General features: G+C 44.7%; 5 protein-coding genes and 2 long non-coding RNA genes across 9 annotated transcripts; 4 read left to right on the forward strand and 3 right to left on the reverse strand.

Moving 5' to 3' along the window:
• Positions 1-2,939: 2,939 nt before the first annotated feature.
• On the reverse strand, positions 2,940-6,665 carry LOC147980247 (uncharacterized). The gene is made up of 2 exons (XR_015619175.1): positions 6,250-6,665; positions 2,940-3,215 (listed from the first exon to the last, which is right to left on the reverse strand). It is a non-coding gene; the product is annotated as an uncharacterized LOC147980247 (long non-coding RNA).
• A 23,221-nt stretch (positions 6,666-29,886) lies between these two features.
• On the forward strand, positions 29,887-34,459 carry LOC125544592 (uncharacterized). The gene is made up of 9 exons (XM_048708327.2): positions 29,887-30,138; positions 30,467-31,090; positions 31,359-31,442; positions 32,009-32,164; positions 32,236-32,295; positions 33,079-33,152; positions 33,617-33,713; positions 33,805-33,906; positions 33,995-34,459. Exons 2-9 carry the CDS (start codon positions 30,470-30,472, stop codon positions 34,055-34,057), a joined length of 1,257 nt encoding a protein of 418 aa, XP_048564284.1. The 5' UTR covers positions 29,887-30,138; positions 30,467-30,469; the 3' UTR covers positions 34,058-34,459.
• Positions 34,460-34,920: 461 nt separating this feature from the next.
• Positions 34,921-38,457, forward strand: LOC125544593 (ATP synthase protein I-like protein). The gene is made up of 10 exons (XM_048708329.2): positions 34,921-35,400; positions 35,517-35,569; positions 35,666-35,765; positions 35,860-35,958; positions 36,134-36,223; positions 36,408-36,499; positions 36,725-36,817; positions 37,478-37,546; positions 37,713-37,882; positions 38,089-38,457. The coding sequence occupies exons 1-9, from the start codon at positions 35,044-35,046 to the stop codon at positions 37,846-37,848; spliced, it is 1,089 nt and encodes a 362-aa protein (XP_048564286.1). The 5' UTR covers positions 34,921-35,043; the 3' UTR covers positions 37,849-37,882; positions 38,089-38,457.
• Positions 37,300-37,808, reverse strand: LOC147980248 (uncharacterized). The gene is made up of 2 exons (XR_015619176.1): positions 37,681-37,808; positions 37,300-37,590 (listed from the first exon to the last, which is right to left on the reverse strand). It is a non-coding gene; the product is annotated as an uncharacterized LOC147980248 (long non-coding RNA).
• A 547-nt stretch (positions 38,458-39,004) lies between the features above and the next one.
• LOC125544594 (uncharacterized) lies at positions 39,005-39,939 on the reverse strand. Its single transcript, XM_048708330.2, has one exon. It carries the CDS (start codon positions 39,827-39,829, stop codon positions 39,350-39,352), a length of 480 nt encoding a protein of 159 aa, XP_048564287.1. The 5' UTR covers positions 39,830-39,939; the 3' UTR covers positions 39,005-39,349.
• Positions 39,940-47,032: 7,093 nt separating this feature from the next.
• LOC125544591 (ubiquitin-conjugating enzyme E2 36) lies at positions 47,033-50,264 on the forward strand. The gene is made up of 8 exons (XM_087547450.1): positions 47,033-47,261; positions 47,378-47,405; positions 47,504-47,590; positions 48,452-48,510; positions 49,307-49,348; positions 49,423-49,496; positions 49,751-49,848; positions 49,926-50,264. Exons 1-8 carry the CDS (start codon positions 47,226-47,228, stop codon positions 49,961-49,963), a joined length of 462 nt encoding a protein of 153 aa, XP_087403576.1. The 5' UTR covers positions 47,033-47,225; the 3' UTR covers positions 49,964-50,264.
• A 924-nt stretch (positions 50,265-51,188) lies between these two features.
• Positions 51,189-58,413, forward strand: LOC125544595 (uncharacterized). 3 transcript variants are annotated; one of them, XR_015619177.1, is made up of 13 exons: positions 51,189-51,440; positions 51,542-51,706; positions 51,795-51,841; positions 52,480-52,545; positions 52,658-52,765; positions 53,347-53,413; positions 54,455-54,539; positions 55,748-55,908; positions 56,210-56,311; positions 56,650-56,872; positions 57,065-57,200; positions 57,279-57,369; positions 57,991-58,413. XR_015619177.1 is itself a non-coding variant. In XM_048708331.1 (12 exons), exons 1-11 carry the CDS (start codon positions 51,396-51,398, stop codon positions 57,196-57,198), a joined length of 1,203 nt encoding a protein of 400 aa, XP_048564288.1. In that variant the 5' UTR covers positions 51,189-51,395; the 3' UTR covers positions 57,199-57,200; positions 57,279-57,461. The 3 variants fall into 3 exon arrangements, 2 of the variants coding, with proteins under 2 accessions (XP_048564288.1, XP_087403575.1); XM_048708331.1 differs by lacking the exon at positions 57,991-58,413 and having other exon boundaries at positions 57,279-57,461; XM_087547449.1 differs by lacking the exons at positions 51,189-51,440; positions 51,542-51,706; positions 51,795-51,841; positions 57,991-58,413 and adding an exon at positions 52,069-52,133 and having other exon boundaries at positions 57,279-57,461.
• The last annotated feature ends 11,599 nt before the right edge of the window (positions 58,414-70,012 follow it).

Consider the following 70,012-nt stretch of genomic DNA (forward strand, 5'->3'; position numbering starts at 1 on the left):
ACTTAGGATCAACCGATACTAACCGATAGTTGTTGAAGAAGAAAGGTGGGATGCCAACCGGGGCATCCCCAAGCTTAAACGCTTGAGACTTCTTGAAATATTATCTTGGGATGCCTTGGGCATCCCCAAGCTTGAGCTTTTGTGTCTCCTTAATTCCTCTCATATCACGGTCTCCCTAAATCTCAAAAGCTTCATCCACACAAAACTCAACAAGGACTCGTGAGATAAGTTAGTATAAACAAATGCAAAAACCTTATCATACTCTTCTGTAGCAAATCGCTAAAATTATTAATCAACATTGCATACTAAATGCCTCTACATATTTAATAGTACTATCCTCAAATAGAATCATTAAACAAGCAAACATATGCAAACAATGCAAACATAACAGCAATCTGCCTAAACAGGACAGTCTATGAAGAATGCAGCAAGATCCATACTTTCCTAGCTCCGAAAATTATGAAAGAAATTTCCCACTGTATTAAAATTATCAGAGCTTATTATGCAAAAGGTTTCAACATTTTATCACATTCTGACTTTTCTAGGGAATTTTTGCAACAGTGGTAAACTTTCTATTTTCAAACAGCAACATATAGACTTGTAAAATAGGCATAGTAAAGGCCATCAATGCCACTTTTATTGAAATAAAATATGCAAAACATTGTTCTAAATAACAACAAGCAAATTCTAACAAAATAAATGGACGCTCCAAGCAAAACACATATCATGTGGTGAATAAATATATAGCTCAAAGTAAAGTTACCGATGAACGAAGACGAAAGAGGGGATGCCTTCCAGGGCATCTCCAAGCTTAGGCTCTTGGTTGTACTTGAATATTACCTTGGGGTGCCTTGGGAATCCCCAAGATTAGGCTCTTGCCACTCCTTATTCCATAGTCCATCGAATCTTTATCCAAAACTTGAAAACTTCACAACACAAAACTTAACAGAAAACTCGTGAGCTCCGTTAGTAAAAGAAAACAAACCACCACTTCAAGGTACTGTAATGAAATCATTATTTATTTATATTGGTGTTAAACCTACTGTATTCCAACTTTTATATGGTTCATAAACTCTATTACTAGCCATAGATTCATCAAAATAAGCAAACAACACACGAAAAACAGAATCTGTCAAAAACAGAACAGTCTGTAGTAATCTATAGGTTTCGAATACTTCTGGAACCCCAAAAATTCTAAAATAAATTGACGGACGTGAGGAATTGATCTATTAATCATCTGCAAAAATAATTAACTAAATATCACTCTCCGTTAAAAAATGGCAACAAATCTCGTGAGCGCTAAAGTTTCTGTTTTTTACAGCAAGATCGCAAAGAGTTTCCCCAAGTCTTCCCAAAGGTTCTACTTGGCACAAATACTAATTAAAACATAAAACCACATCTAACCAGAGGCTAGATAGATTATTTATTGCTAAACAGGATCAAAAAGCAAGGAACAAAAATAAAATTGGGTTGCCTCCAACAAGCGCTATCGTTTAACGCCCCTAGCTAGGCATGATTTCAATGGTGCTCACATAAAAGGTAAGAATTGAAACATAAAGAGAGCATCATAAAGAGTATGACTAGCACATTTAAGTCTAACCCACTTCCTATGCATAGGGATTTTGTGAGCAAATAACTTGTGGGAACAAGAATTAACTTGCATAGGAAAGCAAAACAAGTATAACTTCAAGATTTTAAGCACATAGAGAGGAAACTTGATATTATTGCAATTCCTACGAGCATATGTTCCTCCCTCATAGTAATTTTCAGTAGCATCATGAATGAATTCAACAATATAACCATCACATAAAACATTCTTTTCATGATCTACAAGTATGCAAAGTTGACACTCTTCCAAAATAGTGGGATTAACATTAACTAAAGTCATGACCTCTCCAAACCCACTTTCATAATTATCACAATAAGATTCAACACCCTCCAAAATAGTGGGATCATTACTTCCTAAAGTTGAAACTCTTCCAAACCCACTTTCATCAATATAATCATCATAAATAGGAGGCATGCTATCATCAAAATAAATTTGCTCATCAAAACTTGGGGGACAAAAATATCATCTTCATCAAATATAGCATCCCCAAGCTTGTGGCTTTGCATATCATTAGAATCATAGATATTCAAGGAATTCATACTCACAACATTGCAATCATGCTCATCATACAAAGATTTAGTGCCAAACATTCTAATGCATTCTTCTTCTAACAATTTGGCACAATTATCGGAATCCTTATTTTCATGAAAGATATTAAAAAGATGAAACATATGAGGTACCCTCAATTCCTTTTTTTGTAATTTTCTTTTATAAACTAAACTAGTGATAAAACAAGAAACTAAAAGATTCGATTGCAAGATCTAAAGATATACCTTCAAGCGCTAACCCGGGAACCTTCAAGCGCTAACCTCCCTAGCAACGGCGCGAGAAAAGAGCTTGATGTCTACTACGCAACCTTCTTCTTGTAGACGTTGTTGGGCCTCCAAGTACAGAGGTTTGTAGCACAGTAGCAAATTTCCCTCAAGTGGATGACCTAAGGTTTATCAATCCGTGGGAGGCGTAGGTTAAAGATGGTCCCTATCAAACAACCCTGCAACCAAATAATAAAGAGTCTCTTGTGTCCCCAACACACCCAATACAATGGTAAATTATATAGGTGCACTAGTTCGGCGAAGAGATGGTGATACACATGCAATATGGATGATAGATATGAGTATTTGTAATCTGAAATATAAAAACAGCAATGTAACTGATGATAAAAGTGAGCGTAAACGGTATTGCAATGCTAGGAAACAAGGCCTAGGGTTCATACTTTCACTAGTGCAGGTTGTGACGCCCCCATTTCGACCGTACACTAATCATACACGCAAATGTGTATGATCAAGATCAGGGACTCACGGGAAGATATCACAACACAACTCTAGACACAAATCAAAATAATACAAGCTTTATATTACAAGTCAGGGGCCTTGAGGGCTCGAATACAAATGAGTCAGCGGAAGCAACATTATCTGATTACAGACATGAGTTAAACAAGTTTGCCTTAAGAAGGCTAGCACAAAAGCAACATCGATCAAAAAGGCAAGGCCTCATGCCTGGGAGCCTCCTAACTACTCATGGTCGTCGACGGCCTCCACGTAGTAGTAGGCACCCTCGGTGTAGTAGTAATCGTCGGTGGTGTGGCCTGGCTCCTGAGCTCCACCATCTGGTTGCGACATCCGAAAATAAAGGAAAAGGAAAAAAAAGAGGGAGCAAAGCAACCGTGAGTACTCATCCAAAGTACTCGCAAGCAAGGATCTACACTACATATGCATCGGTGTCAATGAAATGGGTAGTATATGTGGACTGAACTGCAGAATGCCAGAAGAGAAGGGGAAAGCCTAACCTATCAAAGACTAGCATCTTCAAGCAGCTCCAAGCATCTTGCAGCATCAGAAGAGATAAGAGTAGCATAAAGTAAAGTAGTAGTTGTGTTATCAACCTCGGCCAAAGATCCTTTCTCGACTCCCTGTGAGAAAGCAATCCCAGATCCATACTATTCATTTCTCCTATCCATGTCTCATCTCAAGTATCCAGTTCTAGTTGTATCGATCAGGGTACAACTCCGAGTGTCCGTTACCATAGGACAGGCTATCGATAGATGTTTTCTTCCCTGCAGGGGTGCACCAACTTACCCACCACGCTCGATTAACTCCGGCCAGACACACTTTCCTGGGTCATGCCCGACCTAGGCTTCATAGAGAGGTCAAGCACGCCAAACTAAACCTATGCCCCCAGGGGTCTTGGGCCATCGCCCCGGGAACTCCTGCACATTGCGTGGGCGGCCGGTGAGCAGACCTAGCTACCTTCTTCAAAAACGCAGGTGCTTACCAGTCCAACCCGGCGCGCGCCGCTCAGTCGTTGACGTCTAATAAGCTTCGGCTGATGCATACGACGCAGAACACCCATACTATACCCACGTGATGGTTAGCGCTATTAGGCCAGAGGCCCCTCGGATCAAATATCCAAAACGTAGTGGATTAGGAGCACGCGGTAACGAGCAGAGACTCATGATCGATGTGACCCCATCGCCCCGTCTCGAGGACTTGCGGCAAGGGCTAAGAATGCCCGGCCACGCCTCGTAAGTATCTCACGGGCACCTTCCAGGTCAACCCGACTCCACATCACTCGCAACTAAGCTCGCGCGGGTACCCCTCTGGGCCGACCCGTCTTTAGTAACATGGTTTAGTGTAAAGTCATAATAACCATAGTAAATGTGCGTCTAACACCAAGGGGAACCCTGAGGAACCACCCTCGGTGGATTCCACTCAATGTAATCATCAAGGTGAACGTAAGAGGAACCACCCTCGAGGTTCACACTTGAGGGGTTGCACGATAGAGTCGTATCAGAGTGGTTAAGGAGGAAATCACCCTTGATACCACGACTGAATAGCTACACTATAGATATCTCATAAGGAGTGATGTATGAGGTGTCACCCTCGGCACTCGATGGTAACTCTGCAGAGTCGTACAACTAGGGGGGTGATGTGCGGTGTTGGGGCCTGGACGTCGATCACGTTGATCGAGTCATCGAACATAAAGCGGGGAAACTGGGACAAGGTGGGGGTCACTGATGGATCACTAACCAATCTATACTAAGCAGTTTAGGATAAGCAGGTAAGGTACAATGAGCAGGTTACAAAAGCAGGCTATGCATCAGAATAGGAGCAAACAATAACAGTAGCAAAATCTAGTGCAAGCATCAGAGAATGAAATGGGTGATATCGGGATGATCAAAGGGGCTTGCCTGGTTGCTCAGACGAGAAGGAGGGGTCGTCGATGACGTAGTCAATCACAGCGGCATCGGCAGCCATCACGGGGTCTAGGAAAAAGCGGTAGGCGTAAGCGAGGCATTTGGTCTTCGCCTAGTGCCTAGGCGGTGCCTAAGCGCGCTAGGCGCGGCCTAGGCGGTAATATAGTTTTTACTTGTAGTGTATTTGTGATTATTATATGGGTGCTTATATTAGTTTAGGGCATATAAATAAGTTAATTACCGTTTATTGCCTTTGCATATAACCCATTTGGCACATCAATGTAATATGTGGCATGATTTCTTGCATGAGTAGGCAATTCCTTACTTGCCCTGCCTAGACCTCCATTTATGCCCTAGGCGAGGCGTTTGGCCATTGTCTAGCGCCTAGGCATGCCTAAGCGCCTCCTAGGCACTGCCTTTTCCAACAGAGGGTCTACCGAAGAGAAGAGGGGGGAGAAACAGTAAATACATAGCACGCAAGAGCATAACAGGACAACAGGCAGAGCTAGACGTGTTCTAACATGGTGCTACACGCTACCGGCGAAGGGGGATAACATACGGGAATGCTTTCCCGAAGTTTGGCATTTTCAGACAGACGAACCGGAGGGGGAAGGTTGCATGTCCGCTATGATAGGGACGTGCGGCGGACGAACTGAACGCGTTTTCGAATTTGTCTCGTCGTTCTGAGCAACTTTCATGTATAGCACTTTTTCATCCGAGTTACAGATTAATTTATATTATTTTTCAATGATTTACTAATATTCTAGAATTTCTGGAATTATTATGTTTAATTAATTCGAATTGACCAAGTCAACTTGACTAGTCAAAAGGGCAGGTGTGGCCCACATGTCATGTATTATTTACCTAAACAAATAAATAAACCTAACTTATTAAAGGGGGCCTACATATCATCTACTAGTAGACTAACTTAGAACTAAACTAGTACTACTACTAAGCCTAGCCTAATTAAACCAGGGGCTGGCCGGCGGCATAGCTAGCCGTGTCTGTACTCACGCACGTACACACGACACACGCACAAGGCCATAGCCATGGCCATGGCCACCACCAGCGCAGCCGCATGAGCAAGTAGCAGCAGCAATTAGAGTAGCAGCAGCACTAGCTAGTGGGATAGGAGGAGCGGCAGCAACACTTAACAGCAGCGGCGCCGGCGCAACAGCAAGCAGTGACGGGAACAGGGCATAGCAGCGGCCGGCAGCAGCAAACAGAGCAGCAGCAAGCCAAGGCCACGCGTGGGCGTGCACGCACAGCAGCAAGCCGTGACGAGGCCACGCATGGGCGTGCACGCACATCAGCAATAGCGGCAGGGCAGGAGCAGCAACTATGCGCACGCATGTACACATACACGGGGGTTCGGGCGATGGCGAACAACGGCGTAAAGAGACACGGATTGAAGCGGGAAAGGGGTGGAATCGGCCGAGGAGCTCACCACTAAGCTCGTAGACGTGGATTGGAGGCGCGGGGGCGACCGGATGCGACGAGATCGACGACGAGAGACGACGGCCGTGGCGGAAAATCAGCTCGATCCCGAGCGTATAGTGCGGCTCCGGTCGAACGGATGCACGGGGATGACGGAGTCGGCGACTAGGAAGTTCCTGGACAAGCTCTCGGTCGCCGGGGAGGCCAGTGGCCACCGGGACGGCGACGGCGCATCGACGGTAGCTCGGGCACGAGGTTTTCAGGATAAACGTGAGTGGGAGAGGGGAATTTTGCGGGCTAGGGTTTGTCTACAGCGACGAGGAGGCTCTTATCCTTCTCGATGTGTCGTGGATGCTCGACACGAGCTAATCGGGCATGTGGACGGGAGTGCGTGAGCCACGGCCTCCTCCTGTAGCGTGAGGAAGGAGAAGGCCCTGCCGGGCTGGGCCAAAGTGCACTGTGGCACTTAGGCCCAGTTGCGTACAGTGTTAGGCCTTTTATGTTCATCCTATTTTGTTTTTTTATTCCTCGTCTGTTTCACATCTAGTTTAGCTAGTAAATGATTTTTGCTACATATGAAACTTGGCACAAAAATACAGGGCAATATTCTGGTTTGGTATAAAAAGTTTCAAAGCATTTGGGACTGTTCAACTATTTATAAAAATTGAACAGGTCAATTTATTGGTTATTGGTCCAATGTTATGATATCCAGGGGCATTTTAAATATCTCCAAAAATGTTTGTTAATGCATGAAAATTATGTAGTGAAAATTTTCAACCTAAGGAACATTTTAATTTACTTTTTTATAAAATTATTATTTGACTTGGTATTTGACTTTGATATTTATTAAGTGGCAATTTGCATAGTAATGATGATGACATGGCCACCATTAGGGGGTGATTACTGTAGCATGACACTGGGGTGTTACACAAGTCCTCTCAACAATAATACATAATTGGATCATATAACTATCCCTCAACATGCAACAAAGAGTCACTCCAAAGTCACTAATAGCGGAGAACAAACGAAGAGATTATTGTAGGGTACGAAACCACCTCAAAGTTATTATTTCGGATCGATCTATTCAAGAGTTCGTACTAGAATAACACCTTAAGACACATATCAACCAAAACTCTAATGTCACCTAGATACTCCAATGTCACCTCAAGTATCCGTGGGTATGATTATACGATATGCATCACACAATCTCATATTCATCTATTCAACCAACACAAAGAACTTCAAAGAGTGCCCCAAAATTTCTACCGGAGAGTCAAAACGAAAACGTGTGCCAACCCCTATGCATAAGTTCACGGAACTCGCAAGTTGATCACCAAAACATACATCAAGTGGATCACGTGATATCCCATTGTCACCACAGATAAGCACATGCAAGACATACATCAAGTGTTCTCAAATCCTTAAAGACTCAATCCGATAAGATAACTTCAAAGGGAAAACTCAATCCATTACAAGAGAGTAGAGGGGGATAAACATCATAAGATCCAACTATAATAGCAAAGCTTGCGATACATCAAGATCATACCACCTCAAGAACACGAGAGAGAGAGAGAGATCAAACACATAGCTACTGGTACATACCCTCAGCCCCGAGGGTGAACTACTCCCTCCTCGTCATGCAGAGCACGCGGGATGATGAAGATGGCCACCGGTGAGGGATTCCCCCTCCGACAGGGTGCCGAAATAGGGTCCCGATTGATTTTTGGTGGCTACAGAGGCTTGCGGCGGCGAAACTCCCGATCTATTCTGCTCCGTGATGTTTTTAGGGTATATGGACATATATAGGCGAAAGAAGTCGGTCAGGGGAGCCACGAGGGGCCCACGAGGGTGGGGGCGCGCCTAGGGGGGTAGGGCGCGCCTCCCTGCCTCGTGGCTTCCTCGAAGCTTCCCTGACATCTACTCCAAGTCTCCTGGATTGCTTCCGTTCCAAAAATAACTCTCCCGAAGATTTCATTCCGTTTGGACTCCGTTTGATATTCCTTTTCTTCGAAACATTGAAAATAGGCAGGAAAACAACAATTTGGGTTGGGCCTCCAGTTAATACCAAAAATAATATAAAAGTGTTTAGTAAAGCCCATAAACATCCAAAATAAATAATATAATAGCATGAATACTTCATAAAATTATATATACGTTGGAGACGTATCAGTTAGCAATAAAGTAAAGTAATTACATGGCGTTTTTCATTGACACGCATGTCATACAATAAATTAAGACAACTCCTATGGCTCCTGTCGGTTGTCATACTCATCAACATGCAAGTCGTGAATCCTATTACAAGAACATGATCAATCTCATACATCACATATATATAATTCATCACATCCTTTTGGCCATATCACATCACATAGCATACCCTGCAAAAACAAGTTAGACGTCCTCTAATTGTTGTTGCATGTTTTACGTGGCTGCTATGGGTTTCTAGCAAGAATGTTTCTTACCTACGCAAAAGCCATAACAGTGATATGCCAATTTCTATTTACCTTCATAAGGACCTTCTTCGTCGAATCCGATCTGACTAAAGTGGGAGAGGCAGACACCCGCCAGCCACCTTATGCATCAAGTGCATGTCTGCTAGTGGAGCCAGTCTCACATAAGCGTACGTGTAAGGTCGGTCCGGGCCGCTTCATCCTACAATGCCGCCAAATCAAGATAAGACTAGTAAAGGTAAGCAAATCGACCAAATCATCGCCCATAACTAGTTTGTGTTCTACTCGTGCATAGAATCTACGCATAGACCTAGCTCTGATGTCACTGTTGGGGATCGTAGTAATAATTCAAAATTTTCCTACGTGTCATCAAGATCAAACTAGGAGATGCTAGAAACAAGAGAGATAGAGAGAGAGAGGGAGAGGGAGTGCATCTTCATACCCTTGAAAATCGCTAAGTGGAAGCATTATAAGAACACGGTTGACAGAGTCGTACTCGTGGCGATTAAAATCGCGAAAGATCCGATCTAGCGCCGAACGGACGGCGCCTCCGCGTTCAACACACGTACAACCCGGGGATGTCTACTCCTTCTTGATCCAGTAAGGGGAGAGGAGAAGTTGAGGGAGAACTCCAGTAGCACGACGGCGTGGTGATGGAGGAGCTCGTGGTTCTCCGGCAGGGCTTCGCCAAGCACAACAGAAGAGGAGTTGGAGAGGGGGAGGGCTGCGCCAGAGGAAGGGTATGGCTACCCTCCCACCCTCTCACTATATATAGGGGGAAGGGGAGAGGGGGAGGCACTGCTACCTCTTAAGCACTTGCGTTGGTTTTTCCTTGAAGAGGAAAGGGTGGTGCAGCAAAGTAGCGTAAGTATTTCCCTCAGTTTTTGAGAACCAAGGTATCAATCCAGTAGGAGGCTACATGCCAGTCCCTCGCACCTATAGAAAACAAATAAATCGTCGCAACCAACGCGATAAGGGGTTGTTAATCCCTACACGGTCACTTACGAGAGTGAGATCTGATAGATATGATAAGATAATTTTTTTGGTATTTTTATGATAAAGATGCAAAGTAAAATAAAAGGCAATGAAAATAACTAAGTATTGGAAGATTGATATGATGAAGATAGACCTGGGGGGCATAGGTTTCACTAGTGGCTTCTCTCAAGAGCATAGGTATTCTACGGTGGGTGAACAAATTACTGTTGAGCAATTGACAGAATCGAGCATAGTTATGAGAATATCTAGGTATGATCATGTATATAGGCATCACGTCCGAGACAAGTAGACCGACTCCTGCCTGCATCTACTACTATTACTCCACACATCGACCGCTATCCAACATGCATCTAGAGTATTAAGTTCAAGAGAACAGAGTAACGCTTTAAGCAAGATGACATGATGTAGAGGGATAAACTCATGCAATATGATGAAAACCCCATCTTGTTATCCTCGATGGCAACAATACAATACGTGCCTTTCTGCCCCTATTGTCACTAGGAAAGGACACCGCAAGATTGAACCCAAAGCTAAGCACTTCTCCCATTGCAAGAAAGATCAATCTAGTAGGCCAAACCAAACTGATAATTCGAAGAGACTTGCAAAGATAACCAATCATACATAAAAGAATTCAGAGAAGATTCAAATATTGTTCATAGATAAACTTGATCATAAACCCACAATTCATCGGTCTCAACAAACACACCGCAAAAGAAGATTACATCGAATAGATCTCCACAAGAGAGGGGGAGAACTTTGTATTGAGATCCAAAAAGAGAGAAGAAGCCATCTAGCTAATAACTATGGACCCGAAGGTCTGAGGTATCATGGATACAGAAAGTTACGGCGGTGGAATTAGGGTTTTGGCTCCGTATCTGATCGTTTGGGGGTACATAGGTATATATAGGAGGAAGAAGTACGTCGATGGAGCAACAGGGGGCCCACGAGGGTGGAGGCGCGCCTGGGGGGGTAGGCGCGCCCCCCCTACCTCGTGGCCTCCCTGTTGGTTGCTTGACGTAGGGTCCAAGTCTCCTGGATCTTGTTCATTCCAAAAATCACGTTTCCGAAGGTTCCATTCCGTTTGGACTCTGTTTGATATTCCTTTTCTTCGAAACCCTAAAATAGGCAAAAAAAATAGCAATTCTGGGTTGGGCCTCCGGTTAATAGGTTAGTCCCAAAAATAATATAAAAGTTGATAATAAAGCCCAATAATGTCCAAAACAGAAGATAATATAGCATGGAGCAATCAAAAATTATAGATACGTTGGAGACGTATCAAGCATCCCCAAGCTTAATTCCCGCTCGTCCTCGAGTAGGTAAATGATAAAAACAGAATTTTTGATGTGGAATGCTACTTGGCAAAATTTCAATGTAATTCTTCTTAATTGTGGTATGAATATTCAGATCCGAAAGATTCAAGACAAGTTTAATATTGACATAGAAATAATAATACTTCAAGCATACTAACTAAGCAATTATGTCTCTTCAAAATAACATGGCCAAAGAAAGTTATCCCTACAAGATCATATAGTCTGGCTATGCTCTATCTTCACCACACAAAGTATTTAAATCATGCACAACCCTGATGACAAGCCAAGCAATTGTTTCATACTTTGGACATTCTCAAACTTTTTCAATCTTCACGCAATACATGAGCGTGAGCCATGGACATAGCACTATATGTGGAATGGAATGGTGGTTGTGGAGGAAACGAAAAGGGAGAAGATAGTCTCACATCAACTAGGCGTATCAACGGGCTATGGAGATGCCCATCAATAGATATCAATGTGAGTGAGTAGGGATTGCCATGCAACGGATGCACTAGAGCTATAAGTATATGAAAGCTCAACAAAAGAAACTAAGTGGGTGTGCATCCAACTTGCTTGCTCATGAAGACCTAGGGCATTTTGAGGAAGCCCATCATTGGAATATGCAAGCCAAGTTCTATAATGAAAAATTCCCGCTAGTATATGAAAGTGATAACATAGGAGACTCTCTATCATGAAGATCATGGTGCTACTTTGAAGCACAAGTGTGGTAAAAGTATATTAGCATTGTCCCTTCTCTCTTTTTCTCTCATTTTTATTTATTTGGGCCTTTTCTCTTTCTTTTTTATGGCCTATTTTTTCGTCCGGAGTCTCATCCTGACTTGTGGGGGAATCATAGTCTCCATCATCCTTTCCTCACTTGGGACAATGCTCTAATAATGATGATCATGACACTTTTATTTTCTTACAACTCAAGAATTACAACTTGATACTTAGAACAAAATGTGACTATGTGAATGCCTCTGGCGGTGTACCGGGATATGCAATGACTCATGAGTGACATGTATGAAACAATTATGAACGGTGGCTTTGCCACAAATATAGTGTCAACTACATGATCATGCAAAGCAATATGACAAGGATGGAGTGTGTCATAGTAAACGGAACGGTGGAAAGTTGCATGACAATATGTCTCGGAATGGCTATGGAAATGCCATGATAGGTAGGTATGGTGGCTGTTTTGAGGAAGGTATATGGTGGGTGTATGATACCGGCGAAAGGTGTGCGGTATTAGAGAGGCTAGCAATGGTGGAAGGGTGAGAGTGTGTATGATCCATGGACTCAACATTAGTCATAAAGAACTCATATACTTATTGCAAAAATCTATAAGTTATCAAAGCAAAGTATTATGCGCATGCTCCTAGGGGGATAGATTGGTAGGAAAATACCATCGCTCGTCCACGACCGCCACTCATAAGGAAGACAATCAATAAATAAATCATGCTCCGACTTCATCACATAACGGTTCACCATACGTGCATGCTACGGGAATCACAAACTTTAACACAAGTATTTCTCAAATTCACAACTACTCAACTAGCATGACTCTAATATCACCATCTCCGTATCTCAAAACAATTATCTAGTATCAAACTTCTCATAGTATTCAACACACTCATAAGAGAATTTTATTATTAATCTTGTATACCTATCATATTAGGATTATTTAAGCAAATTACCATGCTATTTAAGACTCTCAAAATAATCTAAGTGAAGCATGAGAGATCAATAGTTTCTATAAAACAAATCCACCACCGTGCTCTAAAAGATATAAGTGAAGTACTAGAGCAAGACTATATAACTCAAAAGATATAAGTGAAGCACATAGAGTATTCTAATAATTTCCGAATCATGTGTGTCTCTCTCAAAGGGTGTGTACAGCAAAGATGATTGTGGTAAAATAAAAATCAAAGACTCAAATCATACAAGAAGCTCCAAGCAAAACACATATCATGTGGTGAATAAAAATATAGCTCCAAGTAAAGTTACCGATAGAAGTAGACGAAAGAGGGGATGCCTTCCGGGGCATCCCCAAGCTTTGGCTTTTAGGTGTCCTTAGATTATCTTGGGGGTGCCATGGGCATCCCCAAGCTTAGGCTCATGCCACTCCTTGTTCCATAACCCATCAAATCTTTACCCAAAACTTGAAAATTTCACAACACAAAACTTAAAGTAGAAAATCTCGTGAGCTCCGTGAGCGAAACAAAACAAAAGACCACTTCAAGGTACTGTACTGAACTCATTATTTATTTATATTGGTGTTAAACCTACTGTATTACAACTTTTCTATGGTTTATAAACTATTTTACTAGCCATAGATTCATCAAAATAAGCAAACAACACATGAAAAACAGAATCTGTCAAAAACAGAACAGTCTGAAGTAATATGTAGCTAGCGCAAGATCTAGAACCCCAAAATTTCTAAAATAAATTTCTGGATGTGAGGAATTTATCTATTAATCATATTAAAAAATAATTAACTAAATATCACTTTCCAAATAAAAATGGCAGCAGTTCTTGTGAGTGCTAAAGTTTCTGTTTTTTACAGCAGGATTAACAAGACTTTCCCCAAGTCCTCCCAACGGTTCTACTTGGCACAAACACTAATTAAACACAATAAACACAACAAAAACAGAGGCTAGATAAATTATTTATTACTAAATAGGAGCAAAAAGCAAGGAATAAAAATAAAATTGGGTTGCCTCCCAACAAGCGCCATCGTTTAACGCCCCTAGCTAGGCATAAAAAGCAAGGATAGATCTAGGTATTGCCATCTTTAGTAGGTAATTCTTCAATGAGGCATCTACCATCCTTAGGAATTTCTTTATTTTTATTTATTATCAAACTTTTAGACACAAGATCGAAAAATTCATTTGTAACAAATGGTTCCTTAATGATAGCAAACAGATTGGGATGAATACTTATAGATTTGAGATCCGCAGTTTCTTTGCTAGAGGGTTCACCTTTATTTTTAGGAACATACATAAGCTTGGCAATTTTAGTTGGAGGACTTGGAGTATTCTTTACGGAAGAAAAAGCGGTTCCCAAGTTGGTAATGATACCCTCAAGTTTATCGATTATAGTGGAATCATGATTTATTCTTTCATTAACTACAGGTTCCTTCTCTTTAATATTTTTCAAAGTTACTCCTACTTTAGATCCATATTGGGTAATTTGGTTTTGGATCTTTTTATCGAAATTTTCAATTAACTCAATAGTAGCAACTTTATTTTCAATAATTTCAAGTTTTTGCATTACATGCTCCAAAGTTAACATAGTTCCATTAACCAAAAGAGGTGGTGAGCCAAACAAATCTATCATAGCATTATAAGAATCAAAAGTATGGCTACCCAAGAATTTCCCTCCGGTAATGGTATCAAGGATATATCTGTGCCAAGGAGTAGCGCCTGCATAAAAATTGCGAAGAAGAACGGAAGTAGATTGCTTCCTGGTAGATCTATTTTGAGCATTGCAAATTCTATACCAAGCGTCTTTTAGATTTTCTCCCTCCCTTTTCTTAAAATTCTATTTCATTCTCGGGAGACAACGGAGAAGATAGAGGACTCGCCATAACGACAAGCAAACGGAAAAGAGGCGAACGGAAAAGAGAGGGAGGATAAAGAGAGAGGGCGAATAAAACGGCAATGGTGAAGTGGGAGAGAGGAAAACGAGAGGCAAATGGCAAATAATGTAATGCGAGAGATAAGGGTTTGTGATGGGTACTTGGTATGTTGACTTTTGTGTAGACCTCCCCGGCAACGGCGCCAGAAATCCTTCTTGCTACCTCTTGAGGACTTGCGTTGGTTTTCCCTTGAAGAGGAAAGGGTGGTGCAGCAAAGTAGCGTAAGTATTTCCCTCAGTTTTTGAGAACCAAGGTATCAATCTAGTAGGAGGCTCCGCCGAGTCCCTCGCACCTACACAAAACAAATAAATTCTCGCAACCGACGCGATAAGGGGTTGTCAATCCCTACACGGTCACTTACGAGAGTGAGATCTGATAGATATGATAAGATAATTTTTTTGGTATTTTTATGATAAAGATGCAAAGTAAAATAAAAGGCAATGAAAATAACTAAGTATTGGAAGATTAATATGATGAAGATAGACCCGGGGGCCATAGGTTTCACTAGTGGCTTCTCTCAAGAGCATAGGTATTCTACGGTGGGTGAACAAATTACTGTTGAGCAATTGACAGAATTGAGCATAGTTATGAGAATATTTAGGTATGATCATGTATATAGGCATCACGTCCGAGACAAGTAGACCGACTCCTGCCTGCATCTACTACTATTACTCCACACATCGACCGCTATCCAGCATGCATCTAGAGTATTAAGTTCAAGAGAACAGAGTAATGTTTTAAGCAAGATGACATGATGTAGAGGGATAAATTCATGCAATATGATGAAACCCCCATCTTGTTATCCTCGATGGCAACAATACAATACATGCCTTGCTGTCCCTACTGTCACTGGGAAAGGACACCGCAAGATTGAACCCAAAGCTAAGCACTTCTCCCATTGCAAGAAAGATCAATCTAGTAGGCTAAACCAAACTGATAATTCGAAGAAACTTTCAAAGATAACCAATCATACATAAAAGAATTCAGAGAAGATTCAAATATTATCCATAGATAGACTTGATCATAAACCCACAATTCATCGGTCTCAACAAACACACCGCAAAAAGAAGATTACATCGAATAGATCTCCACAAGAGAGGGGGAGAACTTTGTATTGAGATCCAGAGAGAAGAAGCCATCTAGCTAATAAGTATGGACCCGAAGGTCTGAGGTAAACTACTCACACTTCATCGGAGAGGCTATGGTGTTGATGTATAAGCCCTCCGTGATCGATGCCCCCTCCGGCGGAGCACCGGAACAGGCCCCAAGATTGGATCTCGTGGATACAGAAAGTTACGGCGGTGGAATTAGGGTTTTGGCTCTGTATCTGATCGTTTGGGCGTACGTAGGTATATATAGGAGGAAGAAGTATGTCGGTGGAGCAACAGGGGCCCAGGGTGGAGGGCGCGCCTGGGGGGAGGCGCGCCCCCTACCTCGTGGCCTCCCTGTTGGTTGCTTGACGTAGGGTCCAAGTCTCCTGGATCTCGTTCGTTCCAAAAATCACGCTTCCTAAGGTTTCATTCCGTTTGGACTCCGTTTGATATTTTCCTTTTCTTCGAAACCCTAAAATAGGCAAAAAAAACATCAATTCTGGGCTGGTCCTCCGGTTAATAGTTAGTCCCAAAAATAATATAAAAGTGGATAATAAAGCCCAATAATGTCCAAAACAGAAAATAATATAGCATGGAGCAATCAAAAATTATAGATACGTTGGAGACGTATCAAGCATCCCCAAGCTTAATTCCTGCTCGTCCTCGAGTAGGTAAATGATCGGAATTTTTGATGTGGAATGCTACTTGGCATAATTTCAATGTAATTCTTCTTAATTGTGGTATGAATATTCAGATCCGAAAGATTCAAGACAAAAGTTTAATATTGACATAGAAATAATAATACTTCGAGCATACTAACTAAGCAATTATGTCTCTTCAAAATTACATGGCCAAAGAAAGTTATCCCTACAAAATCATATAGTCTGGCTATGCTCTATCTTCACCACACAAAGTATTTAAATCATGCACAACCCCGATGACAAGCCAAGCAATTGTTTCATACTTTTGACATTCTCAAACTTTTTCAATCTTCACGCAATACATGAGTGTGAGCCATGGACATAGCACTATATGTGGAATACAATGGTGGTTGTGGAGGAGACGAAAAGGGAGAAGATAGTCTCACATCAACTAGGCGTATCAACGGGCTATGGAGATGCCCATCAATAGATATCAATGTGAGTGAGTAGGGATTGCCATGCAACGGATGCACTAGAGCTATAAGTATATGAAAGCTCAACAAAAGAAATTAAGTGGGTGTGCATCCAACTTGCTTGCTCATGAAGACCTAGGGCATTTTGAGGAAGCCCATCATAGGAATATGCAAGCCAAGTTCTATAATGAAAAATTCCCACTAGTATATGAAAGTGATAACATAGGAGACTCTCTATCATGAAGATCACGGTGCTACTTTGAAGCACAAGTGTGGTAAAAGGATAGTAGCATTGTCCCTTCTCTCTTTTTCTCTAATTTTTTTTATTTGGGCCTTTTCTCTTTCTTTTTTATGGCCTATTTTTTTCGTCCGGAGTCTCATCCCGACTTGTGTGGGAATCATAATCTCCATCATCCTTTCCTCACTTGGGATAATGATCTAATAATGATGATCATCACACTTTTATTTTCTTACAACTCAAGAATTACAACTCGATACTTAGAACAAAATGTGACTCTATGTGAATGCCTCCAGCGGTGTACCGGGATATGCAATGACTCATGAGTGACATGTATGAAACAATTATGAACGGTGGCTTTGCCACAAATATAGTGTCAACTACATGATCATGCAAAGCAATATGACAAGGATGGAGTGTGTCATAGTAAACGGAACGGTGGAAAGTTGCATGGCAATATATCTCGGAATGGCTATGGAAATGCCATGATAGGTAGGTATGGTGGCTGTTTTGAGGAAGGTATATGGTGGGTGTATGATACCCGCGAAATGTGTGCGGTATTAGAGAGGCTAGCAATGGTGGAAGGGTGAGAGTGCGTATGATCCATGGACTCAACATTAGTCATAAAGAACTCATATACTTATTACAAAAATCTACAAGTTATCAAAGCAAAGTATTATGCGCATGCTCCTAGGGGGATAGATTGGTAGGAAAAGACCATCGCTCGTCCCCGACCGCCACTCATAAGGAAGACAATCAATAAATAAATCATGCTCCGACTTCATCACATAACGGTTCACCATACGTGCATGCTACGGGAATCACAAACTTTAACACAAGTATTTCTCAAATTCACAACTACTCAACTAGCATGACTCTAATATCACCATCTCCGTATCTCAAAACAATTATCTAGTATCAAACTTCTCATAGTATTCAACACACTCATAAGAGAATTTTATTATTAATCTTGTATACCTAGCATATTAGGATTATTTAAGCAAATTACCATGCTATTTAAGACTCTCAAAATAATCTAAGTGAAGCATGAGAGATCAATAGTTTCTATAAAACAAATCCACCACCGTGCTCTAAAAGATATAAGTGAAGTACTAGAGCAAAACTATATAACTCAAAAGATATAAGTGAAGCACATAGAGTATTCTAATAATTTCCGAATCATGTGTGTCTCTCTCAAAGGGTGTGTACAGCAAATATGATTGTGGTAAAATAAAAATCAAAGACTCAAATCATACAAGACGCTCCAAGCAAAACACATATCATGTGGTGAATAAAAATATAGCTCCAAGTAAAGTTACCGATAGAAGTAGACGAAAGAGGGGATGCCTTCCGGGGCATCCCCAAGCTTTGGCTTTTAGGTGTCCTTAGATTATCTTGGGGGTGCCATGGGCATCCCCAAGCTTAGGATCTTGCCACTCCTTGGTCCATAATCCATCAAATCTTTACCCAAAACTTGAAAACTTCACAACACAAAACTTAAAGTAGAAAATCTCGTGAGCTCCGTTAGCGAAAGAAAACAAAAGACCACTTCAAGGTACTGTACTTAACTCATTATTTATTTATATTGGTGTTAAACCTATTGTATTCCAACTTCTCTATGGTTTATAAACTATTTTACTAGCCATAGATTCATCAAAATAAGCAAACAGCACACGAAAAACAGAATCTGTCAAAAACAGAACAGTCCGTAGTAATCTGTAGCTAGCGCAAGATCTGCAACCCCAAAATTTCTAAAATAAATTGCTGGACGTGAGGAATTTATCTATTAATCATCTGAAAAAATAATTAACTAAATAGCACTTTCCAAATAAAAATGGCAGCAGTTCCCGTGAGCGCTAAAGTTTCTGTTTTTTACAGCAGAATTAACAAGACTTTTCCCAAGTCTTCCCAACGGTTCTACTTGGCACAAACACTAATTAAACACCAAAAACACAACCAAAACAGAGGCTAGATAAATTATTTATTACTAAACATGAGAAAAAAGCAAGGAATAAAAATAAAACTGGATTGCCTCCCAACAAGCGCTATCGTTTAACGCCCCTAGCTAGGCATAAAAAGTAAGGATGGATCTGGGTATTGCCATCTTTAGTAGGTAGTTCTTCAATGAGTCATCTACCATCCTTAGGAATTTCTTTATTTTTATTTATTATCAAACTTTTAGGCACAATATCGAAAAATTCATTTGTAACAAATGTTTCCTTAATGATAGCAAAAAGATTGGGATGAATACTTATAGATTTGAGATAAGCAGTTTCTTTGCTAGAGGATTCACCTTTATTTTTAGGAACATACATAAGCTTGGAAATTTTAGTTGGAGGACTTGGAGTATTCTTTACGGAAGAAAAAGAGGTTCCCAAGTTGGTAATGATACCCTCAAGTTTATCAATTATAGTGGAATCATGATTTATTCTTTCATTAACTATAGGTTCCTTCTCTTTAATATTTTTCAAAGTTACTCCTACTTTAGATCCATATTGGGTAATTTGGTTGTGGATCTTTTTATCGAAATTTTCAATTAACTCAACAGTAGCAACTTTATTTTCAATAATTTCAAGTTTTTGCATTACATGCTCCAAAGTTAACATAGTTCCGTTAACCAAAAGAGGTGGTGAGCCAAACAAATCTATCATAGCATTATAAGAATCAAAAGTATGGCTACCCAAGAAGTTCCCTCCGGTAATGGTATCAAGGATATATCTGTGCCAAGGAGTAGCGCCTACATAAAAATTGCGAAGAAGAACGGAAGTAGATTGCTTCCTGGTAGATCTATTTTGAGCATTGCAAATTCTATACCAAGCGTCTTTTAGATTTTCTCCCTCCCTTTTCTTAAAATTTAGAATTTCATTCTTGGGAGACAACGGAGAAGATAGAGGACTCGCCATAACGACAAGCAAACGGAAAAGAGGCGAACGGAAAAGAGAGGGAGGATAGAGAGAGAGGGCGAATAAAACGGCAAGGGTGAAGTGGGGGAGAGGAAAACGAGAGGCAAATGGCAAATAATGTAATGCGAGAGATAAGGGTTTGTGATGGGTACTTGGTATGTTGACTTTTGTGTAGACCTCCCCGGCAACGGCGCCAGAAATCATTCTTGCTACCTCTTGAGCACTTGCGTTGGTTTTCCCTTGAAGAGGAAAGGGTGGTGCAGCAAAGTAGCGTAAGTATTTCCCTCAGTTTTTGAGAACCAATGTGTCAATCCAGTAGGAGGCTACGCGCGAGTCCCTACACAAAACAATTAAATCCTCGCAACCAACGCGATAAGGGGTTGTCAATCCCTACACGGTCACTTACGAGAGTGAGATCTGATAGATATGATAAGATAATTTTTTTGGTATTTTTATGATAAAGATGCAAAGTAAAATAAAAGGCAATGAAAATAACTAAGTATTGGAAGATTAATATGATGAAGATAGACCCGGGTGCCATAGGTTTCACTAGTGGCTTCTCTCAAGAGCATAGGTATTCTACGGTGGGTGAACAAATTACTGTTTAGCAATTGACAGAATTGAGCATAGTTATGAGAATATCTAGGTATGATCATGTGTATAGGCATCACGTCCGAGACAAGTAGACCGACTCCTGCCTGCATCTACTACTATTACTCCACACATCGACCGCTATCCAACATGCATCTAGAGTATTAAGTTCAAGAGAACAGAGTAACGCTTTAAGCAAGATGACATGATGTGGAGGGATAAACTCATGCAATATGATGAAAACCCCATCTTGTTATCCTCAATGGCAACAATACAATACGTGCCTTGCTGCCCCTACTGTCACTGGGAAAGGACACCGCAAGATTGAACCCAAAGCTAAGCACTTCTCCCATTGCAAGAAAGATCAATCTAGTAGGCCAAACCAAACTGATAATTCGAAGAGACTTGCAAAGATAACCAATCATACATAAAAGAATTCAGAGAAGATTCAAATATTGTTCATAGATAAACTTGATCATAAACCCACAATTCATCGGTCTCAACAAACACACCGCAAAAGGAGATTACATCGAATAGATCTCCACAAGAGAGGGGGAACTTTGTATTGAGATCCAAAAAGAGAGAAGAAGCCATCTAGCTAATAACTATGGACCCGAAGGTCTGAGGTAAACTACTCACACTTCATCGGAGAGGCTATGGTGTTGATGTAGAAGTCCTCCGTAATCGATGCCCCCTCCGGCGGAGCTCCGGAACAGGCCCCAAGATGGGATCTCATGGATACAGAAAGTTACGGCGGTGGAATTAGGGTTTTAGCTCCGTATCTGATCGTTTGGGGGTACGTAGGTATATATAGGAGGAAGAAGTACATCGGTGGAGCAACAGGGGCCCCACGAGGGTGGAGGGCGCGCCTGGGGGGTAGGCGCGCCCCCTACCTCGTGGCCTCCCTGTTGGTTGCTTGACGTAGGGTCCAAGTCTCCTGGAACTTGTTCGTTCCAAAAATCACGTTCCCAAAGGTTTCATTCCGTTTGGACTCCATTTGATATTCCTTTTCTTCGAAACCCTAAAATAGGCAAAAAAACAGCAATTCTGGGTTGGGCCTCCGGTTAATAGGTTAGTCCCAAAAATAATATAAAAGTGGATAATAAAGCCCAATAATGTCCAAAACAGAAGATAATATAGCATGGAGCAATCAAAAATTATAAATACGTTGGAGACGTATCAGGCGCCCTAGGGTTTCCCCTAGGGGCCGGCGGCTAGGGCAGATTGGATCTCCCTAGGGAAACCCTAGGGAGACTTTCCCCCAAGCCAAGCAGGTGGAGGCTTGCCTCCCAAGCCAGGTGGAGGCGCCCCACCTCCCCAAGTAACGTGTGAAAAGGGTGTGGGGTGCACAACCCCTTAGTGGGCTGGTTTTCCCCCTCCCCTTGGCCCATGAGGCCCTACAACACTTGTCGGGGCTCCCGAAACACCTTTCGGTCATGCTGGCCATAACCTGGTACCCCCGAAACACTTCCAGACTCCAATACCCTTCATCCAATATATCGATCTTCACCTCCGGACCATTCCTGAACTCCTCGTGATGTCCGGGATCTCATCCGGGACTCCAAACTACCTTCGGTAACCACATACTATTCCCGTTACAACTCTAGTGTCACTGAACCTTAAGTGTGTAGACCCTACGGGTTCGAGAACCATGCAGACATGACCGAGACACCTCTCCGGACAATAACCAATAGCAGGATCTGGATACCCATATTGGCTCCCACATGTTCCATGATGATCCCATCGGATGAACCACGATGTCGGGGATTCAATCAATCCCGTGTACAATTCCCTTTGTCCATCGGTATGTTTCTTGCCTGAGATTCGATCGTTGGTATCCCCATACCTTGTTCAATCTCGTTACCGGGAAGTCTCTTTACTCGTTCCGCAATGCATGATCCCGTGACTAACTCTTTAGTCAAAATGAGCTCATTATGATGATGCATTACCAAGTGGGCCCAGAGATACCTCTCCATCATACGGAGTGACAAATCCCAGTCTCGATTCGTGCCAACCCAACAGACACTTTCAGAGATACCTGTAGTGCACCTTTATAGTCACCCAGTTACGCTGTGACTTTTGATACACCCAAAGCATTCCTACGGTATCCGGGAGTTGCACAATCTCATGGTCTAAGGAAACGATACTTGACATTAGAAAAGCTCTAGCGAATGAACTACACGATCTTGTGCTATGCTTAGGATTGGGTCTTGTCCATCACATCATTCCCCTAATGATGTGATCCCGTTATCAACAACATCCAATGTCCATGGTCAGGAAACCATAACCATCTATTGATCAACGAGCTAGTCAACTAGAGGCTCACTAGGGACATGTTGTCATCTATGTATTCACACATGTATTACGGTTTCCGGTTAATACAATTAAAGCATGAACAACAGACAATTATCATGAACAAGGAAATATAATAATAACCATTTTATTATTGCCTCTAGGGCATATTTCCAACAGGTATTGCCTCTGTTTTCCTCTCCTATGGTTCTAGTTTTTGAATCTAGGTTCTAGGGCAATATTTGTTGCACTCTTCGATTTTGGTCAAATTGAGGCTTAAGTAGGACGTAGAAGGCTGATAGACTAGGTGAATTGAAGTTTGGTTTGAGGGAATTCGAATTTGGCACCCCTGGTAGTACCGAATCTCGCCGTAGTTGTAGTCAGCCCGCTGACCTCTGCCCTAGGCGGTAGTACCGCAGCGGTACTACCACTGTGGCTGCGCGGTACTACCGCTCGGGGCCATCAACTTCCACTTCCCTCTTACCAAACTTCAACTCATTTTGATTCATGCTTTTGGCTTATGCAATTATTTACACCTGCTTTTCCCTCGTTCCTTGTTGTGGCTTCTAGGTGGTAGCAGTGCAGGGCATCCGACCCATAGCAAGAATCCAGAACGTCCAGGTGTTCAAAGTGCTACCGCGCTTCTGAGGATGCCAGTGCACTTCAAGTGCTCAGCCAATGCAGAGATCCAAGTAGGTTGCAAGCAAGCCAACGGAGATGGCCAAGTCCGTGAGAGATGTCTGCCAATGAGTTTTGTGTGTTTCGCCACCGCAACCCATATCGGAATGAGCAAGATCTATCTCTTGTCAGCCGTCCCTTCTGGACCAAGTAGCAAAGGTCTATATATTTTGATCTCCTTAAGGCAAATAAGAATTTTTTTGTGAGTGTGAGGTCCATTGATATGGATCATTTGCAGAAGGATCCAAACTACTTTGGTGAAGCTATTGAGCTATGTAGTCAGCTGAATATTCTCAGGCTCATGATATTCAACAAGGACTTTGATGCTGACATTATGGCTCACTTATATGCCACGATTCATCTTTGATGCTGACATTATGGCTCAGTTATATGCCACGATTCATCTTGAAACTGATGTGGAGAGGACATTGACGTGGATGACTATGGAAGGTTGTTGATTGCCAAGTGGAAGGATTTCATGGATCTCTTAGGTTACGAGGATAAGGGGCTTGAGAACCCTGTTGGTTTTCGTGCTCACAAGGAAACGACCACCACACACAAGTCTGCTCTCTGGCCCTATAGCACTTTGAAGATCTCTCCCACCACCAAGAAGGAAATTTATGAGTTGTGCCCCTTTTTGGACATCATGCATCTCATCTTCAGGCACACGCTCTTCCCTCGTGTTGGGAACTTGGACCAGGTTCACTCTTATCTTGTGGATATGTTGCTTTACTATCAGAAGGGGAAGGGAAAGGCACGAGTTATGGATGTGTCTCATGTCATGTGGTCAGAGCTTCACTCGGCCATCATGGAGGGCAAGTGTCCTATCTATGGTCCCTACCTTATGCTGCTCATTGAGAAGACTTGGGCATCCACCTTTCCCGGCGAGATGTTTGTGACTGGTGATCTGACTACTCATGATGTGGTCAAACCGAGGCAGAAGGAGAACTGGGGTGCTCCAACTCCTGAGGCGGAGGCCCCTATGGTTTTGGATGAGGATAAGGCTTAGTAAGTGATTATTTGATATGTGTTATCTAATTATGTGTGTTGCCTTCTGTTGCTTATTTACCTCAGGTAATTTGGTGACGGGAGATGTCCTATTCATTCGCGTAGTTGGAGAGATCCAACTCCTCAGGCCACACATGAAGTGTATAGATGGTTGTGCAAACCGATTGACCTGTGACGTGACAGGTGCAAATATCTTGAGGGGAACACGATTATTCTAGGAGCCGGTTGTCCATAGAACTTAATGCCTTCGTCCGATCCGCAAACCGCGAGGACCTTAATATCTTTGCATTAGCCGCCTCAGGTATGGGACAAGAGTAGGATGAATGAGTTATCAATATAGCGCGTCTTGAGAGATAATGTTATGTGAGGGACCACCCACCAAAAGTAGACCGTCGTATCCTACAATGCAGGTACTCACTTAGTCACAAAGTGGCATAGTCGTAAAACCCAAACTCCATTCCATGCCCATACCGAACGAGGCCGTACCTAGATGCCGACAATCTCATCTAAAACATCACATACTTCTCTTAGTTTATTTCCTTTCTTTAGTTTAGTATTAATTTTTTGTTCTCTCTAGTTTAGTTTAATTCCTTGTTTTTACCTTTCCTTTGCAACTTACTTAAGTGACCTATTTCCAAACTCTGCTTTGGGTGTGAGCGTGGTTGTGTTAGACTGTCAGGATTGTGGTGCCATCATATTTTGCTCCCTATGGGATCGGCAAACCTTACTTATCATGAAATTGCAACATAGCCATGTGCACTTGCAGGACATCAACTGTCCGGATAGATTGAACAACGCGGAGAGTCCCAGAGAGGCCCCCGCGGCAAGCCACCACGAAATGGACGTCGCAGAGGGCACTCTCACCCTCGAAGGCCCCCAGGAGGCGGGTACTTTAGCATCCTTTATAGGAGTAGCTAGGGCCCTTCTAGTTGTGAGTCTATGCTTCATCAACTAGTGCCATTTTATAGTAATCACATGTTTGCAACATCTGTGCAAACATAGATGCTCTATTTTAGTGGAACTGCAAAAAAAATGGATGGTTCATCATTCTAAGTATCTTTTTATGCAAATAGAGATATCTAATTCTCCGCAATTTGATTTGTTCATGACCAAGGTACGTGGTTTGCTACTATTTTTCTAGTGTTTTTATACATTCATTAGATAGTAATATTTGTGATTTGCATGTCAATTTATTGCGAGGGTGGACCTCCAATGGTGCAGGAAAGATTCAAAGATGGGATGCTCACTTTCGATTGTATCGATTTCTCCTCTTGCAATTTGTGCAAACATGTACATCCATTTCAATGAAACTACATAAAAATGTTAGCTGCTTTTTAGGATTCTAGTAGTTGGGTCTATGCACGAAGTGCTTGGAACATAATAAACTGGGGATTTCAACCCTATGAGATATTGTAACAGCACCACCCAAAAACCCAGCCTCTATGGACCTATTTGTAACAGTAATTTAAGTTATTGGATGAAATGTATGGATTTGGTCTTGAGTTATTTTCATCTTGCATTTATTTGTTTCCAAACAATTTGAAAACTTGGTTTGAATTCAGAAAGTAACTTGTAAGCTTTCAACTTTACAAATTGGAGCCTTTTCTTTTAAAGCCTTTAAAAAAAACTATGATTGCTTGTATCTACGTTGTTATTTCTCCGAAGAGGAGAGGATGATGCATCACAATAAAGGAAAGTATTTCCCTCAGTTATGAAACCAAGGTTATCAATCCAGTAGGAGAACCAAGCAACACTATGTAAACAACACCTGCACACAAACAACAAATACTTGCAACCCAACGCGTGAAGGGGTTGTTAATCCCTCAACGGTATTGAGATGGATTAAATTGTATAGGTTTTGGTAAATATATCTAACAAAAATACAAAATAAAATAAATAATAGAAAATTTCAGCAATGTATTTTTGGTTTTAACATGATAGGAAATAGACCCGGGGGGCATAGTTTTCACTAGAGGCTTCTCTCAAGAAAATAGCATACGATGGGTAAACAAATTACTATCGAGCAATTGATAGAAAAGCGAATAATCATGACGATATCCAAGGAAATTACCATGTATATAGGCATCGTGTCCAAGATTAGTAAACCGACTCCTGCCTGCATCTACTACTATTACTCCACACATCGACCACTATCCAGCATGCATCTCATGTATTAAGTTCATGGAAAACGGAGTCATGCAATAAGAATGATGATATGATGTAGACAAGATAAACCCACGTATGAATAAATCCCATCTTGTTACCCTTAATAGCAATGATAGATGTGTGCCATGTCTCTTTCTATAACTGAGATTGAGCACCGCAAGATCTAACCCATCACAAAGCACCTCTTCCCATGGCAAGATAAATCAATCTAGTTGGCCAAACCAAACCAATAAATCGGAGAAGAAATACGAGGCTATAAAAATCATTCATAAAAGATTTCAGCAAAGACTCAAATAATATTCATGGATGGAACTGATCATAAACCCACAATTCATCAGATCCCAACAAATACACTGCAAAAGAGTTACATCAAATAGATCTCCAAGAACATCGAGGAGAACATTGTATTGATGATCAAAAAGAAAGAAGAAGCCATCTAGATACTAACTACGGGCCCGTAGGTCTGTGGTAAACTACTCACGCATCATCGGAGGGGCAACAAGGATGATGAAGAACCCCTCCGTGATCGTTGCCTCCTCCGGCAGAGTGCCGGAAAAGGCCTCTAGATTGGATCTCGTGGTTCTGGAATTTGCGGCGGCAAACTGTATTTTGTTAACTCCCCTAGGGTTTTGGGGATTTTAGAGTATTTATAGAGGCGGGGGTAGGTCAAGGGGGGTGCCCGTGGGCCCCACTACCCACAAGGGCATGCTGGAGGCCCCTGGCGTGCCCTGGTTCCTAGTGGGCCCCACGAGCGTCCCATCGTGTGCTCCAGAAGCTTCCAGGGTCCTTCATCGCCAGAAAAAAATCTTCAAAAAGTTTCGTGGCAATTGGACTTCATTTGATATTGATTTTCTGCGAAGTAAAAAATAAGCAAAAAACAACAACTGGCACTGGGCACTATGTCAATAGGTTAGTCCCAAAATTTGATATAAAGTTGCTAGTAAATGTATATAAAACAACCAAGATTGATAATATAACAATATGGAACAATAAACAATTATAGATACGTTGGAGACGTATCAAACTGCATTGCAAAATTTACTTTTAAATTAAATATTCAAACTTCACCCATAAATCACATTTAATGTGTAGGGTCACCTCCTCAAATTTGAGCCATTTTGGAGTTCATTTAATTTGGGTTATAAATTCAAACAGTTTGAAATTAACCCAAACTTGTTTAAATTTAAACCTTCCCAATTTTCCCAAGCCACTTTCTAAATTAAGAATTTAAATAATCTTCCAACAATATGTTTTCCTTTTATTTTCGCATCTTCACAAAATGCCCTTGCATTTTATTTTCTTCCCTTGTTTTTTGTGGAAAAGGCAAAGGGCATTTTGGCCTTTTCAGAAAGCCAGCCTAGTGCCACCAGCCCACCTAACCCTCTTCTATCCTTTTCTCGCCACAAGCCCGCATATCCTCTCAGTCACTCATGCCATGTGTCCCGCCTGGCTCCACTCGTCTGTGAGTGTGGGTGCCGCTCGCACCCACTTTCTTCTTCCTCCCATCGTAAAGCCCATTCTTATCTTGAGCTAGCCCTTGTGTCGCGTTCGCCCATGCTACCTCCCACACATTCTTATCTCGAGCTAGCCCTTGTTAGCAACTCATTCCCTATTCCCATCTTTCCCCTTTGCCAAGAAAGAACACCTAGAAGCCCCAGATCCACCTACCCCAGCGGAGCCCGAGAGCGCGTCCATGGAGACGTTGTGAAAAACATCGTCACCGACCTCCACAAAGTGTCCAGAAGCGCCCTCGTGCCCGACTACGTCCAAGGCGTGCACTACATCGAGCCGAGACGCCAAGACAATGCCGCCTTCCTCCTCTTCTTCCTCTCTGACCCCCTGATGTTTCCTTTGATTTCGTCTGACTCCGTCCACGTATCGGCAAGCGGAGCACACCGTTGTGCTCCCCATCGACCAAAATGGAAAGAGTTTTGATAGAGTCATTTTGTGCTAACTTCCCAAAAAGAGTTAAAATATGTCATTTTGGCCTTAATAATGTGCTGATTATATGATGATTGTTTGGCCATATATGTGCTTATCATTTCTGTACATTTTCCATTTCTATTGTTCATGGCTATCTAGTGTCAAAAATCTATACTCCTAAAGGGGGAGTTGGTAATTTCTCCTCACCGGTTTATTTTCGTCTATTTTTTCGTCTCAACTCCCATCACCATCTCCCACTGGCTTATTTTCTCCCTCTCATTAAAAAAAACAAATCCCATCAAATCGGGAGATCTTGTTTTGTGCTTGTTTTGGCAGGTATTGATTCAATTCAATCACGTAAATAATAGGTAATCAAGAATTTAGAAATCGCACCACATATGTGAGATCACCTTCCTAAAATGAAAACATAAGATTTTTCTCGATAACCTCCAAAACAAAATAACATATTCCTTGGTGTGCTCCCATTTATTGTTCTCATTATATCTACTATTAAATGACAATCACAACTTTTCTAATACAAAACTAATATATCTTTTTTCTTATCTTACCAAATCGCACATGGGAGAAAAATATTGGTTTGTGATAATAGATGTGATATATGATAAATGGGAGAAAAATATTGGCACATGTTGCAACATAACAAGAAAACCTAGAAAAGATGATACTTTACTGCGTGCATTTGCAAAGTTGAATGGACCATTGAGAATGATCTCTATAGTTATTTTTTGTTTTGTGATAATAGTATGTGTTAGTTTAATCCACTCTATTATATTGTAAATATGAAAAAGAAAATGTCCATGTGAGGTACGCGCCATCCAATTTTAAAGAAGAGGACTCCAGCGAGAAATGTCCCGTTATGGCGGGAAACCGAGCAGGGAGGGGGGTCCGATAGGAAAAAAGAAGGATACGTCATAGGGTGGATTTTATGTTGGGCCTGCATTTTAAAGATAACATGGCAGATGGTCCGAACAATGACATTTCTCCTCCACATATGGTCCGGATTTTGGGGTGACCGGGCTCCCGAGACAATTGAATTTTGAGGAGGCTACTGGGCACCCATTTAATGTATGAACGTATGAGGGAGAAATAAACTTTGACCTTAAAAATAAACTTAATCATTTGTTTGATTCATATTTTTATATGGTCATATAGGCCATAGAAACGCAGCGTTCTACTAGTAATCTTGGATGGAGGTAGATCGGTCAAAAGTGAACGCACGCAGTATTTCCATGTGACAGGTCACAAGCAGGGGGCAAAGTGCAAAAGCTTTCTATTTCCGGGCAGACACCCCTTCTTCATCGCCCACCGAGCAACGCACCCGCCTCGTCTCCTGAGAACCAAAATCAAGAAGAGGAAGCGAGGAGCCAAGAACCACACACCCTCCTAGACGCCTCCGCCTCCTCCCCACGGGCGCACCCGAGCTCCACCAGCCCTAGCATTTCCGCTCCCCCCTCTCTCCCTTGTTTCTCCTTCTACAGGTATGTAGTATGCCCTGCCCCAACCTGAAATTCTTCCTCCCTTCCCCTTTTCCTTCTATTTTTCTTTCCAGATTGTTCGTGCGTCTGTGCGCGGCTTCTTGGCCCGGTCAATCTTTCCTCCCGGCCATTCAACGACGATTTAGTGAGAACCACGAATCAACAACTTTTTGTTGAGCGCCGAGACCACTTGAATCGGGGATTTCTGTCCCACGCCACCAGTTTTCTTGAGCTTCTTCGTGTCAATCGCACAAAGGGGGCGAAAGCTTATCCTTTTCTTTTCTTTGTAAAAGAGAAGTTGCAAGATGCTATATTGACCCCATTTTTGCAGGAAATGGAGGTGGTGGATTTGGTGTCATCCGACTCCGAGGACGAGGCGTGCGCGCACTCGCCTGATCGGAAGCGTCCTGCCTGGGAGCCCGCGGATCCATCCCGCCGCCCCGGGAGTCTTCCCGAGCAGACAAGCAGAATGGCCTGGCCGCCGCAGCAGCCAAGTCAGGCGGTGAAGAAGGATAAGGAGAAGGCAGGCGAGGGGGGGAGCGCGTGGGCAGCAGGACCCCCTTCGCTCAGGGGAGGATCGCATGGTTCCAGTGCTGGTATCTTGGGAGCTAGGCCTGCGGGGTGGGATTCATGGAGTGCAGCGGCACACAAATCTAGAGATGAAAGAAGTGAAACGGCCGAGTGTTGTTGGGGAACTTGGGGTGATGAGATTTGCAGATCAGTCTCTGTGCCCAACGAAGATGGTGCTGCGATGCCTGGACAGAGCTCTATGGCCATTCCTGAGCTACTCATGGAAGACAGTAGCGCATGGCTGTCGAGGATCAAGGGGCTCCATTTCCCACTCCCTGACGAGAGCCAGTTGAAAGCCAGGCAAATTCAGTCAGATGAGATGCTTGCTCTTAAGCTTCAAGAGCAGTTCAACCAGGAACAGCCAGGCTCGCAATCTTCCCAGCAGGTTGTTTCTGTTGCTTACTTCTCAATCTTGCTGTCCCTTTCTCAGTCAAGGTTCTGTTTCTTAGTTGTTGTTTTCTTCTACTCCCTCTCTTCACTTTTATAAGACCTTGAAGACATTTCAGACAATGTGCAAAACAGCCTATTTTGAGTTGTCTGAAACGACTTACAAAAGTGAACGGAGGGAGTAGCAGTCTTTTCTTGGCTTCTTCTGATGATTCACTACTGATGCAAGTTTACTAAACGGCCAACCGATTGCTGACATCTTGCAGGTTGATACGACTCTAGCTTGGACACTGCAAGAGCAAGATGCTGCGCGTGCCAGAATTGCTGCGAGAGAGGGCCAATCTAGTTCTGTAAGTTGCCGCTCTGTCTTGATGCGTATGTTGTGGGGGCTCGCTCACTGAAGAATCTTGCAAGAATCATGTGATCATCTTCTTATGAAAAGTGGCATGGTTTCAGTTAGTTATGAGTTATGGCTGAACTGATATGTTGATGCCCATAACTCTCAGTTAAGTTTGCCGGAAGCCATAGCTACCCTCTCTGTTTTATTGATGAAACCTTTGCACTTTGCAAATCAGGTAGCTGAAAGGCGAATTGCATTGCACCAACTAATATTTGAGGCAAAGTTAGCATGGCATCATATATGCCTGCAATCACTTAATACCTGTTGTTGGGTTACTTAACTTGGGAGAATACTCAGTACCAAAAAAGAACTGCATATTAGCAAAACGCTTAAAACTTGATTATTTCATACTGCTCTTACTCTTGAGTTTTGTGTTCTTGACTTGTATTTCAAGTTCCAACTTCATAACTGCATTTCCCTGCTTTCACCTATTGGCTATGGCATTCTGTTGATTCTTTTCCTCATTTATCTGCATCCCATCCTTCATTTAGTTTCTTAACTGTACTTTCTGCTCAGAGCCAGAGGGACCGCTCAATGGCACACTTGTATTCATACGGCTGGCGCTCGCAAGTTCAAGGTTCTACTTCATGGCCACCTACTCACACATCAGCTCCAATAACAAGCAGACGGTGGTTGCCAAGAAACAGCGGCCCGGGATCAGAGCAACAAAATGTAGGACTCCTTAATAAGCTTATTTTTTCGACCTTCACTTGACTGAGGACTGACATTTGCTTATTTCTCAGATGATTATCTCGCAATTGACCAAAGGGTGTTTTGGACAAGAAAACATGGATTTAGAAATGGTTAGTCTTTACCCTGTATTGCAAAAGAACATCTCTACTTTGGAATATTGAGAGGCCTTTGTATGGTTGACTACGTGTCCCTCTCGTTTACTTATCATGTATGAGCAGCTGGTGAAAACCTAAATATTCATACTGCATTTTATTGGTAGTAATAACAGAAGTATACATGTTTCCATTCCTTTTATCCCAACAATACATTTGATTAATCAATGTCTCCCCCTAAATAATAATAGACAACATACTTTAAAATCCATAAATTTTCCTTGGGGTGGCGTACTAAAGCAAAACCCTTCTTTCCACCCCTTACCTGATCAGGCCACATCAGCATAAGAGGATACTTTTTTTTTCTCTAGTCCATGTAATAATATACTAAAGTGTGATGTGGCAACAATCATGTTATGGGATTTCAGTGGTAGGAAAAAGGGGATTGAAGGAGCGAATGCGTCTCAGGATATTGGAAGTTTATTCTTTGGTTGGTTTGCAGATTACATGCAGATATTCTTTTAAAGAATGGACTAATCAGCTAACTATTCTTATCGAGGACTCAACTACTAGTTGCCAACTAAACAATTAGCCAATTGTATCTGGAAAGCATAAAGTAATTGCCAGCTAGGCCATTGCAACTACCAACGCTTGTATCCTTAAGGGGTGATACCTTGTAACATATTGAACATGAATACCTAAACTAGTCAACTGTTGTGCCTCTATTACTGTCTGTAACACCATCTTTGCTGGCATGGCATGCCCAAAACTTCTACTCATGTTTTTGTGTTTCTAATGTAGAGAATGGCTGTGCTGGACTCGCTCCAAGAAGCACTTGAAAGCTGTGCCGACACCTATCCTACAGATTCAGATGAGTAAGTGCTTACTGTTTTAATGCAAAAAGAATTCATCGGTGCAATGTTGTTTTGATGGAAATGTCTGCAGCCAGGCTATATAATTATTGTCATAGTTGCATACTTGTCCTGATTTTGCTATACTTATTTGCATGTGTTGTTTGTTTCTGCTTATGTTCTGGATTGTTTCATATTGCTGAAGTGCTAATTCCTAAAACAGCTTTATCGGTGTTTGCATTTTTAGACAGCGAAAGGATCACCCTTCCAGCCTCTACTTCTATGTGTGCAATAGTACCCAATAGGTTAACTTAGATGGCTATCCTTATACTCCCAATAGGTTAACTTAGATGGCTATCCTCATACTCCCACAGATTCATACTACTTGTTGGTTCATGCATGATATTGATTCATACTACTTGTTGGTTCATGCATATTCGATTTATTATGAGTTTCTGACTAATAGTTTCTCGTTGCTCACATATTAGTGATGACTATGAGAACCTGATAGCGCTTGATGACAACAACCATCGCAGAGGAGCTTCTGACAGTGAAATTGACAGCTTGCCACTATCTGTTGCTGAGGTTCTCAATTAAGTTTCTTACAAAATACCAGATGGATGTGCATTTTCTGTGGGGTTTGACTTACTTGCCTCTCCCCTCTTTACATTGTCAGGGAGAAAGCCGCCGAGACGAGCCCTGCCCTATATGCCTGGACTGCCCTGCTGATGGTGCTCCCCTCCGGCATCTGCCGTGCGCACACAAATTCCATAAAGAGGTACGCATGGAATTCGTACATTGGAGCTGCTCCGGGTTCTGAATTCCCATTCTAACATAATTTTTGTGGGTGCGATTTTCTTGCGCAGTGCATCGACAGGTGGCTTCGGATGAGGACCTCGTGCCCGGTGTGCAAATCTGCTGTGTTTTGACAGGGCGCCGCCGTACCAACTGCAGCACATGTTGGAATATATAGCATGAAAAATAGATTAGGCGCCATTTCAAACGCTCCTGGTGCCGCAGTGCGTAGACAACTTTGTAATGTTGCGTTACACAATGCTGGCCGGCTCTCTCTGAGCAGTGAGCAGAGGGTGTTTGAGTGATGCGGAGCCTCTATCTATCTCTTCTGTTGCCTGCGAGAAACAGGGCATCGCAAAATATTGTGTTCCTTTTTGCTGCAATTTTTGTGCAGGGGAGATGTGTGATATAACCAGATTTCCATGTCATGTGGGCCCTGTCCTGTAGTAGTGAAGGGGATGAAAGGTTTATTCTGCTTCAGACTTGTAGTTCATCGGTTCTGGGATCCTGAACTAGGAGTGCTATTATCGTTGTTATATCTGGTCCTCGAGCTGAAAGCATCCAACCTGGATCTTCAGTAATTTGTTCCATTCCATAGACTGTCATGCCTGGCAACCATAAGCTCGAAACAGTAAATTCTTCAGAATTTCGTGTTACTTTGCACCTGCCAAGAGTAAATTGCGAAAAACCATCACAATTGGGTCGAAGCTATCAATGCTTCAGAAAAAACCCACCAGAAAACATGCATTTTGATGGGTGTTTGATGACTTTTGCTCAATTGTGATGGCCTTTTGCAATTTACCCACCTGTGCCAAGCACATCCCCGTTCTTGACACCATCAGCTGTATATAATCATGGTGCGATAAGGCAATGGAGGTGAAAATTACTACTCCTATGCAACTCGGAAATGTATACATTTTCCCAAGCTGGCAAGTGGCTACTAGAGTAGATATTTTCCAGCAGTTTTGCAGGCTCGATACACTGATAACTCGCGGACGCGACTCGTCGCGCCACCACACGACGCCTCTCTCCCGTTCACCCGTCCCGATTCCGGATCACTCCCTCTCCTCTCCTCTCTTCTCCACTCCCCCGCCGAGATATTTCACGCGGCCCGCCCGCCATGTCGCTGCTCGCCGTCGTCACCAGCCGCGCCGCGGCCGTGCGCCCGCTCCGCGCCTCGGCGGCCTCGGGAGAGGCGGCGGCGGCCGCCGCGGACCAGCCGGGGGAGCGGAGGCCGGTCAAGATAATACTGCCCAAGAAGAAGCCGCAGAAGTGGTCCACGGGGATGGAGCCGGGGTCGTACGGCGGCGGCCCGACCACCATCAAGCCGCGCAAGTACTGGATGGGGAAGGAGGACCGCGACCCCATTGGCAACACCGACGACTTCATCTGGAACAAGAACTTCCTCCCCCACATGGAGCGCGTCATCGCCAACGGCGGTACGGACACGCCCGCCACCATCCCCCGCGTCACGCCGGTAAGCCCATTCCCGCCCCCGGCCGGGCAGCAAGCAAGCGCTCGTCTTAGTCCCGCTCTCTAGCATAAATGTTCTGCAGTGGGGTAAGCTCCTGACCAAGCAATTCGTTTGAGCAGGCGGACGAGGACTCAGGGTTTCTAAGCTTCAACCGCGCAATGGACCTTGACAGGTTACTCTAACCTCACCTCACCTCACCTCATCTGCTCCTCACTTGGTGTCCCGACATCGTTTCGCCAGGTTTTGTAACTTAGGGTGTGCATTGTAGTGTGGATGTTGATCTGAGCAAGGAGCTTATGGCACCGGCCAAGTCAATCTTGCAGACGCAGCTCAAGGCTGCCCGCCGTGGTCGATCCACTAGCGTTGAGGTTATTCGATCAAATGCCTTGCCCTCAGAATGTAGCCTTATTCTCTTGCCTCTTGGGGCTCTCAATGAGTTGGGTTCTTGGAATTCGAATGTAGGCTGTCAATAGACCCACCTACATTAGATGGAAGCTAGCTCCGACTCGACGGGAGCAGGAGCAATGGGACCGAGCGACCAGGGCAACCACCGGTGGCATTGTAAGCTGTTGCAATTCTATAACTGACTTGCTGTTAATAATCTCTAGATATCCGTTGATGTGTGCATGTGAGACACTTCTAACAAAAATTTCACCATGTTCACATTTATAACATACATATGATGGTGTAATACCCCTTCTCTAATTTTTTATTTTGGATTTTGGTCCTCTTTTAGGATGTCATACTAAGGGAGTCGCAGCAGAAAGTGCAGCTGAAAGGGGACCCTAAGGTGGTGGCAGCTGAGGCCAGAGAGCAATACCTGAAGGTAATATCTCTTTTAAGTCAATATCAGGATCGAGTACTGCTAGTTTCCTCCCTGTTCACCATCAACACGAACTATACCTTTTGGAGTTGTACTTTGCCAAGTGCTCAAGGTCCAAGTGTTCTTCAAGAATGAAATATGCACAAATTTGTGTTACTTTATTACTGATACTGAGGGTGTTTTGCAGTTGAAAGAAAGGTTGCAGCTGCTTACTTTAGGTATTGGTGGCGTCGGGGTGGTTTCTGCTTATGTTTCATACACTCCTGAAATTGCTGCGAGGTATGCTTTTTCTTGGACGAGTTAGATTGAATTCACTTTTGATTAGCGCTTCTCATATATGATGTTTGTTCATTTTGTATCTGAAACTAAGCTTGGCTATTTATTTCTAGACAAACTTGGGATGTGGCCTTCTTTGTTACCGATTGTCAGGATTAGTTTGCGTCTTGTTGATTCTATCTCCAAAGTGCTGCCTTGCATGCTACACTAATATCAGTTACTCTTCAGCTTTAGTGCAGGGCTGATTGGATCTCTGGTGTATCTCCGCATGCTTGGAACCAGTGTGGATTCTTTAGCGGGTGGAACTAAAGCAGCTGCCAAGTATATACTTCTAGCTGTTTCTCTTACAAATTGGATTTGGATTTACCTCGATAAGCTTTAATAATACTTATACTTAAAACAGTGCTCACACTTCGTTTAGTTTGGGAGAGCTACACTGCTAAATCTTAATTATGATCTCATTTATAACATTGCACTCTGTGGTCAAAATTGAAGGCTTTCATAGCCCATCTGTTAGATAGATAGACAAACCTGCAAGCAAAGGTATCTTTCTTATTTGAAGATATTTCAGACAAACCATTCTAGTCTTGACTTGCACCAAAGTTTGCCTAGCCTGTCCAGACCTGGTTCTGTTTTCACCTATGTAACACTGGCAGCTCATGATTCACGAAGACAAATATGAGCAGTTCAGGTCCTTCCATTCAAGTTCTTTATATTGCTAATCTGCCTTCAGCCGTAGGTTTAGTCAAAACAAAGATTAGAGAAAAACTAATGGTCATCATCTGAATCATGATCCCTAAGTATGAATTATTCAATGGACACTCCATTCATTATATGACGTATGTCGATCACCTTTGGTTATTTCTAAAAAACATACTTACAGCATATTTTGACTGCGTTTAGAAAATGCTAGGTAACTGCTGGTACTTGTCTACTTGCTTGTAATACATGTAGCATCTAAATTTTCTGGAATGCTTGCAGGGGCGCTGCGGCACAGCCAAGATTGCTTATTCCAATGGTTCTTGTGATGATGTACAATCGATGGAATGCGTAAGTAGATCAAGTCTTTTAAAATACTTCCTCTGCCTCTTGAACTGCAAAAACGTCTTATATTTAGAGGCAGAGGGAGTATTTTCTGCTGAAATATTTTCGTAATATGTCAAACAAACAAACAAAAAACTTACATGCATGTTTGCCTTTGCTTTTTCTGATGCAGGATACTGGTTCCAGAGTACGGCTTCATGCACCTGGAGTTGATACCCATGCTCGTTGGGTTCTTTACCTACAAGATTGCTATGTTTACTCAAGCGATTCAGGAATCAGTACCTGATGTTGGAAACCGCGAAGTTTGAACACTGTTTTGGCTAATAGAAAAACAAAGAGAAGGTTGTTGTTGCCCTATCCTTTCTTCACCATGATTTCAAAGTTGCCATCAGTGCAACTCTTCTGACAAATTGAAGGATCTTAAAGATTTATTCATGCTCATCCTTCCCTTTAAGCAGCATAACTGTAGGCATGCATGAGTTTACACGTCTGAAATGAAGTAACTTGATTCTGTTTAATGCCGATCCCATTCATGTTATTTTTTACAGGTCTTATTAAAGGTTTTAGAAGAGTCTAATCTGGGGCCTGGAGATGCCGCCAGGTACGTAGATGAGATGCACGCTGAGGCTGAGGATACTGTCTGAACATATTACCAACATTCCGCGGAGAAAGTTTACTTTGTTGACTGTACAAAAGGGAGTTGGCCAACACAAATTCAAGTTCCGTGTAGTGTACACCTTTGAACTTTTGGTGCACTGACCCCGACTCCTATGGTTGAGCTGGCATCTAACATTATTTACGCAAGGAGGTCGGCAGGATTCGGATCAGTACAGAATGTAAATAGCGCGGTCTGTCAATATACTAGCTCGGGAAGCTCTATATTTTACAAAGTGCTAAAAGAAATCGATATATTTCCATTGACCCTGTTCAAATGCCGCACTGGAACGCGGTCTGCGTGTGTTGTGTGGTGGGTTTAATACACCACACCATGTGATGATAATGCATCGGTGGTGGGGGACTTTTGTTTAGCGATGACATGAATACGATGCCTATCGTTGACAACGAGAAGAAGAACAAGTAAAGAAACCGACACTATGCCATCACTAACGGGAATGGCTAAAAGTGGAAGTGATGGAGCTTGCCTGTTTGTTGGGATAATGCGGACCTTCTCAGGAGTAGTAGATGCCTCCTTCCTTCCTGCTAGATGGTGTAGATTCCTCTGGCCCCCTGCGTTGATGCCATTGGCATTCTTCAAGTGGTACTTTATTTACAAGATCGCCCCACCAACCACGTATGCATTCCACTTAAGCTGCGCATCTACAGCAACTCAACTCAATAGCGAGTGTGTGTGTGTGTGTCACCGGTTCCACGTGATCCATTGAAATTGAATGGTCCCTCCCTGCGCTGCGCTGCACTGCATCTAATAACTGAATGCTGCAGAGGAGAAACGTGGGGCGGCAAAAGGGAGGAAGAGAGAAGATCATCATCATCATCATTGCCACGGCTCACAAGGAAGGAAGTACATTCATTTCAACTAAGTACGAGTATTTTTTGTTTCCTTTTCCTCTCTTCCATTCGTATTGCTGGCCGTGGCCGTATCCTTGCGGCCACCGAAAAGAATCCTAAAATGGTATCGAAATGGAACCTACATCGATCAATAATAATAGTAATAATAATAAATCCCCCCAAAAAACAAAAGAGCCAAAAGGTGGACGGGTGATGGTCGCGGTGCCTCCGACGCGTCGGCCCGGAAGCTGCGGAGGAGGGACGGAGCATTTGCTCTTGCTCCACCACGCCGCGGGCACGCGCCTACGACCGCGAGTCAACGCTCTCCGCTGCCGCCCCTTCCTCGGAGGCGGAGGCGGTGGCCGAGGCCGCGGCGGCGGCCGATCGGGCGCTGGGCCGGGGCCTGCGGCGGCCCGGGGACGCGGTGGCGACGCGGCGGAGCGCGCCGCCGGCCGTCCAGTAGCGGCGGCAGGCGCGGCAGAGGTGGCGCGGCTGCCGCACGTTGTAGTTGTTGAAGTAGCAGAACTTGGTCTCCCTGCTCCCGCACCGCGGGCATGGCAACGGCTCGCCCCCGACCGCGGCCTGCTGCGTCGTCGACGGGGGAGGAGGAGGAGGAGGAGGCGGCGGCGGGGCCGCGGCGCTCTGTCCCGCGGAGATGGGGGTGGAGGCGGGGGCGGGGGCGGAGGCGGAGGCGGCGCGGTGGGCGTCGGGCTGGATGACCTGGCCGAAGAGCTTGAAGGCGGAGGCGTCGGCGTTGGTGGCGTGGGTGGGGAGGTTCGCCATGGAGGGAGGAGGCAGGGGAGATGGAGGTGGGTGGGAAAGTGCTCCCCTATATAGAGGAGGAGGCGGCGGTGGTCATCCCCCCATCCCATCCCCCTTGCTTTTACTCCTCCTTTGCTTAATAAACCTGACTTCTTTGTGTGACATGGGTGATGGCCGGCCCCATGCATGGCCCTCTCCCCCTCTCTCTCTCTGTGGATATTTTCTACCCTTATAATTTTATTTATCTATTTATGTAGTAGTAGTATAAATATTACTTTTTTATATCAGAGTAATAAATACTATACTCCAGTAGTAGAAAACAGTTTGATAAATCTTGGACGGGAGGATATGAATGGAGTCATGGGCGATGCATGGTCACTAGAAAAATCCATGTGGAAGTGCGGCATCATGTGAGTGACGCCCAGGATTTGGCCGGGAGCCTGAGACTGTTCAAAGTACCAATGAGTGCAACTTTCCACGCTTTATCGCATTCCGATCGTGTTGACTTCTAGCGATCTCTTTTTCTCTAGCATATATATTCTTCTTGTCGTTTGACTTTTCAAACTTCTTGTGGTGATCCGCTCATGAGTGGAACGGACTCAACTGATGAAGCAAAAAAATGTGTCTTGGTTGATCCCCTACGCAACAGGGGAGGGAGACGTTGACCCAGATTCTCTTTTTGTTTTGCGCCTGACGTTTCGTCCTCTGCAAAGCAAAAGCAAAAGCAAAGGTGGGGGATTTGTTTGGGCAATAGCATCTACAACCGGACATGACAAATACGCCTCCTGTATGTCTGCAGCACGTCTACGGACGGTGCCCGATCATATCTCAAATAATAATTTTCATAGTTGAACATGTCAACTATGAAACCTCAAATTCATACAATTACATGCCACGTAAAACCTAATTTCAGCGGAGCTCGTCTGTCTTCGTCGTGCCCATGTGCGGCGGCCAGCTGCGCCTCTCGAAAGTGTTGGTCCGGTTGCTGGCGAGGTAGAGTAGGACATGTGACACGCACCGGCTAATGAGGCTCGAGGTGATGTTGTCTCCCTACTCTTCCTCATCGGAGCCCGTCGCTTGCACGTCACCGATGGATGTGAGGTCGATGACAATCCATTGTGGTCGTAGGTCACGTCCACCATGATGTGGCTATGGCGCCCGGGGTTGCAGGCCACGGCCACTGGCTAGCCGTCTCGGCGCCGGAGTGTGCGACTCCGCCTCGTCGATGTCATCCGCGAGGGTTGCCGCGGCTTCCCGCGCCCTCTGCCTCGCACGGAGAGCACACCGCATCATACACTCAGCGGACGAGTTACGGATGACCACGTCGTCAGCGCGTCAATGAAGGGGTTGCACGTCCACCATGACATTCGGACACAAGACAAAGCGCACCGCCTCAGCAAGGTATCAACGACCTGCCTCGCGCTGGATCCACGCGCGCGGATGCAATGGATTCGCGGTGGATTGAGTCCGAGCGTTGTCGGGCATTCACCTCATGGGCGCGACAGAGCACAATGTGGACGGCTATCCCAGTTCACACATCGGTTGGCAGAGGATTAAGATCCGTTGCCCAGCATGCCGAAGAAGGGCGAAGGAGAGTGGAGTAGAGTGGAGTGGCCAGGATCTGATCCGGCAACTGGATAGAGTTTAATATATGTGGGGTCGGAATGGATCAGTATGGGCCAGATCCGATTTAACAATATTAGAAGTGTCGGTCAGCCCGAAAGATTGAGGTTGATTTCAAGCGTCCCAGGATTTTTTGATCGGTCACTGATCGAGTCATCCGCCGCAGGAAGGCACCCGACGTGTGCTGCTCCCGGAGATGGGGCATCTGCCCCCGAGCCTCACGAGGACAGAATTATATGGCCATGCCTAGTCTTGGCCATGGACAGCCCGGCCCGGTCGGCCTGACCTTGTCCACGGGCCGGGCTTGGGCCTAGGTTTTGAGCCCGAAGGATGGGCTGGGTTGGGCCCGGGCCCGTCATTTTTGCTGTTTAAGAAATAGGCCCGACCCATGGCCTGAGGGGCTTTTAGCGTGATGGGCCGAGCTCGAGCCCGATTTTTAGGCCCGTCAGCCAGGCCGGGCCAGACTCGGGCCTGGGTTTTTGCGTCGGCCTTTGGTTGGCCCGGCCCGAGGGATGGCCAGGTATAGCCACGCCCTTTTGTCATCCCTGTAAACCGCACTCCGAGTTAATAAAAGGTTTGGTTTACCGCTAAGAAAAACCTCCCCCGCAACTCCTATCGCTAATCAGAATGGCAAAAAGTCCGTGACAAGACGCACGTCGGGATCTTCTACTAGTACGGTGCAAGGTTAGGCATGAGCAAAGTTCAGCGAACGAAGAAACAGCCAGCGATGTCGCTGTCTGCCGATATACATGGGCGGGTCCATCGTATTGTACAAAGATCGAACGAAATCCAACGGATAAAAAGGTTGAGGTGACGCGTCCGGTCCGTCTGACTGATTAGGCTCGGTCGAGCTTGATTTTTCCGCCGGGCTCGTTTGCCCGATCATCTTTTTGAGCATCGGTACAGACACACGCGGAAAGCCGTCACCGGTAGTATCTTCTACGCAAACGTGTACTACTACTGCTGTGTGTACGTAATTTGGACGCCTTGCTCGTTGCTACTATTGCGGCACAGTGGTCTGATAATCCTCAGTCATAGAAAAAACTGATAACGATGGAAGAGCTTTTTGTTGGTACGCCACTTTTGTGTTGTACACAAGGGCTTTTTGCCAAATGTGCCTGCATAAGATAATGCATTGTTTTAAGTTGTTATGGCATCTCCAACGCTGGCCTTTAAATCTCCCGCAACCGTCTTTGGATCACGGAAGGCATTCAATACGGCCTTGTATCAGGCCGCGCCTCGGATCTGACGCGTTTTCTTTCGTAAACTGGAGACAAACATAGGGAATGTTTGAGGGAGTCCAGACCGATGTGCCTGATTCTGACCGCCTAGCCCATTCAAACCCCTCCTCCCTCGCCGGCGCGCATTTCGGTCCAGCACCCACATTCATGTCGCTGTAGAGTGCGCTGCTCAACATTGAAGACGGCTCAGGGCGGACGCGACTCTCTAACTGCCTCCGCCATTAAAGCGCCGACCGGCCGAGGGCGTCGCCTGCTTTACGTCCGACTGAACACATCCCTTCGCAAACATTCAAACGCCTCCATTAACCCTGCATGGAAGCCGAGAAACCTACTTCGGCCATACGTCCGTTCATGATTGGGCCGACAGTAAACGCAACGCCGGGCAGGCTCCTCACATCTGCCCTATATATAAACCAGGTCTGACACCAGGCAAGAATCGCACCATTCCGTCGCTCCCCATCTCCTCCTTCCATAATTTTCTCCAATCTTTCGATAGGACCCGACGAGCCGGAAGAGTAGTTCTCCAGCATAAAAGCCAGATGAGTGACCCGCCGAGCCGACCGGATACGAGCGAGGAAGCTTGCTACTGCACCTTCCTCGCCTAGCCCGATGAACCAGTTGCCGCCCCAAGCCGGCGCGTGGTTCAACAACTCGTCACTCCAGGCCAGCTCGACGAGGAGTGGCGAGTTGCTCCACGCGGGCACGACGAGGAGCACGACGGCACGGGCATCAACGCTGCCGTCGACGACGTCACGTCGTCCCGCGCCCGCGACCGCACCATGCAGGCGGAGACAGAAGCCGGGTGCGCGGAGGTTGACGAGTTGGTGGCCAACGCGTCTTTGTTCGTCACCATCATCGAGGAGAAGTAGAACACGATGACGGCCGCCGCTTGGGTTGTTGGGTTTCGTAGTAATTTCAAAAAAATTCCTACGCACACGCAAGATCATGTGATGCATAGCAACGAGGGGGGAGTGTGATCTACATACCTAGTAGATCGACACGGAAGCGTTTGGTTGATGTAGTCGTACGTCTTCACGATCCGACCGATCAAGCACCGAAACTACGGCACCTCCGAGTTCGAGCACACGTTCAGCTCGATGACGATCCCCGGACTCCGATCCAGCAAAGTGTCGGAGAAGAGTTCCGTCAGCACGACGGCGTGGTGACGATCTTGATGTACTACTGCAGCAGGGCTTCGCCTAAACTCCGCTACAATATTATCGAAGACTATGGTGGCTGGGGGCGCCGCACACGGCTAAGGAATAGATCACGTGGATCAACTTGTGTGTCTCTGGGGTGCCCCTTGCCTCAGTATATAAAGGAGCCAGGGAGAGGGGGCGGCCGGCCAAGGTGGGCGCGCCAAGGGGGAGTCCTACTCCCATCGGGAGTAGGACTCCTAGTTGGACAAGGAGAGAGGGGAAAGAGGTGGAAGAGAGGAAGGAAGGGGGGGGGCGCCCCCCTTCCCTTGTCCTATTCGGACTAGGAAGGGGAGGGACGTGCGGCCACCTCTTGCCTCCTTCTCTCTTCTTCCTCAAGGCCCATGTAGGCCCAATAAACCCCCCGGGGGGGGGGTCCGGTAACCCACCGGTACTCTGAAAAATGCCGATTTCACCCGGAACGATTCCGATGTCCAAATATAGGCTTCCAATATATCAATATTTACGTCTCGACCATTTCGAGACTCCTCGTTATGTCCGTGATCACATCCGAGACTCCGAACAACCTTCGGTACATCAAAATGCATAAACTCATAATATAACTGTCATCGTAACCTTAAGCGTGCGGACCCTACGGGTTCGAGAACAATGTAGACATGACCGAGACACGTCTCCGGTCAATAACCAATAGCGGGACCTGGATGCCCATATTGGCTCCTACATATTCTACGAAGATCTTTATCGGTCAGACCGCATAACAACATACGTCGTTCCCTTTGTCATTGGTATGTTACTTGCCCGAGATTCGATCGTCGGTATCCCATACCTAGTTCAATCTCGTTGCCGGCAAGTCTCTTTACTCGTTCTGTAATACATCATCCGCAACTAACTCATTTAGTTGCAATGTTTGCAAGGCTTAAGTGATGTGCATTACCGAGAGGGCCCAGAGATACCTCTCCGATAATCGGAGTGACAAAACCTAATCTCGAAATACGCCAACCCAACATGTACCTTTGAAGACACCTGCAGTACTCCTTTATAATCACCCAGTTACGTTGTGACGTTTGATAGTACCCAAAGTGTTCCTCCGGTAAACGGGAGTTGCATAATCTCATGGTTATAGGAACATGTATAAGTCATGAAGAAAGCAATAGCAACACACTAAACGATCGGGTGCTAAGCTAATGGAATGGGTCATGTCAATCAGATCATTCACTTAATGATGTGATCCCGTTAATCAAATAACAACTCATTGTTTATGGTTAGGAAACATAACCATCTTTGATTAACGAGCTAGTCAAGTAGAGGCATACTAGTGACACTTTGTTTGTCTATGTATTCACACATGTATTATGTTTCCGGTTAATACAATTCTAGCATGAATAATAAACATTTATCATGATTATAAGGAAATAAATAATAACTTTATTATTGCCTCTAGGGCATATTTCCTTCATGGGTCCCATGAAGGCCACCGCCGAGGCACCGCCAGTGTCTTGCCCTCCCGTCAGCCACCGTCATCCCCTTACCCAAGAACCAACTTTGGTCCGTGCAGCGTAGGGACCCTTCCCCTCCGGCTGAAGCATGAGGCGGCGATTCCACTTCGATGAGCGGTGGGGAAGCAAACTATCCTTTGCACTAAAGCATATACCTCCGGAGCTCACCGCTGCTTGTCATGGGGACGACGTTGGAGACCCGCCTCGCCGGCCGTAGACTAGTCTGGTTTCATTTTTAGTTGAAAATATGTTTAAAATGTAACGGTTTTCATTTAGATTATATGAAATCCGTCATGTTTATATGAAATTCAGCCTTGCATGAATTTCATCTGGTCTATTGAAAAAGAGTGAAATATATGCGGTTATGGTTGGATGCCATCCTCCCGCATCCATGTCCTTGACTGGCCCCCCTATCTATGGACGGATACGGAAGAAAATTTACGAGCTTTCGTTGGAGATGCTCTTATAAGTCAACTCGCGAAGGCTATGTTGCTTGCTAGTAGTACTTAATAATAGTACTAGTACTCTCCAAGGAGTAGAAAAGTTTACCCTGGCCGACATCATCAAACCATTTAAATGATAAGTGAGAGCTTGTCTTTCAGTATTACACTCACTTATAAATATGCTGCCGGCCCGCGATAAATAAACCCCCAGTACGTGTACACAGTGTAACGTAGCAGTAGAACATGTGCGTTGATTAGATTTAGTTTATTCACTATGAGAAGAACGTGTCATTCAGTATTACACTCACCATGTACTGACTGGATCTTCTAAATTTCATTGGATAGCTCAGCGACGCTACTATCTCATTTTCTGGTTTTGCCGTTTTGGCCTGACTCCTCGCTGAAGGAGAAGAAACGGTCCCGCCCGTTCGACTCGATCAACTGACTCATGCTGGACGTCAGGTAAATCCACGAGCGGGAGTGAGGGGGGTACGTATGATTAAGGCCATGTCTTCGTTTTCCCTGAAAAAAAGACAAAGGCCAAGTCTTCGTTCAAGTTGGCAAAGAATCATCAACCGTTCGACATCTTTTGTTTCCATCATACTCTTTTCTGACGATTACGGGTTTTGGCCGTAAGGGTACCTCTAATGCTGATCATAAATTTGCTCCCGCATCCGTTCAGAGAGAGAGAGAGAGATCAGTCCATGGATACGGATATGGAAACTGGCCGTCCAACGATACTCGCATATATTTGACCTAAATTTTTTTAGGTCCGCACGTTTAAATAGCCACATATATAGTTTAAAATAGTTTGAATGTTTAAATGCAACAGTAGTCCGCATATATAATTTAAAATACCGACGTTTAGCACTGGTCAAGCCTGGAGCCGCCTGACCGACGCCGAGCACCGGGCAACGAGCCTATGCTTCGGGTCAGGAAGGGAGCACGCGTTCTTGACCCATGTCGTGCCTGGCCCGACATGCGGCTAAGCAGGCGGTTCCTTGACCCGCGAGGTGAGACCCACGTGCCGGCATGACAATTTTCTTTTTCCTTTTCTTTTTCTTTTTAAACATCCCAAAAGGTCAAAAAATGGCAAAATATATAAATGGCAAAATACCGAGGCAGCCCGTTTAGTTCATGTGTGGTGCCTGGGCCATAAGACAAGGCACATTCGTGCCAGGCCCTTTTACGGGTGGGTCGGCCGGGCCGGCCCGTTGGCCAGGTCTGACTCACCGGGATAAAACTTGAGCACCGTGGAATGGAATAAAGCAACGAAAAAAAAAAGCAAACGGACGTGTAAGCTCCACATTAGCAAAGCCGCGTCCGTGCGTATAATAGCGAGCATCCACCCGCACCGCCTCCCCCGTGTTCCCCCATCCCCACTGACGCCTCCTCCGCACGACACACCGGCGCCGCACTCATCGGAGAGGAGCAAGCTCCCGCCCCGGCTCGATCCGATGGCCAACAGCAACCTTCCGCGACGAATCATCAAGGTGAGCTTCCGATCTGATCATCCAAGCACAGATCTCTCCACTCCTCCGATCCGACTCGTCTTTTCTTTTCCCGTGTCTAACTTTTTGGGGTTTCCGCGTGGTTGGATCTACCGCAGGAGACGCAGAGACTCCTCAGCGAGCCAGGTGCGGGTGCTTGTCAATCTGCAGTTTCGGGTGGATAATGGCGAGGTGTTTCATTTCTGGGTGCGATTTCCGCTCTTTGAATGGTTTTGTTTGTGCAGCACCGGGGATCAGCGCTTCGCCCTCGGAGGAGAACATGCGCTACTTCAACGTCATGATCCTTGGTCCGGCGCAGTCGCCCTACGAAGGTTTTGTTCTTCCTTTTAATACACGATAGTGATGTTGTTTGTGATATGATGTGATAACTGTGGGGCTTGGAAGGTACTACGCCCGTTCACAAATATAAGATGTTCTAACTTTTTCTCTGAATCGGATGTGTATAGACACCTTTTAGTGTGTTTGTTCACTCACTTCAGTCCGTGTGTACTCTACATTGAAATATCCAAAACATCTTATATTTGTGAATCGGAGGGAGTAGCAATTAGCGAATCGAGATGACTCTGTTCAAAACCGTTTGTTAGAAATGGTTCTAAAATGGCTGTGTTGGAATTATGGATGGTGTAGGTTGTGCTGTTTGATCAGTCTGGTGATGTGGCCGTGTAAGTTTTAGTTTATTCCTCTTCATGGCAGTTATCATGTTTGATGGGTTTTACGTTCTCTCTTTAGTATGTACATCAGTAATGGATAGATTTTTGCTACTTGCTCCAAGCTTATTTGTAATGGCACACTTATTTCCATGGTTAACATTGTATTGATATGGATGCCACATATTATGCATAGTGTTAAACTGTTAACATATTTGCTTGCTTAAGCCCTTTGGTGTTATTCGAGCCACCGGCATGCCATAGGAAAAGACGTCTCTCATCTTTTAATTATGGAGAATCACTAATTTAGCCTAATGAACTTGTTTCCAATTATGGAAGTGAACTATAGTTGAATATTCTAATTACCAATCTTGGTTGTGTTTGTTTATATGGATTACCTTAATAGCTTATCTTCTGCATGATATATCTGTTATGAAAGGAATGTTTTATGTTGAAGTGTTAGCATTATATTTTATGGCTGACCGGCTTTCTTACATTGTTCCCCTTTACTTATCTATTGGGCAGGGGGAGTTTTTAAGCTGGAACTCTTTTTACCCGAGGAATATCCGATGGCTGCCCCAAAGGTAATAATCTGTAGATGAGATTTGGTTAATGTTATCTACACAACACTTCTTTACATAATTATGTTGTATTCAGAATTGTAGAGTGTGACTTCCTCTTTGGCTAATATGGCTGATTTCTTCTTTGGCTAATATGCTTTCGACTTTCTTTTGCGAAGTTAAGTACTTATGTTCAAGGGCTGGTCAACCGCATTTAGATTACTTCGGTGGGGTTTCCAGCTTTGGATAATCAAAAAAGTGTTTGATAGCTTGATTTGCGTGCAAGTTGTTTGAAGCCTCATGCCTAATTGTTTGTGCACATTTGTTGTGTTACTGTTGACATTCACTATGCTTTCATATGTCCTGTTGTGGTAGTATATTATTGTATCGCTCTCATTTCCCTGTCTAGACAACTTTAGCTGCTTGATTGGACATAGAAATGATGGAGTGTGGAACATGTACAGCCTAAATGCCTAATGATTAACCCGTCAGGACAGCTAATTGGGTTAGCAGAAAGCTCAGAGAAATTTTCACTTGCACTCAGATTCTTTTTGAAGGTTTATGTCAAAGATTATTTCTATATATTAGTCTAGTATAGTTGTCGTGGTTCTATAGGTTGCCTATTCTGATTTTGTATTTCCTTGACTTTACTATGTGATTTTTTATAGAAGGATGAATAAGTAGCACTTAAGTCAAGCAATTGCTACTGGAGTACAGTCTCGCCCTTCCTTTGGTCTCTATAAAACTGCGCGCTGCTACATAGCATTTCTAATGCTTATAATCTTGGCGAACATTTATACTTTGCTTGTTGGTAGCGCAGGTTAGGTTTCTGACCAAAATATACCATCCCAACATTGACAAGGTAAGCAGGCATGTTTTCAGTGTTATGTTACTTTCTCCAGAAATGGTTATTCCTTAACGGATTTACCTTTGTAGCTTGGTAGGATATGCCTTGACATTCTCAAGGATAAATGGAGTCCGGCTCTTCAGATTCGAACAGTTCTTTTGAGGTCCTCTCTCTCTCTCTCATTCTGGGTCTCTGTAAGCTAGCATTTCATAACCTCTTTTTCTGAGCTGTTTCCTTTGCTATGTTTCTCCAAAAAAAAGTACTTATCTTGAGCTTAATTTACCGAATAACCTGTTTGTAGCATTAAATAAATCACCCTGTCTCAGTTTCCGGCACAGTATCTGATTCTCGAGAATTGCTGTTATTTCTATATTTAATGCTGCACATTGCTGCCCTGTGACATTTTTCTGGTTTCAGTATCCAGGCACTCCTAAGTGCACCAAATCCAGATGACCCTCTCTCCGAAAACATTGCTAAGCACTGGAAGTCCAATGAGGCAGAAGCTGTTGAAACAGGTAACAAGTGTGAAAATGTTGTCCCATTTGCCCTTGGGCCATAATATCTTAACTAAGTTCTGTTCTGGCGTTTGCAGCGAAGGAGTGGACTCGTCTGTATGCCAGTGGTGCATGACAACCCCATGCCGCTCTTGATGTAATAACCCATCATACTTTAGCCAGCAATCAAGTGCCATTTTGTTGGTAAGAACAAACTGGAGATGTTTGCGCTGGAAGGGAGTATCTGAATGACTAGTGCTCGAGCTATTTGGTTGGTTGTACACCCGCGTTGGTTGGTTCCCTTCGCCCTGGGGCACCTTCTGACTGATCTGTATCTGATAGAACTTTCTATGCTCCTCCACCACATTACCCTTGTGTAGGAGAAGCTAACAAGTGTCCACATTGTTGAAATTGAAGCTGGCTTGTTAATTTGTTCTTGCTCTTGTAGTTTGGGAGTTTGAATACTCAAGGTTGCATCTGATACGCCCAAATATTTTCTCAGTCCCTGCCCTGTTTTTTTTAGCTAGCAGTGACGCGTTGAATTGCTTGCCTCGACGGCTCAAACACAGCCAAATATCGGATGGTTTAGCCGGACCAATCTTGTTTACTGCCAGTACAGGAGCCAATACAACAACCGAGCCCTGCTGCTCGAGTGTGGCAGCGCGTTGCCCGGCAGCGCACACCAGAAACAGAAAGCCACAGCTCGTGCTACGGCGACAGCCGACAGGTTGCAACAAAACCTGCTTGTCCGTCGACGGAAGAAATGTTTCCACCCACGAGAAGGCTGATGTGCGCGCGACGTACTGCCCTGTCACAGACGGCTTCATTTGCTGTCAGTTTCCACGGAATACGGCCTATATTTACGGCTAGACAGCAGCACTACGCCGTCTCACGCAGGGCGACACACATCAGCACACAGGACTAGCATGCAGTGTACCGTGCAGGTTAAATAAAGGACCCTCTTATCTTGCGAAAGGGGTGACAATAGTGAACGTTTTGGCTGGTAATTTACGTTATGGGAGGGTGACAATTCCTTCAGAAACGCATGGCAACTTCTGAATGAAAAAGAAGAAAATGATTTCTGCGATAAAGGAAGGATTTCCCATCTTTCACCACGTAAACTTGCCATAAAAAAACGTTGGCTTTGCCACCCTCTTCCAAGCCAACGTTCGCCAAATAAATTACGGCAGATAGAAAGTCACAGTATATGCTACAGTCTAGTACAGATGTGTGTACTATACGACGGAGACCTGACCGGCATGGCACTCACGGGGGAAGCAAAACCCTGGGGGCACCCACCGTCAGTCAAGCCGCGGGACGCCGGTAAAACCCGTCATAAGTCTCCTCTCCTCCCTGGAGCGTCTGCCCGACGGTTGGGGTGAAAAACCAGGAGCGCAGGTTCGCTCGCCTGCCCGCTCCAGTGTTTCCGTGCTCCTGTTTGTTTATTCAACACAACGCCAACGCCAACGCTAACGCATCGCCTCAGCTACTTCGGGAGCTGCCGCGTCGTCCGTGCGTGGGGGACCGGCCGCGCACCGCCGCCTCGGCGACCCGGCCCGCCGGACGCCATGGATGCCGGCGACGAGCCCTCCGTCACCCGCTGGTCCTTCCAGGTGACTCGCTGGCCTATGCTATTTCTCCTCCCTCCCCTTTCATGCTCTCCCGTGCTGAGATCTCGTCGTTCCCAATTCGCTATGGCGTGGCCTCCGCGCAGGACTTCGAGCGCTACTACGACGCGGGCCTCGGCATCTGCCGCCAGCCCAAGGGCGACGGCGACGACGACGACGACGCGCCGCCCGGATCGGGCTCCGCCGACACCGCTCACGGCCACGCCAACGGCGGCGTCGACCTGTCCGTCTTCGAGCAGTTCCAGCGGATGGTAATTCAGTTCGGTCTTCTCGCAGAATGCTTCCATGTTACTACTACTTTGGTGACTTATACAGTTTCTCTCTGATTCTCTGTTGCAGGATAGAAATGTCGAGTTGCGCTATGGGGCAATGGATGCCGGGCCACCGTAAGACTCGTTGCATGTACTTCAGCTAGTTTACTTGCCAACGTTTGTTTAATCTAAATTTAGCTAATCTGTAAAGTGCAGAGATAAGCTAATTCTGGGATGTTCTAACATTAGTAATCTCTCCGTATGGTACAATTTAATCGAGGCTGTACCAAGCTTTGCCATCCGCTTCACTTCTGATTCGATCTTAGCTCATATAGGTGGCAAATCACGCACTTCAATTGAGTTGACCAAATATAGGAATGGCTTCTTCATCCAACTGCCCAGCTGTGTCTGTCTTGCTCAAATCCAGGCATGCCAACTGGTGTTAGATTATTATTTGTGTAGCTTGTGCCGTAAGTAATTATATGCTTGCTACTAAACAACAACTCATGAAATGGTGGATACATTTTTTTTTGTTTATAGTTATGCTTTTAATGGATAAAAATTATATGAAATGGCTGAAGGTCAGTGGAAGTTAGCGACCTGTGAATAGAAGTTTCTACCTGTTAATTTCTGGACTCAACTGTTAATTTTAAAGTATTTTGCTATACTGTTCGGTCCATGAATAAAACCGCCAGAGCGCATGCCTCTCTTTCACTTGTCATGCAAACATTTATCTTGTGAACTGTGATAACCAGATGTGCGACTTTTTGCAGGCAGAAATCCCTGCTTCCTTCTTTTGAATCTGCAGAAACACGCAACTTAGCCGAGACATTGTTGAGGTGACAGTCTAACCAAACATTTAGCTATCTTATGTTTGTACCATCTTGGCATTATCGTGTATTTCAGACCTTGACACCATAACTTCTTGGTGAAATGTGCTAATTCCTACAGGGATATCATTCGTGGGAGTCCAGATGTCAAATGGGAAAGCATTAAAGGTTTGGAAACTGCGAAGCGACTTCTTAAGGAGGCAGTTGTCATGCCTATAAAGTATCCCAAGTGGGTTTGTTTGCTCCCTGAAATGATATACACAAGTTGGACACTTCTTTTTCCTACTTTGTCGCTTAAAATGTGCTACACAGTTGTATAGAGTATATACCTATGACATGCATGTCTCAAACAGTTTGTTGAATCAAATTAAGTTTGTTGAATCAAATTTATGATTCAAACTTGACATGTTGGCATGTCAATTAAGTTCAACTTAATGTTAACATGTTCACGATGCCATTTCAAATACTGTTTACTTTAAGCCTTCCAAATACCTACTAGAAACTTCCAACGTGCTTTAAGGCCAATGTCTTTATAGCCAATCTGAGATAACTGAAAAATAATAACGCATGTGCTAATTTAGAACCTTTGTTCATCTTTGTTGAACTGATTGTCATCTGAGTACCTGGTTGCTTGGGAAAATAATTAATTTGTCAGTGAAGGACACTGCCTTTTTTTTGTACCTAAATGGTTAAGAAACTTAGTGGTTTTGAATTATGATAGATGCTGAATTTGTATCAATTAGGCAATGTTTTGCTAGTGGTTCTGTGGAATATTTTCTCCTTTGTTTCCTAATCAGAGTCAGATTTTAGGTACTTCACAGGTCTGTTATCACCCTGGAAAGGTATATTGCTATTTGGTCCACCAGGAACAGGAAAGGTTTGCACTTATGAAAACCTTAGCTTATTTTCTTTTACATTTTTTCCTGTTTTTCTGGTGAAGCTATGCCCCCATGTTAACAATATTGTTAGCACTTCCTCACGGGGTTAAGTTGTGGAATAGTTTCTCTAAATATCTTAAACAATATGATTAAAAACAATTGTTTTGCATAAACATACCTTCAATTATCATTTTATATGCCATATTGGGATTTATTCAATTATTTGCTCAGCAAAGATATTACAGAGTTGAACTATTTTGCACCTAAACTAAATACCCATAGTAGCTGTGGTTGATCTGCTCAGCTACCGTCTCAACATTGCTGTTGTGTCAATGAATGATTGAGATAAATAAAGATGCCTGTAATTATTCACAATTGTTTCTACACCAGCTTCTGTCTGTAATGTTCAGGATATCGGTAACTGGTACCATATCGTTTGGATGCTGAGTAGGGATTAATTGGCAAATCGGCCATTTAACTTAATTTATCAGTGACCCATTTCTTGGGAGGTTAACTAGGGCCATATCTATATATCCTAGGCTATATATAGCCAACATGCAATTTACCAAGTGTCTAAATATGCAATCCTAGGCTACATAGCAATAAGGAAAATTGTTGCCTTGATGTTCTGATGATGTTGCAGCTGACCTGGAAGGCCATAAACCTGCACATAGATAAGTAGGGAGGGAACATGCCAGTTTTGGGCTAAAAAATAACTAGCAGTTAATTGGTCCAGCCGATAATTCGGCCTGACAGCTGATAAATCGGCTTGTCAGACAAATTAACTGGACCTACCAGTTAATGGCTCTAATAGCACGTTCTCGTATCGGGAGGGGTTCGAATAGAAGTTAGCTGACCATATCGGCATTCGTCAGTTAACTGACCGATATTTGGAACAGTCTCTGTTGTATCTTTTCATTTCAGCTGTATTATTACCGAAATTCCATATATTAACTGCCATGCTATGCATAAACTAAAATTGCTGACCGTCATCTAGTACAACAGTTGTGTTATAACTGCCCTCGTATGTTTAATTTCAGACAATGCTGGCAAAAGCTGTGGCTACCGAGTGCAAAACAACTTTTTTCAACATTTCAGCCTCATCAATTGTCAGCAAATGGCGTGGTATGTTTCCCCCCTCTTGTAATGTACAGTTGCATTGCTTTTCTGTTATTGCTGTTATCATTTTTTTACTGGGGTCATGCTTTACTGCCATACCATTTAAGTGTGACCATTTAATATATGTGGTATGCGTTTTGATGAGTTCCTATGAGCTTTTTTTAATGCTGTATATTGTTGCTACAAATTAGTATTAGATGCATGCTGTTGTATTTGGGAACTCCAAACCTGTTCTATCAAAACTAACTATTTGCAGATTGGCACAACTCGTTGCATTTATCCTTGCAAGACCCATGAAAGTTTAACACATGTTCTTTACAGCACCATGATATTAAGGTGCTTTGGTTTGTTGCCCATCTGAATCATACCAAATTGCGGTTACCAAGTACGAACAAAAAATAGCTATCATTTGCTTGGTTCCAAAATTTTCTCTGCTTGCAAAAACTGGTGCTGCCAACCCCGAAAGGCGCAAACTCCCTGGACTTCTTGTGGGCCTGCCCAGTTTTTGGCAGCGCTCTTTCTTATTAGCTTTGTGACGCGTCGGTGCAATGTAGGATGTGGGAATAATTTTGATTATTACAGTGCTCCTAATTACCATATTTTCTGAACCACACATGATTTGTGATACATTTGAACAGTATTTTGTTTGTGATTTAATAAATGAAAAAGAAGACCCATACTGTCTATGTTTTGAAATAACATTCTTACAACTAAAATTTGCATTATGTAACTAAAAAACCATTAAGTAAAGATTGAGCCATTGCACCCTTGGACACCTTTTGCTACACATCGATGCCCTTCTGTTGCATCATGCAGTACTTGTAGCTCTTCCATGTACATTTTTTAACACTGGTACCCTGTTTGCACCACAGGTGCTCGTCTGCACCCTTGCAATCCATCTTCTGTTACCCAACTTTGCCCTCTTTGCGCCATGCATTATTTGCAGGTCTTGCTTAGTAATATTTTTCTGCTGGCTCCCTGCTTGCACCAAACCGATCTTTGTGGAATTTCACTTTCGGACATCAACATGGAATGCCGTTTTGAACTTCACCTTAATCTGTCAACATGGAAGAAAAGATATTTGCAATTGAATACTTCTGTCTACTAGCCTGTTGGAAGTCTTATCTGCCTCTAGATTGAACCTATAACCTCCAATGTAACATCATTGTTGTGCAACGATAGTTTTGCTTATTCTAATAGTTAGTATGCTACAGGTGACTCGGAGAAACTAGTAAAAGTCTTATTTGAGCTTGCAAGGCATCATGCACCATCTACCATTTTCCTTGATGAGATTGATGCTATCATTAGCCAACGTGGTGAAGCTCGTAGTGAACATGAAGCCAGTCGGCGATTGAAGACTGAACTATTAATACAGGTATTCTTCCTGGAGACTTGAAAAGCATGAATTATTATAAAATGCGTCAATGCTCACTTAATATTAGTTTCTCAATCGCAAAAAGAGTGAACATTGCTTTATGGAAGAAAATTAAGTGGAGAACAAGCCTTTAGACTCTCGTAGCTTGCATACATGAGACTGATGAAAGGCAGTCAGAACATGGAAATTTCGTAATGTTGACATGTTGAATAATCTTTCATTTCCTTAATTTTGTGATGAATTTCAATAATGGGCTGTTTTGACTCATCATTTTTGGTTGTTTCATAACATTTCACTGCAGATGGATGGATTGACTAAGACAGATGAGCTTGTTTTTGTTCTGGCGGCCACAAATTTACCTTGGGAACTAGACGCAGCAATGTTACGCCGATTGGAAAAACGTGTATCCTTTCCTGAAAATAGTAATTCTGAGTGCAATTGTGCATATAAGCTCTGAGAGCCCAGTTTCTGCTGTTATGGATGCCACCAGTTTCAGTTGGCAACAATGAATTTATCTTTTAAATGAACTTTTTAAGGCAGTTTATGTTTTACATATGCCATAAAATCCCCATGCTTCTCACTGAGAGGTAGTAGTACCTTTTTAAAATAAAACACTAGGCAATTCAACCTGTATATCTGGAAATGAGTGTTTGATCTTATTGGAATGCCAGTATTTGTCTGCAGGACCACTTGATTTCTGTACCTGAAGAAAACTATTTTTCGCTTAACTTGTCCAATCAGATTCTTGTGCCCTTACCAGAGGCAGAAGCTAGGCATGCTATGTTTGAAGAGTTCCTTCCATCGACTCCAGATACAATGGAGATTCCATATGATGTTCTTGTGGAGAACACCGAAGGATATTCCGGCTCTGATATACGCCTTGTCTGTAAGGAGGCAGCAATGCAACCACTTAGACGGTTAATGGCAGTTCTAGAAGGCAGACAAGAAGAAATGCCAGAGGATGGTATGTGCTCTATCCTTCACAAGTGATTGTCTACCTTTTCTGTAACTCTACTGTGTGTGCACGAGAACAAATGGCCACCCTTAACATAATAAAAAATAATGGTCAGCAAGTTGATGAAATGAAATTGATCTTACCACTCCATTGAAAAAGCCAAGTGATATTTACCGCCTTTTGGGGTTTAAAATGTTACAGAGTTGCCTGAAGTTGGCCCAATAGCGGCAGAAGATATCGAACTTGCCTTGAGAAATACACGGCCGTCTGCTCATCTCCATGCACATAGATATGAGAAATTCAATCAAGATTATGGCAGCCATGTCATTGGCTAAAGGTGAGCAGCAAAAAGAAGCGACGCTTTTGACCGACCACCTTGGATTTCTCTAAGCACGCCTAGAACATCTTTTTGCAGGAGCATGTTGATATGACCTTGTTTGCACCCTGTATGGAGCTTTAGTATTCGTCGGCAGAAAGGATAATTACCATCCATGTATTTCCAGCTCGTAAGCATTGCTTGTGCATAATATTTGTTCCATCATCATGTATATTACCATTTACATCACAAACAGTAAGTCCTTTGGGTATTCAAGCTCTACTGACTTTTGGCTTGCCATCCCCAAACCTGTGGCGTCATTCGTTGGCGTGTATTTTATGGTGGGCAGCTTGAAGCTTTGGTCCTCCGTTTGTTTTCAAGCAATGTGCTCACTCCGATTCCTACAGCTTCTCGTTTGGACATGGGTAGATCAAGTTTAAAATTCTTTCCTACGATCGTTTAGGTTTAGCCACCCTCCTACAATGATGCTAGCTTAGCTTGGCACCGGAATATGAGCACATTGACCATGCTCTCAGTGCGGAGCAGTGGTAGCAGTGTTCAGTAGCAACTGGCATGTATCCTTGGCTTGGCCGGTTCTTGGGCAGGGCTCCAGCCTGCGGTCAGAGAGCTTTTTTTTAGAGAAAGCTATCATGACGAGCTTTAATGATTTGATAACATAATTTCATTGTTCACAAGACTCGAAAATAGAGCTAGGGGGATTACAACAATAACAACAAAGCCTTTTGTCCCAAACAATTTGGGGTAGGCTAGAGATGGAACTCATAGATCTGGCCGCATCCACCGTATGCAGGAACACCACCTCTTTGCAACACCCCTGGAAGGGAACCACCCAGGAGATGTGCGACAAAGGAGCGCCCAAACCCAAGGATGTCCGGAAGGAGTCATGGAAGGGGATCGCCACCAGCGTCATCTTCCTCGTGTTTTTTTTTTCGAGACATCATCTTCCTCGTGTTATTGATGCGGCTATGCCACGAAGCTTTTGCACTAAGGAATCTTTCATGTTAGCACAACATAGGGATAAATTCCTTCACAATACAAACTGACTGTCCGCAAACCATGAATGATGGAGGCTTCTTGGCTACGTCAGCGGATACAGTTTATGCCGATTGTAATGTTCTTCTTTCTGGGTTCGATAATGTTCTTGAACATTGTAAAACGGAGGCCTATAAAGTGGCACATGAGCTTGCTAGGGGAATGCTCCATCTTTGACTCACACTTGTATTTGGGACGATAATCTTTATTTTTGATATTTATTTCAGAAGCTCCAGTGCATAGCCGTCGCTAAAGCGTGCTGATAATGTCAAGAGGGGTCGGGGTAGACCGAACTTAACAGAAGTCCGTAAAGAAATATCATCAAAGAACTAGTCATGGACAAGAGTGCGTGAAAGCTTGCTATTCATATGCCAGAATCATGAGTTGGTCGCGAATGTCCTGACTGAGACCAGCGACAGCGGTTTGGAGCGGGTCAACCAAAGCTTGAATGTCGTTGATCTTGACATCCCGAGTGTTGAAGAGGGATCGCAAAGTGGGATGAGGGAGCGAGGGTCCTGTGCCGCCCGTGTAGCAGGGGCGGAGCTCTCCATCATGAGGCGTCCTTTGGCTCCTGTGCCCGGGGCAATCTTGGTGTTGGTGGTGAAGTTGGTGTGGCCGAGAGTGACCTACAAGACTTTTGGAGTGCCAAACTTCTTCATCCGGGGCGGTGGCGTTGTGGGCCTCTTTGAGGCCAAACTCCTTAACCACTGTGTTGAGGGGTTGAGCGGTGTGGCCGCCGGTCGCCCCCTCCTAGGTGTGGGCGAGAGCTTCGGGCTCCACCTCTATCGTGGTGTCCTTTTTCTTCGACTCTGTCATTGAAGCTTTCTCTTTATATGTCTCAACTTCTTTCGGGGCTCGCTTTGGGGGCATCTAGTTGCGATGGTCAAGGCGACTTCTCCGGCGTGGATTCCCCACGGTCGGCCCCAATGTTGACGTTCAAGAATCAACTTTCAACCTGGGGGGGGGGGGGGTATCCTGAGTAGCGTGTAGCGTGGGTCGAGATTAGGGAGGCCGTGTACGCGGGCCTTACGCCGAAGGTCATCGTACACTCGACAAAGCGGCAAAATGATATTTTTGACTTAGACGCCTCGTGGGAGCGCGACCTACATCCTATGGGAGGGTCGTCGAGAGTGCTACCTGGGGCACTTGGAGTGCAGCCTTTTCGGAGACCCACGACTCTTCATGACTCTTCACTAGACTTAGCCTTACTAGGTTCCTCGGGCTCAGAGCTCATTGCCTTCCTTTGCCCCCCTAAAGGGGCTTGGAAGGGGAATGTGACCCTCCACTTAAGTTTACTCAAGTGAGAGTAAGTTACATGCCTATGGTTTTTTATAGCTTTGGGATCCTTAACAAATGACCAAGACTACTCTTGAAATAAGGAGATGGGAGGGTATGACTAGGTATTTTTTCGTTCTTTGACCCAGGTGCTCTTTGTTAGGCTAGGAGGTGGGTTGTAGCCCATTAGAGCATCTACAGCCGTACTTGGCAAATTCGGTCCACTATACGCCCTCAGGTGCCTCCGCGGACAGCCCCCGCCGGTCCCTCATATGGGCTGTCGCACATCCACATATCTCAAATGCGGAACCTCAAATCCATGCAATCCATGCACTTTGATCATACGATACAAATTTGTCCGAATTCAATAGTTCGAAACAAAGAAAAGCAAACCATAGTTCAACAATTCAGACATACCAAAATGAAATCCATGTACGAGCGTCACAGATGCCTCGCTTGCTGGCCGAATCACTCATCGGACGCCATCCATGCCTCCTGCTCTGAGGCCATGCTTGCGTCCAGCTCTGCCTACATTCGGGATGCATGCTCTACCCGCATCCTTGTCGCATGCTCCGCTGCTACTGCAGCCGCTCTCGTCGCCTCGTATTCCCTACACTCGTTGATCTCCTTATTCTTCTCCGCAAGCCACTTCTTTGCATGCTCATTCAAGAGGGTTTTGTCCGCCAACATGATCTTCGCATCCTCCGTGTCCCGTGCGAGTTGCAACCTCTCCTCAAGCTCAATCTCTCCAAATGTCTTGGCCTTCTCGAGCTCCCATTTGATCGCTGCCTCTTGCTTCTCCAACTTGATTTTCTCCCTCTCAAATTCCAGCTTCTTCTACGCCCTCTTCCGGTCCCAATCCATCCTCTCCTTTTGCGCATACAACATGAGCTTGTAGCTCTCCTCCTTCTTGTTCTCCCTCGCCGAAAAAATGCCTGTCCATGTGGAGGACATTTTTATAGCCGCGGCATCACGAGAGGCCCTTGCCTTCGCTCACTTGTTTCCTATGACTTGCGGTTATCCTTTGGCACGGTGGCTCTTCCATTCTCGACGATAACTGTTGGGAAACATAGTAGAAAAAAATTGCCCTACGAACACGCAGGAACAATATGAGATGCATATAGGGTTTGTATCAACGATTGTTACCGACTCCGGAGTGCAACAGAAGAAGACAATTTGATGTAGATCGTACTTGGAGTCCCACGAATGTTGATGACGATCCCGTGAACCACCCTCGAACAGAATACTGAAGGTGCGACCTCTCTACTTGGTTGCAAGCGTACGGTCTTCACAATCCGGCAGTGCTTCGCCGTCCAGAGATAATCATTGCCAGAGAATTAGAGGGAGGAGATTAGAACCACACTCGGCTTCTAATTATGAGGATTAGAGGATTTAGGTCAAGCCCTAGTTGATCAACTAGGATCAACTAGAACTAGAGGAACTAGAGGAGGCTCCAAAACTTGCGTGTCAAAATGGCCTAATATCTCAAGTATATATAGGCTGGGAGGGGAGTAGGGGGCATGACACAAGGGAGGGGGATCCTCCCTCCTTGCATCGGCCCTAGGGGGGAGGAGGATTCCTCCCCCAAGTCCAATTTGGCCTACCTCAAGGGGGAAAGGGGGCGTCTCCCCTACATGGGCCTTGGTGGCCCAATTCTCCCTCCACTACTTGGCCTTTTAATACCCGTTGATATTAAATTAAATATAAAAGCCCTCTAACAATTACTAGGGCATGTTATATATAATTTAACATCATCTAAACATTTTCTACCTATATATTATTTATCGGCAATACCCGATATTGCCCGATAATCTCTGAAACCCTTCCGGTGACCCCAAAACTCTTCGATTTACTCTCAAAACTATTCTGAATATTAATGAAACAATTTCACAAATAAATCCTTGATACTCTTGTCCTACTAACACTCAAAAGATTATGATTACCTTAAGCTTGTGACCCCGTAGGTTCGGTAAATCATAGACATGAACAAAGCCCCTTCGTTCAATGACCGATCGTGGAACCGTGGTCGTCCATATCAATCCTTGTGATTATGCGAATGGCATTCGAGTGAACCTTTTGTTATCATGTGATGTTCCCTTTGCTTTGCGATACTTTACAAAACCCGGGATGCATCGGTATCCTCCCGAGTCATACACATGCTCATTATACCGTCATCCTTGTACTGGTTTTGTTCTTCTTTCTCGTTGATATTTTCCAGCATCCTCGTAACATAGTCACATGTGTCTAGACAGACGATGACGGATGTCGTCATACCGAGAGGGCCCTAAGAATATCTCTCCATCGTCAGAGGAGAAAATCCCACTCTCGAGCTATCTAGTCCCTTGTCAAACTTTTCGATGAACCCGTAAGTTGTCCTTATGATGACCTAGTTACAGATGACGTTTGAGCAATCCCAAAGTCCATTGTACGATAAGAATTAACTATGATACTCTCATGGTCTGAGGAACTAAAAACACATGTTAACACCCCACGTTATAACAATTGATTTATGACAATATTAAATCAAAGTATAACAAACAAGTTTGGGTCAATTCAATATGATTGTTCTTCTAACGTCATACTCTCAATGTTGTTTTAGGACTATCGTTACGCTTAACGATATCCTAAGATCCGGAAAACATGATCACCAACAACACTTGAGCCAGTCTTATAGGCAAGACCAGGAGCCTATTCTTTACCGTTTATCATTCCACACGTGCATATGAGTTTTCCACCGAATCACATATCCCAGGATCATAGAAGTTATAGCATGAAATATAAACTCCTAATTATGAACATGGAAATATCATAATATAATATTATTGCCTCTAGGGCATATTTTCAACAACAATATCGTCCTCTTCATCGTCCAACCCAATTTATTGGTGGGAGCTTGAGCTGTCATTCCTCTTCTTGCCAGCCTTGAGATCGGCCACTAGCTGTGTCCACTTTGGCACTCCATTCAATATGATCCAACAACTTCAAATGTGGTGCCACCCAATTCGTACTCCATTTGGGTCGGACCATGATTGTCATTGATCATGTCCGACAGGAACACCTCCTAAATGATCATGGTTTGCAAGCATTCATCATATACGAAATGAAGTAGCGGTCTATGCAAAAACATTGAACATGCAATATGCAAACTTGATCGGACAAGACCAAAAAACATACCGGCTGTTGTTGTGTCATTCCGTCGAACAGGTCGCAGGCAGCCCGGGAAAACGAGTTGCGGCGAGTGAGGGAGTCCTAGATTATGGGGTCCTCGGGTGTCTGAGCTATTTGACATGGGCCGGACTGATGGGCCGTGAAGATACAAGGCAGAAAGCCTTCCCCCGTGTACGTATGGGACTCTCCTTTGCATGGATGGCAAGATTGGCGTACGGATGTGTACTTTCCTTTCTTTGTAAACCGACCCTGTATAACCCTAGGCCCCTCCGGTGTCTATATAAACCGGGGGGTTAGTCCGTAGAGGCTATCAGAATTTACATAGGCTAGACATCTAGGGTTTAGCCATTACGATCTCGAGGTAGATCAACTCTTGTAACCCCTATATTCATCAAGGGCAATCAAGCAGGAAGTAGGGTATTACCTCCATTAAGAGGGCCCGAACCTGGGTAAACATCGTGTCCCCTTTGTCTCCTGTTACCTTCGATCCTCAGACACACAGTTCAGGACCCCCTACCCAAGATCGGCCGGTTTTGACACCGACATTGGTGGTTTCATTAAGAGTTCCACTGTGTCGTCAGCAGAAGGTTCGATGGCTCGTTCAATCATCAACAACGATGCTGTTTCTGGGGAAACCTTTCTCCCTGTTAACTTTTTGTGTTCAGCGACTTCGCTCCACGTGCCAATTCGATTGGTCACCTCAAATGGATCGACAGCTACACCCCTGGTCACCAGATCAGATTTGGGAGCCTGAATTATGTCGTCGATGTACGAGGAGACTTAATCTTCGAAGGTTTCACGGCCTCGACCGTTGTTCCTCTACTCCAAGAGGTAAACTCACCAAACCCGTCATCAGGCACCGCTCAAGGACCAACTATCATCCTTGCCCTGGCCTTAGATCCAAGGCAGATTATTTGATCCAAAGATGGGTATCTAAAACCCGCGGGACCCTCTCCTACTATGGAACTTTTCTCCAGAGACCCGGAGGCAGCTATGTCTTCGACGAGCCTGGAGTCAAGCAGGACTCTCCCCATCATCGGACAGCCGAACCCGCCTTAGGATGCAAACTTTGAACTCTCGAGGTCTGCATCGGGTGAGCACAACCTGGAATCTGTCGTGCCTAGCCCTGCAGGTCCTCAGTCCCCCATCCGGCCTTCGCTCTTAAATGAGGCCTTGGACTTAATGCGATCCCGCACCATTACGGAAGTGTTACCTCCGAACTATGCCCAGCCCACTTAATAGCCACTGTCGAGGATTTGACCGACATGCTAGATTATGCCTCCGAAGACATCGACGGTATGGACGACGATGTCGGAGACGAACAAAGCCAAGACCCGCCATTCACCGGGCTGGACGGCTACCTCCACATATGATGTGTATATGGTGGAGACACCTAAAGAAGACGACGATGAAGGCAGGAAAGACCCGATCGAGGACAAGCCCGTTGAGGCACCACCAAATCGTCGACGTCAAAGACGTCGCTCAAAATCACGTTGCGAAAAGGACAGTAATACCGGCACCGAAGATAATAACACTCCAGACAATGCCGAGGATCCCGAAGACCCGGTCGAGCCCGCGTCCGAACAGGATGATTGGGAGGAGGGACAAGTCAACCCCGATGAGCCGATCGGGAACGAGGATTCAGAAGATAGTAACTATCTACCGATCTTCGAGGATGATGTCAGCCTCGGTAACGAAGATTTCATCGTGCCAGAGGAACCCCTCGAGCAAGAGCACTTTAAGCGCCAGCTAATCACAACTGTGCGAAGCCTATAGAATAAGCATCAACATCTCCAAGCCGAACAGGATACCCTCAATGACAGATGGACCCAAGTCCTAGCCGAAGAATACGGCCTCGAACGCCCAACAAAGAGTTATCCAAAGCGTCGTCTACTACCACAATTCGACGACGAGGCCCTTGAGCCAATACCGTCGAGATATGACCGCTGATGAACCAGACCGACCACCACGTGGGCGAGATAAAGCAGCTACTTATGTCGAACACCAGCCCTTACCACCTGGCCGTCCAGGCAAAGAGGTAGTAGCTCCGAGCTATACCTACGACTTATGCCAGGACCTGGACAATAGAGCCGGTCAGGCCAGATCAATCTATGGATCAAGGGGCGTGCCCCAACGCGAGACAACAGCCATCAAGCCTAGCGCGATAGGCATAACCTCACCAGGCCGAAAACTGAATGCGGATGTCATCCGAACTCTGTCGTGACGTTGCCCGATATAGAGGCACCGCACACCCCTTATGATTTACCGATAAGGTAATGCAGCACTAGTTCCCAGAAGGCTTTAAACCCGTAAACATTGAAGCATATGATGGAACAACTGATCCCGCGGTATGGATTGAGGATTTTCTTCTCCATATTCACATGGCTCGTGGTGACGATCTACACGCCATCAAATACCTCCCATTAAAGCTGAAAGGACCAGCACGACACTGGTTAAACAGCCTCCTAGAGAACTCCATTGGTAGCTGGGAAGATCTGGAGGATTCCTTTAGAGACAACTTTCAAGGTACCTATGCCTGGCCTCCGGACGCCGATGACCTTAGTCATATAGTCCAGCAACCCGGAGAGTCCGCCCACAAACTTTGGACTAGGTTCTTAATTAAAAAGAACAAAATCGTCGATTGTCCAGATGCTGAAGCCCTCGCGACCTTTAAACATAGCATCCATGACAAATGGCTCGCCCGACACCTTGGCCAAGAAAAGCCGAAGTCCATGGCAGCCCTTACCGCACTCATGACCTGCTTTTGTGCGGGAGAAGACAACTGGTTAGCTCATCGAAGCAACAGTACCAATGACCCCGGCACCTTCGAAGCTAGAGATGGCAACGACAGGCCACGACGCAACAAACATAGGCGTCGAAGCAACAATGAAGATACCGAAGATAGGACAGTCAACGCCAGATTCAGTGGCTCTAAATCCGGTGAGCGGAAGAAGTCATTCAAAGGAAATAAAGATGGTCCATCCAATCTGGACAAAATACTCGATCGGCCTTGATAGATTCATGGCACCCCTGATAAGCCTGCCAACCACTCCAACAGAAATTGTTGGGTCTTTAAACAGGCCGGTAAGTTAAACATCGAACATAAGGGGAAAGGACCGCCAAGCGAGGATGATGAGGAGCCCCGCCTACCAAACACAGAGGGGCAAAAGAAATTTCCCCCTGAGGTGAAAACAGTGAACATGATCTATGTCACGCACATCCCCAAGAGGAGCGCAAGCGCGCGCTAAGGGACATCTATGCCGTAGAGCCTGTCGCCCCTAAATTCAACCCGTGGTCGGTTTGTTCGATCACCTTCGATCGCAGGGACCACGCGACCAGTATCCATCAAGGAGGTTCAGCAGCTTTGGTCCTGGATCCAATCATAGACGGATTCCATCTCACCCGAGTCCTGATGGACGGCGGCAACAGTCTTAACTTGATTTATCAAGACACAGTCCACAAAATGGGTATTGACCCATAAAGAATCAAGCCTACTAACACCACCTTTAAAGGAGTGATACCTGACATAGAAGCCCGTTGCACGGGCTCAATAACATTGGAAGTAGTCTTCGGTTCGCCGGACAACTTCCGAAGCGAAGACCTGATCTTTGACATCGTCCCCTTCCGCAGTGGTTATCACACACTGCTCGGACGAACCACCTTCCCTCGCTTCAATGCAGTCCCGCATTATGCTTACTTAAAGCTCGAAATGCCTGGACCCCGCGGTGTTATCACAGTGTAACACCCCGGATGTAACTTTCCCTATTTGTACTCCAACTCTTGCCGTTTCCGGCGTTAAGTTATATTCGGGTTCGGTTCTTTGTCTCCGTGTGTTGTTATCGTTGTCATGCATCTCATATCATGTCATCATGTGCGTTGCATTTGCATACGTGTTTGTCTCATGCATTCGAACATTTTCCCCGTTGTCCGTTTTGCATTCTGGCGCTTCGTTCTCCTCCGGTGGTCATTTCTAGCTTTCTTTCATGTGTGGGGATTAAACATTTCCGGATTGGACCAAGACTTGCCAAGCGGCCTTGGTTTACTACCGGTAGACCGCCTGTCAAGTTTCGTACCTTTTGGACTTCGTTTGATACTCCAACGGTTAACCGAGGGACCGATAAGGCCTCATGTGTGTTGCAGCCCAACACCCCTCCAATTTGGCCCAAAACCCACCTAACTCTGCTCCATCACCTAGAGCATTCGATCACGATCGCGTGGCCGAAAACCGCACCTCATTTGGACTCTCCTAGCTCCCTCTATGCCTATTTAAACACCCCCCCGATTTTCGGATCTCCTCCTACCTCCGAAACCCTAGAAATCGCCCTTCCGCCGTCGGACGTGTCCGTACCCGTTGGACACGCCCGCGCCGCCGCACCCAACCACCCAGGAGCCACCACGTGGGCCTCCCGCCGCCGCCCACCGCGCGGGCCCGCTCGGCCCGTGGCCGGCCCCCGCGGCCCGAGCCGCCGTCAGCCGCCGCCGCCGCAACGCGCCCGGCCCCGCCGCCTCGTTCGCCCGCGCCGCCCCTCTCCTCGCCCGCCGGCCGTCGCCCGCCGGATTCTCGCCGGCGCCGACCTCCGCTGCCGCCCGGCCCACTCTGCCGCCCGGCCGGCCTCGCCCCCATGCCGCCGTCCGAGCTCCGGTGGCCGCCGCCCCTCCTCACCGCCTCGCCCTCGCCGTTTCCTCGCCGGCCCCGGCCGCCGCCGGCTCGCCGGAGCAGTGCGCGCCGCCGTCCTCGGTTCGCGTGCCTCGGGTCAAACCCTAGATCTGGGAGGTTGAATTTTCTCTAAGTCCCAGAAATTTTAGTCCGTATGCACATGTTCGTAGCTCCGTAACTTTGCATCCATAGCTCCGATTCATGCATATAGCATATCAAAATGTTCATATCAGAGAGTACATCATTTCATTCCATTGCATCATTTTCATTTGAGTTCATCTTGATGCTCGAAATGCTATTAGAAGAGGGCTACTTGAGTTAATTGTCAGATCTGCTACTCTGTTTAGCACTTTTGTCATTTTTGCCATGATTGTTGTGTGCATGATATGTCCTGATGCTCTACATGTGTTTTGTTAAGAGTTTTGTCATCTTTCCAGAGGTGCAACCCATGTATTTTTAGGATGTGTGTGGTGACTAGTGCAAGCTTGCAAAGTGGTGCACTTGCTAATTCTGTTTTCAGGGACTTAGTAATTTCACTAAGTCCTGGAGCTGTTTATCTAATGATGCCATATGTTCATGTTGTTTCCTAGTGATCCGTGACTCTTTTGAGGATGATCAGTAAGGATGTTTTGTTAATATTGTAGTGCTCTATCCATCCATGTCTTTGTTTGCAATTATGGAGCACCCTAGCTTGAGTCAATCGAGCTCTACTTTTGCTACTTTGTGAATCTGGGCAGATTGTAAACTTGTTTGCAATTTTGCCGGTGATGTTGTAGTTGATCCGTACATGCTATGCTATTGTTCTTGCCATGTCCAGCTTGTATTTTGTGCCTTATTGATGGGTGTATGATTGTCTTGCCATGACTTGCACCGTAGTGAGTGCATCGAGCTCGTAAACATGCCCACTTGAGTTATATTTCAGCATGTGTCCGTTTTTCACTAAGTATGAAAACTGATTATGTTTTTGGTATGTTCACGTGCTTGCAATTGTATTTTCTGACCCCTTTTGGCTCAAGGTCACTAAGGGACTTTTGTTAATCTCTTTGAGTAGCTCCATTCCATGCTTTACTTTGCCATGTTCAGATCCTGTAGCATGTAGTTTTGTTGCTCCGAAGAGGGCTACCTGATCTGAAATTCCAGACAAGTGTTAATTTCACTAAGTCTGAGATCTGTTTGTCATATGCATTTTTTCCATGCTTGTTTGAACCTGTTAATGGATGAATTGGCCGTAGCTCAGTGCTAGACTTTTGTTAAGCATCTTGTGTGCATCCCTGCCATGTATTTTGTTGTCATGTTTGGGTGCTATAGCATGTTCATTTCGTTGCATTTAGATGCCTACTTGCTGTAAATCGCAGACCGGTGTCATATTTGAATCGCTTGCCATTTCCAAACCGTAACTCCGATTCCGGCGTTCTTTATATCGTTTTCAAGCGATTTAGTCTCATTTTTCCAGTGGCACACTTGGATTTCCAAGTTGATGCCAGGTTCATGCATTTCCTGTCATATCTTTCATTTTGCATCCCGCATCGCATCCCGCATAGCATATCATCCTTGCATTGTGTTGTTTGAGTTTGCACGTGGTTGATTGTATCCTTGTTGCTTGTTTGTCTTGTTTGGGTAGAGCCGGGAGATGAGTTCGCTAACGAGGAGCCCGTTGAGTTTGCTTTTGAGGATCCAGTCAACTTTGATAACTGTGCAGGCAAGATGATCATACCCTCGAAATCACTACTATCTTTGCTATGCTAGTTTGCTCGCTCTTTTGCTATGCCATTGCTTCGATGCCTACCAATTGCTTGCAAGCCTCCCAAATTGCCATGTCAAACCTCTAACCCACCTTGTCCTAGCAAACCGTTGATTGGCTATGTTACCGCTTTGCTCAGCCCCTCTTATAGCGTTGCTAGTTGCAGGTGAAGATTGGAGGCCGTTCCTTGTTGGAACATCTTTTATTTACTTGTTGGGATATCATTATATTATCTTGCTATCTTAATGCATTTATATACTTGGTAAAGGGTGGAAGGCTCGACCTCTCGCCTAGTGTTTTGTTCCACTCTTGCCGCCCTAGTTTCCGTCATATCGGTGTTATGTTCCCGGATTTTGCGTTCTTTACGCGGTTGGGTTATAATGGAAACCCCTTGATAGTTTGCCTTGATTAAAGCTTTTCCAGCAATGCCCAACCTTGGTTTTACCATTTGCCACCTAGCCTTTTCTTTCCCTTGGGTTCTGCAGACTCAAGGGTCATCTTATTTTAACCCCCCCGGGCCAGTGCTCCTCTGAGTGTTGGTCCAAACTGTCAGCCGCCGGTGGCTACCAGGGGCAACTCTGGGCTGGCCTACCGAAAGTTTGGACAATCTAAGTGTGCCCTGAGAAAGAGATATGTGCAGCTCCTATCGGGATTTGTCGGCACATTCGGGCGATGTTGCTGGTCTTGTTTTAACCTGTCGAAGTGTCTTGAGTAACCGAGATATCGAGTCTGATCGAAACGTCTTGGGAGGAGGTCTATTCCTTCGTTGACCATGAGAGCTTGTCATGGGCTAAGTTGGGACTCCCCTGCAGGGATTGAACTTTCGAAAGCCGTGCCCGCGGTTATGGGCAGATGTGAATTTGTTAATGTCCGGTTGTAGATAACTTGAACCTTAATTTAATTAAAATGAATCAACCGAGTGTGTTACCGTGATGGCCT

This window comes from Triticum urartu, chromosome 3A (assembly GCF_056163025.1).
Source record: "Triticum urartu cultivar PI428250 chromosome 3A, HENAU_Tu73, whole genome shotgun sequence".
Classification (NCBI taxonomy): domain Eukaryota; kingdom Viridiplantae; phylum Streptophyta; class Magnoliopsida; order Poales; family Poaceae; genus Triticum; species Triticum urartu.

What these genes read in the sequence shown, in the direction of transcription:
- LOC125544592 (XM_048708327.2), top strand. Translation starts at nt 30,470, where the DNA reads ATGGAGGTGGTGGATTTGGTGTCATCCGACTCCGAGGACGAGGCGTGC. An exon ending in GCTCGCAATCTTCCCAGCAG is followed by an intron (nt 31,091 to 31,358) that starts GTTGTTTCTGTT and finishes GACATCTTGCAG; the next exon opens with GTTGATACGACTCTAGCTTG. An exon ending in CACACAAATTCCATAAAGAG is followed by an intron (nt 33,907 to 33,994) that starts GTACGCATGGAA and finishes TTTCTTGCGCAG; the next exon opens with TGCATCGACAGGTGGCTTCG.
- LOC125544593 (XM_048708329.2), top strand. Translation starts at nt 35,044, where the DNA reads ATGTCGCTGCTCGCCGTCGTCACCAGCCGCGCCGCGGCCGTGCGCCCG. An exon ending in CGCGCAATGGACCTTGACAG is followed by an intron (nt 35,570 to 35,665) that starts GTTACTCTAACC and finishes TGTGCATTGTAG; the next exon opens with TGTGGATGTTGATCTGAGCA. An exon ending in GGGCAACCACCGGTGGCATT is followed by an intron (nt 35,959 to 36,133) that starts GTAAGCTGTTGC and finishes GTCCTCTTTTAG; the next exon opens with GATGTCATACTAAGGGAGTC.
- LOC125544594 (XM_048708330.2), bottom strand. Translation starts at nt 39,829, where the DNA reads ATGGCGAACCTCCCCACCCACGCCACCAACGCCGACGCCTCCGCCTTC.
- LOC125544591 (XM_087547450.1), top strand. Translation starts at nt 47,226, where the DNA reads ATGGCCAACAGCAACCTTCCGCGACGAATCATCAAG. An exon ending in TTCCGCGACGAATCATCAAG is followed by an intron (nt 47,262 to 47,377) that starts GTGAGCTTCCGA and finishes GATCTACCGCAG; the next exon opens with GAGACGCAGAGACTCCTCAG. An exon ending in ATCCGATGGCTGCCCCAAAG is followed by an intron (nt 48,511 to 49,306) that starts GTAATAATCTGT and finishes TTGGTAGCGCAG; the next exon opens with GTTAGGTTTCTGACCAAAAT.
- LOC125544595 (XM_048708331.1), top strand. Translation starts at nt 51,396, where the DNA reads ATGGATGCCGGCGACGAGCCCTCCGTCACCCGCTGGTCCTTCCAG. An exon ending in TTAGCCGAGACATTGTTGAG is followed by an intron (nt 52,546 to 52,657) that starts GTGACAGTCTAA and finishes TAATTCCTACAG; the next exon opens with GGATATCATTCGTGGGAGTC. An exon ending in GTCCACCAGGAACAGGAAAG is followed by an intron (nt 53,414 to 54,454) that starts GTTTGCACTTAT and finishes GTTTAATTTCAG; the next exon opens with ACAATGCTGGCAAAAGCTGT.